The sequence below is a fragment of the Vidua macroura genome, chromosome 1 (assembly GCF_024509145.1).
Source record: "Vidua macroura isolate BioBank_ID:100142 chromosome 1, ASM2450914v1, whole genome shotgun sequence".
In the NCBI taxonomy this organism is placed as follows: Eukaryota; Metazoa; Chordata; class Aves; order Passeriformes; family Viduidae; genus Vidua; species Vidua macroura.
Genome location: NC_071571.1, coordinates 57432778 through 57502181, shown reverse-complemented (window position 1 = coordinate 57502181; position 69404 = coordinate 57432778).

The window sequence follows — 69404 nt, the reverse complement described above, 5'->3', positions numbered from 1 at the left end:
GCGGTGCGCTCCGGAGCGCCGCTTTTGCCGAAAGACGCCGGGAAGCGGCACTTTACTTTCGGCCAGCTCCGGAGCTGCGTATTCTGCCTCTCGAGTCGCCTACATCTTAGCGAAAAGCTTTTCCGCTGCAGTTCTCAAGGAGAACATCTCCCAGCACTGCTCACTTAGCCCGACCTTGCCAAGAAATTCGATTTGCTGCACATTCCTAGGACACTGCACTTTCCAGGGCAAGGTGGAAACTGCTGGCAGATGGCCGTGCTCTCTGCCCACTCCTGCCCAGCTCTGGGTAGTAGCGGGCACTTCGTAGCCTGGCGAAGGCAAGAAACCTGGAGAGCTGTCACAGAGCAGAAGGGCAGCTGAGATGTTGAAAAGCAGCAAAGCTGAACAGCCTGCCTCAGCTTCAGCAGTGTGTAATTGACTGAATGCGAAAAACCAAGCAGCAGAGCAGCGGGCTTCTGTGCGCACTGAAGGCAATTGCAAGAATCCAGCAGCTGCTCCTTGCTGTAAGAGCCTGTCTGAAGCCCCTCATTTTCCATTCTGCCTTTCGATTGCCACAAGAAAGAATCCCTTCCCCCACTGCAGTTCCGGCTTCGAACAGGACACAGCACAGGTGGAACCACTGAACCGTCACGATGGCTGTTCCCAACAAGGCCTGGTAAGAACTTGGCAAGGAGTTGGCAAGGACTTGGCAAAGACCTGACATGGAGCCAGCACGGGACTGCCTGATGCGTGGCCTGCTTCTCTTCTAATCTCCGTTCTTAAGCCGAACGAACTTTTGGGGTGACTCCCGTGGTCCTTCATTGAAGACGCTTCATCTGCCTCGTTACCACTGTGACAAAGAAAGAATGAGAACCCTCCTCCCAAGGGCTGAGACTGAGACCCCTACTACAGGGAGGAGGGGAAATTGGTGGTCTGACCACTAATGACATGACCTGTTTCCCTTCAGTAATTTTAATGGACTTATTCTTCATTGGATTCGTCTTGCTTTGGTGGTTTCTGTGGACTCACCTGTTCCCGCGTGGCGATTACAATGGACTTTCATTGTTACACTTGTTCCTCCCTCTTTCCTCTGTGGACTAGAACTGGACCCCCGAGTCAACCAGAACTTCGGAGACTCCCCCGACATGACAGACGGATCCCCATCGTCCGGAACACTGAGGATCTCGCCTGTCTTGGTAGCTATTCCCATACCCCTCTTCTCTCTCTCTATCCTTCTATCTCCTTTCTAATCCCCCACTATTGCATTTACTCTTTTGGCCCCTAATAAAGGTGCATTTGTTATGATTAACTGACAGTCCCTTGTTGTTTGCCTTTTTTGCACTTTTGGGATCGGTGAAAAGAACCATCACGACACCCCGCAAGAAGCGGATCATGACATTAAAATTGGCGTCACGGACAGGATTTCTGTCTAGACAGAAGGCTTGCAGCTGAAAAGGCACCCACACTGTCTTTGGCAATTCATAAAGGATCCCTTAGTGCAAAAGGCGGGACACTGTTTTTTGTTGTTGTTCTGTGTATCTGGTCTGGGAAGGAAGGGACAACTTGAAGCAACTAAGCAGAGCCTCCCAGGCAGATTATTGTCCTTTCACCCAGCCAGGGAAGCGAAGGGCGACACAGCGAGGGCTGTGTAGTTTTGTGGAACTTAAGTTTGTACCTCCCTGTCCTGGTTTTGGTCCCTTCCCAAAATGAGTGACAATCTTAGCCTTGAAATTAAAGCTGAATTTTATGCACTACTAGCCAAACACAATGCCAAACCTTCTACGGAAGGAGAAAAATGGGCACAGAGTAATTGGTTTAACTTAGAAAATGTTATTGATAGAGTGTGTTCATTACAACATGAAACAAAATTCAAATTGGGCAAAAAAAAATTATCTTATGCTCAGTTTTGGGAGCTTGTCTTACGGCAGCTATAGAAAATCGCTTCGAGCGAAGAAGTGAGGAACATGCTATAATAGACTCCCTTCAAAATCTAGTTGAAATTTTGCAAAAACAATTCTATGAAGCAAAAAATGTGATCTATGCATTGCGAACTGCCTTAACAGAGGAACATGTTAACAAATCACATCATGCTGATTCCTCTACAGAGCCTGAGGAGAAGGAAACTCCTCACATTAAACGAGTCTATCCTCATCAAGAACTTGAAGCAGCAAGTAATTGTGGGGAACATTGCTGCCATCACTTGAGACCCTTGATTAAAACTATCTCAGTGTATAACTATCTCAGTGATGATGATCTCCAACCTCACATCACAACCAAACACATACCACCACAAGTAAACACTGCCACCGAGCTAGCTAAGCTGAAAAGGGAATACGGACACCCTCCACATGAATCAGAAACAGAATATGTTTTCCGGGTGTCCCTCACTGGTGGTGATCAAATTCAATTAACTGAACAGGAAGCCAGTGGGTACTGGGGACATGGTGTCTTCTTAACAACAGGAGAGAAAGGTGACACATGGTCCCTGACACAGCGTGCAGCTTTTTGGGCCGGGGGAACAAGGCCCTTGGAAAGGGGAGATCCCATAGCTAGAATTAGTACCCCCGATCAACTCTTGGAAAATGTGCACAAAGCTGCTTGCCTGCAAATGACTCACAAAAAGAAATGAATTCCTGGCTTTGAATCCCTGATGCAATTACCTGTGAAGCCCGAAATAATGACCCCTTGAATTTGTGGGCTTCCAGAATCACTCAAACCTACAGCAATTCTCCTTCCAAAATCGATAGCAGCTGTATCTCCTGTAGAAAGACCAGATAGATTTCCTAGTAACCAGAACGACCCATTTGTTCCCCTTTATGACTTGTTGAGGAAAGGGGTGAAATGGGATTGGAGTCTTTCTCAGGAGTCAGCATTGCAATTGCTGATTTTTGAAGCAGCAGCTCATCAAGCACTGGGCCCTATCCATCCTACAGATCCTTTCCAGGTGGAATGGGGATTTGCCTCCTCAGGGCTGTCGGTACACATATGGCAGCGGGGTCCTGAGGGTCCGACAAGACCTGTTGGTTTTTATTCCCGTGGTTCCAAAGATGCTGAGAAAAGATACACTACCTGGGAAAAAGGATTGTTTATGGTTATCTTAGCTTTCCTAGAAGTAGAAAAAATTGCACGAAAACAACCAATTGTATTGAGAGGCCCCTTCAAGGTTATCAAGACAGTCACTAATGGGACCCCCCCTCCTGACGGGGTGGCCGAGAGGGCCTCAGTTAGAAAATGGTATGCTCAGGTTGAACATTACTGCAACTTTTTCTCAATGACAGAAGGAACTTTAGCAGTCCAAGAAACGGAGAGCTTGGACAAACTTGCCTCTGTAATCAAAGTAACCCCTCCTTTCTGCCCCGAACAATCAGCAAACTCTTGGTTTACTGATGCTTCTGCTAAAGGGGAAGGAAAAGTATGGAGATATAGGGTAGAAGCCCTCCACTTTTCCTCTGGTGAGCAAATGATTACAGAGGGAGAAGGTAGTGTACACGTTGGGGAGCTGATAGCTGTCTGGAGTGTTTTTCAACGAGAAACACAGAATTCCTCTTTGGTCTGCATCTACACTGACTCCTATGCTCTGTACCAAATGATCCTAATAATCCAGCTCATGACCCTGGCCAACCTGTTCTGGTGGACCTCTCTTACTATAAGACTAGTAGCACTTGTGCTAAAACCCCCTCTGAAGAAATATGCATGGGAAGCCTCTGGTGCTCTAGGGAAAGAGCACTGGACAAATAGATGCTGGATAATTCCATCATCCTCTCGGCAGCAGAATTCTGTTGTGTTGACTTTTTCAGAAGAACTCCGAGGGACATGAAGACCACCTAATCCATGATCAAACTGGTAATATTTTTCTGCATCCTACCACAACCCCATGGCCAGAAACCAGCTGAGTGGCCGTGGTCTGAACTAATTGTGGTAGCATGCAGAAAAAGTGAAAGGATCTCTTGAAGCACAAAAAGGTTTGTACGCAGCCAAGCATACAGGATTGTTGGCGCAATTTCACATGAACACAAACTGTAGAAGTAGTTTGGTTTTGGTCCAAAAATACTGAAGCACTTTTTTTTTTTTTTTTTTTTTTTGGTTTTTGTTTTTTAAGTTTAAAGTATTGATTCAAATACTGGAGTAGGACTTGATGTTAATGTTGTGACACCTACCACCCAACCACTGGTTACACTTAGCCCGAAAATTTTTGAAATTGGACCATATATAATCAGGAAAACTGGCCAACAACAGATATTGTTTAATCTGTTATGGTGGTCTCTTAAGTCAAATTGCTGATGCAAAACAATATCTCAGAAATACAACCAGCTTGTTCACCCTTTTTGCAGACCTCTTTTCAGGCTTGGACAACCTGGCTGCAACAGTGGAACCCTCCTAAAAACCGGCTGCCAAGAGACATAACTGGTGTTGTGGGAACAGGATTGGCAATCCTAAATAATATTGATTCAGAAGTATGAATGAATAAATTGGCTTCCACGACTAAAGATTTAAGCAAAATACAACAACCACTGCAATCGTCCTTATCGGCCTTGGGAACACATCAGTGGTTGCTATCAAACATTCTAGCAAATTGGGAAAAGGTAAATAGGAAAGACCACAAATTGATAATTGATGCACTTAATGCCACGCAAAGCAATGTTTCCTTAGCTCTTAGCTGCATCCAGGCTCAATTATGGATGCAGTCAGTTGCTGCCGCAATTCTAAGAGAAAGTGAAGAAGTCACTTTTCCTACTGAAATTAGGAAAATAGTCTGGGACAGTGCCACTGACTTTGAAAGAGATTTCCAATCCTGGTGGAATTTAGGGAATTTTACCTATGACCCCAGCATTTCTGCTGACCATAAGTAATGCCTCAGTGCATTTGATATTCCCTAGCATCGCATTAGGATTAAATCATGATGGACCCACTTTCTATCCTTCTGAACATAGGGAATGGGCCCGTCAAATTGATGACAAATGGAAAACTGTCAATTTAGAGTCCTGTACCATTTGAGAACAACTAGGGTTTATCTGTGAAGGTAATGCAATTGTAGCTCAAGATATTTGTCTGGAGACAGAACAAAATAGCTGTCATTTTGATAGTCATCCTAACGAGACTTCTGAAACAGTCCTTGTATCTACAGGCAATGGGTGTGCCTGCTTCAGAACCGCTTGTGATACTGTGTTTATACAAAGTACAGTAGTAGCTACTAAAAATCATTCAAATTTTTGTGCTTGCAACTTTACTAAAATTGCAGGATGTGATTTTTCTTTTGTAGCTCCAGTTACTTCACATGAACTTTTAGAATCCAATCTCACCATGATTCACAAGCTATTGCCTACTCCCATTGGGATGAACCTTACTCTGGTAAAGTAATTATTACTTCATCAAGATCTAATAGAGATCCTAGGAAAAATCAAGGAGAATGGACAGAAAACTCTGGTAACTGTTCATCATAATGTGCAAGAAATACATCGTGTTGCAGAAAGGGTGAAAAGTGATGCCGAGCACAGGTGGTGGGATACCCTTTTCGGGTGGTCGCTTACCGCCACCGGTGTCATGAACAAATTGTGTCATCCCATTGTTGTTCTTTGGATTTTAGTTATGATTGGTTTTGTTTTATCAGTAATCTTGCTCATTGTGAATTGGAGAATGATGAAAGGACTAACAAAATTGACATCTATAATTAATGCACACCACTTGGCCGACATTCTTTATACGATAGATGTTCCCAGGACTTTAGACGCAAGAAGATGATAAGGTTAGAAGATATGTTTTACATAATTTTCTCTTATGATTTGTTCTAATCACTGTTTTAAATTATTTTTTGTTTCTTGATTATAAAATTGTACTGAGTAATATCAATTATTGTTTAATATTGATTATACTGGTTTATTATTTGATCAATCTATTGTTTAATTGATTCATATTGATTATTCTCTCAATAATTTATTGTTTAACTAGTATTGATTTAATTAACACTGATTGTATTTTGCTTATTGACTAATTCTAATTTGTTTACTAATATGTTGTGATTGTTTTAGTTTTCCTGTTTCTTCTTTCCCTTTTCGTCTTCTCTTTTCCCTGGGACGTGCTGCCAACACTTGACGAGTCCTGAAGACTCCACGACGACACCATGGAACCCTGCTGATGAAGATTTTTCGAGGGCAATCGTCAGTCACAGGGTGGTGTAAGAGCCCGTCGGAAGCCCCTCATTTTCCATTCTGCCTTCCGATTGCCACAAGAAAGAATCCCTTCCCCCACTGCAGTTCCAGCTTAGAACAGGACACAGCACAGGTGGAACCACTGAACCGTCATGATGGCTGTTCCCAACAAGGCCTGGTAAGAACTTGGCAAGGAGTTGGCAAGGACTTGGCAAAGACCTGACATGGAGCCAGCACGGGACCGCCTGATGCGCGACCTGCTTCTCTTCTAATCTCCGTTCTTAAGCCGAACGAACTTTTGGGGTGACTCCCGTGGTCCTTCATTGAAGACGCTTCATCTGCCTCGTTACCACTGTGACGAAGAAAGAATGAGAACCCTCCTCCCAAGGGCTGAGACTGAGACCCCTACTACAGGGAGGAGGGGAAATTGGTGGTCTGACCACTAATGACATGACCTGTTTCCCTTCAGTAATTTTAATGGACTTATTCTTCATTGGATTCGTCTTGCTTTGGTGGTTTCTGTGGACTCACCTGTTCCCGCGTGGCGATTACAATGGACTTTCATTGTTACACTTGTTCCCCCCTCTTTCCTCTGTGGACTAGAACTGGACCCCCGAGTCAACCAGAACTTCGGAGACACCCCCGACACGACAGACGGATCCCCATCGTCCGGAACACTGAGGATCTCGCCTGTCTTGGTAGCTATTCCCATACCCCTCTTCTCTCTCTCTATCCTTCTATCTCCTTTCTAATCCCCCACTATAGCATTTACTCTTTTGGCCCCTAATAAAGGTGCATTTGTTATGATTAACTGACAGTCCCTTGTTGTTTGCCTTTTTTGCACTTTTGGGATCGGTGAAAAGAACCATCACGACACCCCGCTATAAGAGGATCGTGACACTTGCCAAGCACAGGCAGCTACCTATGTTGTTGCTTCTTGACGAACTCACAGTTGCCCTTCTTTTCAGCAGCTGCCACCGTGTCCTCTGCGTCTCGGAGCCTCTGGAGAGCAGCAGGACATTGCAAGGAGGGATGCATGACGACTACGTCAAAATCCAGGAAAGTTGTCCTGGAATACCTTCCATTGGCATGCCAAAAGTGAATTCAACAGGCAGGAGAGCAGCAGCCACCATCCTGCAGCTGTGTGCGAGCTTCGCACACAAGCCGGCTTCTTCGCGGCTTCGTTCTTCGCCTCTTGCAAGCTACCGCGATCTCCGGCTGCCGGAGGCCAAGAAGCGGCTACTTCGCGCAGAGATCACAGGAGCGGCAGCGGTGCGCTCCGGAGAGCCGCTTTTGCCGAAAGACGCCGGGAAGCGGCACTTGCTTTCGGCCAGCTGCGGAGCTGCGTATTCTGCCTCTCTAGTCGCCTACATCTTAGCGAAAAGCTTTTCGGCTCCAGTTCTCAAGGAGAAAGTGTACCAGCACTGCTCACTTAGCCCGACCTTGCCAGGAAATAAGATTTGCTGCACATTCCAAGGACACTGCATTTTCCTGGGCAAGCTGCAACCTGCTGGCAGATGGCCGTGCTCTCTGCCCACTCCTGCCCAGTTCTTGGTACTAGCGGGCACGTTGCAGCCTGGCGAAGGCAAGAAGCCTCGAGAGCTGTCACACTGCAAAAGGGCAGCTGAGATGCTGAAAAGCAGCAAAGCTGAACAGCCTGCCTCAGCTTCAGCAGTGTGTGATTGACTGAAGGCGAAAAACCAAGCAGCAGAGCAGCGGGCTTCTGTGCGCACTGAAGGCAATTGCAAGAACCCATCAGCTGCTCCTTGCCAAGCACAGTCAGCGGCCTAGGTTCTTCCTTCTTGACCAATTCACAGTTGCCCTTCTTTTCAGCAGCTGCCACCGTGTTCTCTGCATCTCGGAGCCTCTGGGGAGCAACAGGAATTTCCAAGGTGGGATGCATGACGACTATGTCAAAACCCAGGAAAGTTGTTTTGGAACACCTTCCATTGGCACGCCAAAAGTGAATTCGAGAGGCAGGAGAGCAGCAACCACCGTCCTGCAGCTGTCTGCGAGTTTCGCACACAAGCCGGCTTCTTCGCGGCTTCGTTCTTCGCCTCTTGCAAGCTACCGCGATCTCCGGCTGCCGGAGGCCAAGAAGCGGCTACTTCGCGCACAGATCACTGGAGCGGCAGCGGTGCGCTCCGGAGAGCCGCTTTTGCCAAAAGACGCCGGGAAGCGGCACTTGCTTTCGGCCAGCTCCGGAGCTGCGTATTCTGCCTCTCGAGTCGCCTACATCTTAGCGAAAAGCTTTTCCGCTCCAGTTCTCAAGGAGAAAGTGTACCAGCACTGCTCACTTAGCCCGACCTTGCCAGGAAATAAGATTTGCTGCACATTCCAAGGACACTGCATTTTCCTGGGCAAGCTGCAACCTGCTGGCAGATGGCCGTGCTCTCTGCCCACTCCTGCCCAGTTCTTGGTACTAGCGGGCACGTTGCAGCCTGGCGAAGGCAAGAAGCCTCCAGAGCTGTCACAGAGCAGAAGGGCAGCTGAGATGCTGAAAAGCAGCAAAGCTGAACAGCCTGCCTCAGCTTCAGCAGTGTGTAATTGACTGAAGGCGAAAAACCAAGCAGCAGAGCAGCGGGCTTCTGTGCGCACTGAAGGCAATTGCGAGAATCCAGCAGCTGCTCCTTGCCAAGCACAGGCAGCTGCCGAGGTTCTTGCTTCTTGACCAAATCACAGTTGCCCTTCTTTTCAGCAGCTGCCACCGTGTTCTCTGCATCTCGGAGCCTCTGGGGAGCAACAAGAATTTCCAAGGTGGGATGCATGACGACTATGTCAAAACCCAGGAAAGTTGTTTTGGAACACCTTCCATTGGCACGCCAAAAGTGAATTCGAGAGGCAGGAGAGCAGCAGCCACCGTCCTGCAGCTGTCTGCGAGTTTCGCACACAAGCCGGCTTCTTCGCGGCTTCGTTCTTCGCCTCTTGCAAGCTACCGCGATCTCCGGCTGCCGGAGGACAAGAAGCGGCTACTTCGCGCACAGATCACTGGAGCGGCAGCGGTGCGTTCCGGAGAGCCTCTTTTGCCGAAAGACGCCGGGAAGCGGCACTTGCTTTCGGCCAGCTCCGGAGCTGCGTATTCTGCCTCTCGAGTCGCCTACATCTTAGCCAAAAGCTTTTCGGCTCCAGTTCTCAAGGAGAAAGTGTACCAGCAGTGCTCACTTAGCCCGACCTTGCCAGGAAATAAGATTTGCTGCACATTCCAAGGACACTGCATTTTCCTGGGCAAGCTGCAACCTGCTGGCAGATGGCCGTGCTCTCTGCCCACTCCTGCCCAGTTCTTGGTACTAGCGGGCACGTTGCAGCCTGAAAAAAGGCAAGAAGCCTCGAGAGCTGTCACAGAGCAGAAGGGCAGCTGAGATGCTGAAAAGCAGCCAAGCTGAACAGCCTGCCTCAGCTTCAGCAGTGTGTAACTGACTGAAGGCAAAAAACCAAGCAGCAGAGCAGCGGGCTTCTGTGCGCACTGAAGGCAAATGCAAGAATCCAGCAGCTGCTCCTTGCCAAGCCCAGTCAGCTGCCTAGGTTCTTGCTTCTTGACCAACTCACAGTTGCCCTTCTTTTCAGCAGCTGCCACCGTGTTCTCTGCATCTCGGAGCCTCTGGGGAGCAACAAGAATTTCCAAGGTGGGATGCATGACGACTATGTCAAAACCCAGGAAAGTTGTCCTGGAACACCTTCCATTGGCAAGCCAAAAGTGAATTCAACAGGCAGGAGAGCAGCTGCCGCCGTCCTGCAGCTGTCTGCAAGCTTCGCACACAAGCTGGCTTCTTCGCGGCTTCGTTCTTCGCCTCTTGCAAGCTACCGCGATCTCCGGCTGCCGGAGGACAAGAAGCGGCTACTTCGCGCACAGATCACTGGAGTGGCAGCGGTGCGCTCCGGAGAGCCGATTCTGCCGAAAGACGCCGGCAAGCGGCGCTTACTTTCGGCCAGCTGCGGAGCTGCGTATTCTGCCTCTCGAGTCGCCTACATCTTAGCGAAAAGCTTTTCGGCTCCAGTTCTCAAGGAGAAAGTGTACCAGCAGTGCTCACTTAGCCCGACCTTGCCAGGAAATAAGATTTGCTGCACATTCCAAGGACACTGCATTTTCCTGGGCAAGCTGCAACCTGCTGGCAGATGGCCGTGCTCTCTGCCCACTCCTGCCCAGTTCTTGCTACTAGCGGGCACCTTGCAGCCTGAAAAAAGGCAAGAAGCCTCGAGAGCTGTCACAGAGCAGAAGGGCAGCTGAGATTCTGAAAAGCAGCAAAGCTGAACAGCCTGCCTCAGCTTCAGCAGTGTGCAATTGACTGAAGGCAAAAAACGAAGCAGCAGAGCAGCGGGCTTCTGTGCGCACTGAAGGCAATTGCAAGAATCCAGCAGCTGCTCCTTGCCAAGCACAGGCAGCTGCCTGGGTTCTTGCTTCTTGACCAACTCACAGTTGCCCTTCTTTTCAGCAGCTGCCACCGTGTTCTCTGCATCTTGGAACCTCTGGGGAGCAACAAGAATTTCCAAGGTGGGATGCATGACGACTATGTCAAAACCCAGGAAAGTTGTCCTGGAACACCTTCCATTGGCATGCCAAGGGTGAATTCAAGAGGCAGGAGAGCGGCAGCCACCGTCCTGCAGCAGTCTGCGAGCTTCGCACACAAGCCGGCTTCTTCGCGGCTTCGTTCTTCGCCTCTTGCAAGCTACCGTGATCTCCGGCTGCCGGAGGCGAAGAAGCGGCTACTTCGCGCACAGATCACTGGACCGGCAGCGGTGCGCTCCGGAGAGCCGCTTCTGCCGAAAGACGCCGGGAAGCGGCACTAGCTTTCGGCCAGCTCCGGAGCTGCGTATTCTGCCTCTCTAGTCGCCTACATCTTAGCGAAAAGATTTTCCGCTCCAGTTCTCAAGGAGAAAGTGTACCAGCACTGCTCACTTAGCCCGACCTTGCCAGGAAATAAGATTTGCTGCACATTCCAAGGACACTGCATTTTCCGGGGCAAGCTGCAACCTGCTGGCAGATGGCCGTGCTCTCTGCCCACTCCTGCCCAGTTCTTGCTACTAGCGGGCACGTTGCAGCCTGGCGAAGGCAAGAAACCTGGAGAGCTGTCACAGAGCAGAAGGGCAGCTGAGATGCTGAAAAGCAGCCAAGCTGAACAGCCTGCCTCAGCTTCAGCAGTGTGTAATTGACTGAAGGCGAAAAACCAAGCAGCAGAGCAGCGGGCTTCTGTGCGCACTGAAGGCAATTGCAAGAATCCAGCAGCTGCTCCTTGCCAAGCACAGGCAGCTGCCTAGGTTCTTGCTTCTTGACCAACTCACAGTTGCCCTTCTTTTCAGCAGCTGCCACCGTGTTCTCTGCATCTCGGAGCCTCTGGGGAGCAACAAGAATTTCCAAGGTGGCATGCATGAAAACTAAAATAAAAACTCAGGAAGGTTGTCCTGGAACACCTTCCATTGGCATGCCAAGGGTGAATTCAAGAGGCAGGAGAGCGGCAGCCACCGTCCTGCAGCTGTGTGCGAGTGTCGCACACAAGCCGGCTTCTTCGCGGCTTCGTTCTTCGCCTCTTGCAAGCTACCGCGTTCTCCGGCTGCCGGAGGCGAAGAAGCGGCTACTTCGCGCACAGATCAGTGGAGCGGTAGCGGTGAGCTCCGGAGCGCCGCTTTTGCCGAAAGACGCCGGGAAGCGGCACTTGCTTTCGGCCAGCTGCGGAGCTCCGTATTCTGCCTCTCTGCTCGCCTACATCTTAGCGAAAAGCTTTTCGGCTCCAGTTCTCAAGGAGAAAGTGTACCAGCAGTGCTCACTTAAACCGACCTTGCCAGAAAATAAGATTTGCTGCACATTCCAAGGACACTGCATTTTCCTGGGCAAGCTGCAACCTGCTGGCAGATGGCCCTGCTCTCTGCCCACTCCTGCCCAGTTCTTGGTACTAGCGGGCACGTTGCAGCCTGGCGAAGGCAAGAAACCTGGAGAGCTGTCACAGAGCAGAAGGGCAGCTGAGATGCTGAAAAGCAGCCAAGCTGAACAGCCTGCCTCAGCTTCAGCAGTGTGTAATTGACTGAAGGCGAAAAACCAAGCAGCAGAGCAGCGGCCTTCTGTGCGCACTGAAGGCAATTGCAAGAATCCAGCAGCTGCTCCTTGCCAAGCACAGGCAGCTGCCTGGGTTCTTGGTTTTTGACCAACTCACAGTTGCCCTTCTTTTCAGCAGCTGCCACCGTGTTCTCTGCATCTCGGAGCCTCTGGGGAGCAACAAGAATTTCCAAGGTGGGATGCATGAAAACTAAAATAAAAACTCAGGAAGGTTGTCCTGGAACACCTTCCATTGGCATGCCAAGGGTGAATTCAAGAGGCAGGAGAGCGGCAGCCACCGTCCTGCAGCTGCGTGCGAGCTTCGCACACAAGCTGGCTTCTTCGCGGCTTCGTTCTTCGCCTCTTGCAAGCTACCGCGATCTCCGGCTGCCGGAGGCCAAGAAGCGGCTACTTCGCGCACAGATCAGTGGAGCGGTAGCGGTAAGCTCTGGAGCAGGGCTTTTGCCGAACGACGCCGGGAAGCGGCACTTGCTTTCGGCCAGCTGCGGAGCTGCGTATTCTGCCTCTCTGCTCGCCTACATCTTAGCGAAAAGCTTTTCCGCTCCAGTTCTCAAGGAGAAAGTGTACCAGCAGTGCTCACTTAGCCCGACCTTGCCAGGAAATAAGATTTGCTGCACATTCCAAGGACACTGCATTTTCCGGGGCAAGCTGCAACCTGCTGGCAGATGGCCCTGCTCTCTGCCCACTCCTGCCCAGTTCTTGCTACTAGCGGGCACGTTGCAGCCTGGCGAAGGCAAGAAACCTGGAGAGCTGTCACAGAGCAGAAGGGCAGCTGAGATGCTGAAAAGCAGCCAAGCTGAACAGCCTGCCTCAGCTTCAGCAGTGTGTAATTGACTGAAGGCGAAAAACCAAGCAGCAGGGCAGCGGGCTTCTGTGCGCACTGAAGGCAATTGCAAGAATCCAGCAGCTGCTCCTTGCCAAGCACAGGCAGCTGCCTAGGTTCTTGCTTCTTGACCAACTCACAGTTGCCCTTCTTTTCAGCAGCTGCCACCGTGTTCTCTGCATCTCGGAGCCTCTGGGGAGCAACAAGAATTTCCAAGGTGGGATGCATGACGACTATGTCAAAACCCAGGAAAGTTGTCCTGGAACACCTTCCATTGGCATGCCAAAAGTGAATTCAAGAGGCAGGAGAGCAGCAGCCGCCGTCCTTCAGCTGTCTGCGAGCTTCGCACACAAGCTGGCTTCTTCGCGGCTTCGTTCTTCGCCTCTTGCAAGCTACCGCGATCTCCGGCTGCCGGAGGCCAAGAAGCAGCTACTTCGCGCACAGATCACTGGAGCGGCAGCGGTGCGCTCCGGAGCAGGGCTTCTGCCGAAAGACGCCGGGAAGCGGCACTTGCTTTCGGCCAGCTGCGGAGCTGCGTATTCTGCCTCTCTGCTCGCCTACATCTTAGCGAAAAGCTTTTCCGCTCCAGTTCTCAAGGAGAAAGTGTACCAGCAGTGCTCACTTAGCCCGACCTTGCCAGGAAATAAGATTTGCTGCACATTCCAAGGACACTGCATTTTCCTGGGCAAGCTGCAACCTGCTGGCAGATGGCCCTGCTCTCTGCCCACTCCTGCCCAGTTCTTGCTACTAGCGGGCACGTTGCAGATTGGCGAAGGCAAGAAACCTGGAGAGCTGTCACAGAGCAGAAGGGCAGCTGAGATGCTGAAAAGCAGCCAAGCTGAACAGCCTGCCTCAGCTTCAGCAGTGTGTAATTGACTGAAGGCGAAAAACCAAGCAGCAGAGCAGCGGGCTTCTGTGCGCACTGAAGGCAATTGCAAGAATCCAGCAGCTGCTCCTTGCCAAGCACAGGCAGCTGCCTAGGTTCTTGCTTCTTGACCAACTCACAGTTGCCCTTCTTTTCAGCAGCTGCCACCGTGTTCTCTGCATCTCGGAGCCTCTGGGGAGCAACAAGAATTTCCAAGGTGGGATGCATGAAAACTAAAATAAAAACTCAGGAAGGTTGTCCTGGAACACCTTCCATTGGCATGCCAAGGGTGAATTCAAGAGGCAGGAGAGCGGCAGCCACCGTCCTGCAGCTGCGTGCGAGCTTCGCACACAAGCCGGTTTCTTCGCGGCTTCGTTCTTCGCCTCTTGCAAGCTACCGCGATCTCCAGGTGCCGGAGGCCAAGAAGCGGCTACTTCGCGCACAGATCAGTGGAGCGGTAGCGGTAAGCTCCGGAGCACGGCTTTTGCCGAACGACGCCGGGAAGCGGCACTTGCTTTCGGCCAGCTGCGGAGCTGCGTATTCTGCCTCTCTGCTCGCCTACATCTTAGCGAAAAGCTTTTCCGCTCCAGTTCTCAAGGAGAAAGTGTACCAGCAGTGCTCACTTAGCCCGACCTTGCCAGGAAATAAGATTTGCTGCACATTCCAAGGACACTGCATTTTCCTGGGCAAGCTGCAACCTGCTGGCAGATGGCCCTGCTCTCTGCCCACTCCTGCCCAGTTCTTGCTACTAGCGGGCACGTTGCAGCCTGGCGAAGGCAAGAAACCTGGAGAGCTGTCACAGAGCAGAAGGGCAGCTGAGATGCTGAAAAGCAGCCAAGCTGAACAGCCTGCCTCAGCTTCAGCAGTGTGTAATTGACTGAAGGCGAAAAACCAAGCAGCAGAGCAGCGGGCTTCTGTGCGCACTGAAGGCAATTGCAAGAATCCAGCAGCTGCTCCTTGCCAAGCACAGGCAGCTGCCTAGGTTCTTGCTTCTTGACCAACTCACAGTTGCCCTTCTTTTCAGCAGCTGCCACCGTGTTCTCTGCATCTCGGAGCCTCTGGGGAGCAACGAGAATTTCCAAGGTGGGATGCATGAAAACTAAAATAAAAACTCAGGAAGGTTGTCCTGGAACACCTTCCATTGGCATGCCAAGGGTGAATTCAAGAGGCAGGAGAGCGGCAGCCACCGTCCTGCAGCTGCGTGCGAGCTTCGCACACAAGCCGGTTTCTTCGCGGCTTCGTTCTTCGCCTCTTGCAAGCTACCGCGATCTCCGGCTGCCGGAGGCCAAGAAGCGGCTACTTCGCGCACAGCTCACTGGAGCGGCAGCGGTGCGCTCCGAAGCGCCGCTTTTGCCGAAAGACGCCGGGAAGCGGCACTTGCTTTCGGCCAGCTGCGGAGCTCCGTATTCTGCCTCTCTAGTCGCCTACATCTTAGCGAAAAGCTTTTCCGCTCCAGTTCTCAAGGAGAAAGTGTACCAGCAGTGCTCACTTAGCCCGACCTTGCCAGGAAATAAGATTTGCTGCACATTCCAAGGACACTGCATTTTCCTGGGCAAGCTGCAACCTGCTGGCAGATGGCCCTGCTCTCTGCCCACTCCTGCCCAGTTCTTGCTACTAGCGGGCACGTTGCAGCCTGGCGAAGGCAAGAAACCTGGAGAGCTGTCACAGAGCAGAAGGGCAGCTGAGATGCTGAAAAGCAGCAAAGCTGAACTGCCTGCCTCAGCTTCAGCAGTGTGTAATTGACTGAAGGCGAAAAACCAAGCAGCAGGGCAGCGGGCTTCTGTGCGCACTGAAGGCAATTGCAAGAATCCAGCAGCTGCTCCTTGCCAAGCACAGGCAGCTGCCTGGGTTCTTGGTTTTTGACCAACTCACAGTTGCCCTTCTTTTCAGCAGCTGCCACCGTGTTCTCTGCATCTCGGAGCCTGTGGGGAGCAACAAGAATTTCCAAGGTGGGATGCATGACGACTATGTCAAAACCCAGGAAAGTTGTCCTGGAACACCTTCCATTGGCATGCCAAAAGTGAATTCAAGAGGCAGGAGAGCAGCAGCCGCCGTCCTTCAGCTGTCTGCGAGCTTCGCACACAAGCTGGCTTCTTCGCGGCTTCGTTCTTCGCCTCTTGCAAGCTACCGCGATCTCCGGCTGCCGGAGGCCAAGAAGCGGCTACTTCGCGCACAGATCACTGGAGCGGCAGCGGTGCGCTCCGGAGCAGGGCTTCTGCCGAAAGACGCCGGGAAGCGGCACTTGCTTTCGGCCAGCTGCGGAGCTGCGTATTCTGCCTCTCTGCTCGCCTACATCTTAGCGAAAAGCTTTTCCGCTCCAGTTCTCAAGGAGAAAGTGTACCAGCACTGCTCACTTAGCCCGACCTTGCCAGGAAATAAGATTTGCTGCACATTCCAAGGACACTGCATTTTCCTGGGCAAGCTGCAACCTGCTGGCAGATGGCCCTGCTCTCTGCCCACTCCTGCCCAGTTCTTGGTACTAGCGGGCACGTTGCAGCCTGGCGAAGGCAAGAAACCTGGAGAGCTGTCACAGAGCAGAAGGGCAGCTGAGATGCTGAAAAGCAGCCAAGCTGAACAGCCTGCCTCAGCTTCAGCAGTGTGTAATTGACTGAAGGCGAAAAACCAAGCAGCAGAGCAGCGGGCTTCTGTGCGCACTGAAGGCAATTGCAAGAATCCAGCAGCTGCTCCTTGCCAAGCACAGGCAGCTGCCTAGGTTCTTGCTTCTTGACCAACTCACAGTTGCCCTTCTTTTCAGCAGCTGCCACCGTGTTCTCTGCATCTCGGAGCCTCTGGGGAGCAACAAGAATTTCCAAGGTGGCATGCATGAAAACTAAAATAAAAACTCAGGAAGGTTGTCCTGGAACACCTTCCATTGGCATGCCAAGGGTGAATTCAAGAGGCAGGAGAGCGGCAGCCACCGTCCTGCAGCTGTCTGCGAGCTTCGCACACAAGCCGGCTTCTTCGCGGCTTCGTTCTTCGCCTCTTGCAAGCTACCGCGATCTCCGGCTGCCGGAGGCCAAGAAGCGGCTACTTCGCGCACAGATCAGTGGAGCGGTAGCGGTGAGCTCCGGAGCGCCGCTTTTGCCGAAAGACGCCGGGAAGCGGCACTTGCTTTCGGCCAGCTGCGGAGCTGCGTATTCTGCCTCTCTGCTCGCCTACATCTTAGCGAAAAGCTTTTCCGCTCCAGTTCTCAAGGAGAAAGTGTACCAGCAGTGCTCACTTAGCCCGACCTTGCCAGGAAATAAGATTTGCTGCACATTCCAAGGACACTGCATTTTCCTGGGCAAGCTGCAACCTGCTGGCAGATGGCCCTGCTCTCTGCCCACTCCTGCCCAGTTCTTGGTACTAGCGGGCACGTTGCAGCCTGGCGAAGGCAAGAAACCTGGAGAGCTGTCACAGAGCAGAAGGGCAGCTGAGATGCTGAAAAGCAGCAAAGCTGAACTGCCTGCCTCAGCTTCAGCAGTGTGTAATTGACTGAAGGCGAAAAACCAAGCAGCAGGGCAGCGGGCTTCTGTGCGCACTGAAGGCAATTGCAAGAATCCAGCAGCTGCTCCTTGCCAAGCACAGGCAGCTGCCTGGGTTCTTGGTTTTTGACCAACTCACAGTTGCCCTTCTTTTCAGCAGCTGCCACCGTGTTCTCTGCATCTCGGAGCCTCTGGGGAGCAACGAGAATTTCCAAGGTGGGATGCATGAAAACTAAAATAAAAACTCAGGAAGTTTGTCCTGGAACACCTTCCATTGGCATGCCAAGGGTGAATTCAAGAGGCAGGAGAGCGGCAGCCACCGTCCTGCAGCTGTCTGCGAGCTTCGCACACAAGCCGGCTTCTTCGCGGCTTCGTTCTTCGCCTCTTGCTAGCTACCGCGATCTCCGGCTGCCGGAGGCCAAGAAGCGGCTACTTCGCGCACAGCTCACTGGAGCGACAGCGGTGCGCTCCGAAGCGCCGCTTTTGCCGAAAGACGCCGGGAAGCGGCACTTGCTTTCGGCCAGCTGCGGAGCTCCGTATTCTGCCTCTCTAGTCGCCTACATCTTAGCGAAAAGCTTTTCCGCTCCAGTTCTCAAGGAGAAAGTGTACCAGCAGTGCTCACTTAGCCCGACCTTGCCAGGAAATAAGATTTGCTGCACATTCCAAGGACACTGCATTTTCCTGGGCAAGCTGCAACCTGCTGGCAGATGGCCCTGCTCTCTGCCCACTCCTGCCCAGTTCTTGGTACTAGCGGGCACGTTGCAGCCTGGCGAAGGCAAGAAACCTGGAGAGCTGTCACAGAGCAGAAGGGCAGCTGAGATGCTGAAAAGCAGCCAAGCTGAACAGCCTGCCTCAGCTTCAGCAGTGTGTAATTGACTGAAGGCGAAAAACCAAGCAGCAGAGCAGCGGGCTTCTGTGCGCACTGAAGGCAATTGCAAGAATCCAGCAGCTGCTCCTTGCCAAGCACAGGCAGCTGCCTGGGTTCTTGGTTTTTGACCAACTCACAGTTGCCCTTCTTTTCAGCAGCTGCCACCGTGTTCTCTGCATCTCGGAGCCTCTGGGGAGCAACAAGAATTTCCAAGGTGGGATGCATGACGACTATGTCAAAACCCAGGAAAGTTGTCCTGGAACACCTTCCATTGGCATGCCAAAAGTGAATTCAAGAGGCAGGAGAGCAGCAGCCGCCGTCCTTCAGCTGTCTGCGAGCTTCGCACACAAGCTGGCTTCTTCGCGGCTTCGTTCTTCGCCTCTTGCAAGCTACCGCGATCTCCGGCTGCCGGAGGCCAAGAAGCGGCTACTTCGCGCACAGATCACTGGAGCGGCAGCGGTGCGCTCCGGAGCAGGGCTTCTGCCGAAAGACGCCGGGAAGCGGCACTTGCTTTCGGCCAGCTGCGGAGCTCCGTATTCTGCCTCTCGAGTCGCCTACATCTTAGCGAAAAGCTTTTCGGCTCCAGTTCTCAAGGAGAAAGTGTACCAGCAGTGCTCACTTAGCCCGACCTTGCCAGGAAATAAGATTTGCTGCACATTCCAAGGACACTGCATTTTCCTGGGCAAGCTGCAACCTGCTGGCAGATGGCCCTGCTCTCTGCCCACTCCTGCCCAGTTCTTGCTACTAGCGGGCACGTTGCAGCCTGGCGAAGGCAAGAAACCTGGAGAGCTGTCACAGAGCAGAAGGGCAGCTGAGATGCTGAAAAGCAGCAAAGCTGAACTGCCTGCCTCAGCTTCAGCAGTGTGTAATTGACTGAAGGCGAAAAACCAAGCAGCAGGGCAGCGGGCTTCTGTGCGCACTGAAGGCAATTGCAAGAATCCAGCAGCTGCTCCTTGCCAAGCACAGGCAGCTGCCTGGGTTCTTGGTTTTTGACCAACTCACAGTTGCCCTTCTTTTCAGCAGCTGCCACCGTGTTCTCTGCATCTCGGAGCCTCTGGGGAGCAACAAGAATTTCCAAGGTGGGATGCATGAAAACTAAAATAAAAACTCAGGAAGGTTGTCCTGGAACACCTTCCATTGGCATGCCAAGGGTGAATTCAAGAGGCAGGAGAGCGGCAGCCACCATCTTGCGGCTGTGTGCGAGCTTCGCACACAAGCCGGCTTCTTCACGGCTTCGTTCTTCGCCTCTTGCAAGCTACCGCGATCTCCGGCTGCCGGAGGCCAAGAAGCGGCTACTTCGCGCACAGATCAGTGGAGCGGTAGCGGTGAGCTCCGGAGCGCCGCTTTTGCCGAAAGACGCCGGGAAGCGGCACTTGCTTTCGGCCAGCTGCGGAGCTGCGTATTCTGCCTCTCTAGTCGACTACATCTTAGCGAAAAGCTTTTCCGCTCCAGTTCTCAAGGAGAAAGTGTACCAGCAGTGCTCACTTAGCCCGACCTTGCCAGGAAATAAGATTTGCTGCACATTCCAAGGACACTGCATTTTCCTGGGCAAGCTGCAACCTGCTGGCAGATGGCCCTGCTCTCTGCCCACTCCTGCCCAGTTCTTGCTACTAGCGGGCACGTTGCAGCCTGGCGAAGGCAAGAAACCTGGAGAGCTGTCACAGAGCAGAAGGGCAGCTGAGATGCTGAAAAGCAGCAAAGCTGAACTGCCTGCCTCAGCTTCAGCAGTGTGTAATTGACGGAAGGCGAAAAACCAAGCAGCAGGGCAGCGGGCTTCTGTGCGCACTGAAGGCAATTGCAAGAATCCAGCAGCTGCTCCTTGCCAAGCACAGGCAGCTGCCTGGGTTCTTGGTTTTTGACCAACTCACAGTTGCCCTTCTTTTCAGCAGCTGCCACCGTGTTCTCTGCATCTCGGAGCCTCTGGGGAGCAACAAGAATTTCCAAGGTGGGATGCATGAAAACTAAAATAAAAACTCAGGAAGGTTGTCCTGGAACACCTTCCATTGGCATGCCAAGGGTGAATTCAAGAGGCAGGAGAGCGGCAGCCACCGTCCTGCAGCTGTCTGCGAGCTTCGCACACAAGCCGGCTTCTTCGCGGCTTCGTTCTTCGCCTCTTGCAAGCTACCGCGATCTCCGGCTGCCGGAGGCCAAGAAGCGGCTACTTCGCGCACAGATCAGTGGAGCGGTAGCGGTGAGCTCCGGAGCGCCGCTTTTGCCGAAAGACGCCGGGAAGCGGCACTTGCTTTCGGCCAGCTGCGGAGCTCCGTATTCTGCCTCTCTAGTCGCCTACATCTTAGCGAAAAGCTTTTCCGCTCCAGTTCTCAAGGAGAAAGTGTACCAGCACTGCTCACTTAGCCCGACCTTGCCAGGAAATAAGATTTGCTGCACATTCCAAGGACACTGCATTTTCCTGGGCAAGCTGCAACCTGCTGGCAGATGGCCCTGCTCTCTGCCCACTCCTGCCCAGTTCTTGGTACTAGCGGGCACGTTGCAGCCTGGCGAAGGCAAGAAACCTGGAGAGCTGTCACAGAGCAGAAGGGCAGCTGAGATGCTGAAAAGCAGCAAAGCTGAACTGCCTGCCTCAGCCTCAGCAGTGTGTAATTGACTGAAGGCGAAAAACCAAGCAGCAGAGCAGCGGGCTTCTGTGCGCACTGAAGGCAATTGCAAGAATCCAGCAGCTGCTCCTTGCCAAGCCCAGTCAGCTGCCTGGGTTCTTGCTTCTTGCCCAACTCACAGTTGCCCTTCTTTTCAGCAGCTGCCACCGTGTTCTCTGCATCTCGGAGCCTCTGGGGAGCAACGAGAATTTCCAAGGTGGGATGCATGAAAACTAAAATAAAAACTCAGGAAGGTTGTCCTGGAACACCTTCCATTGGCATGCCAAGGTTGAATTCAAGAGGCAGGAGAGCGGCAGCCACCGTCCTGCAGCTGTCTGCGAGCTTCGCACACAAGCCGGCTTCTTCGCGGCTTCGTTCTTCGCCTCTTGCAAGCTACCGCGATCTCCGGCTGCCGGAGGCCAAGAAGCGGCTACTTCGCGCACAGATCACTGGAGCGGCAGCGGTGCGCTCCGGAGCAGGGCTTCTGCCGAAAGACGCCGGGAAGCGGCACTTGCTTTCGGCCAGCTGCGGAGCTGCGTATTCTGCCTCTCTGCTCGCCTACATCTTAGCGAAAAGCTTTTCCGCTCCAGTTCTCAAGGAGAAAGTGTACCAGCACTGCTCACTTAGCCCGACCTTGCCAGGAAATAAGATTTGCTGCACATTCCAAGGACACTGCATTTTCCTGGGCAAGCTGCAACCTGCTGGCAGATGGCCGTGCTCTCTGCCCACTCCTGCCCAGTTCTTGGTACTAGCGGGCACGTTGCAGCCTGGCGAAGGCAAGAAACCTGGAGAGCTGTCACAGAGCAGAAGGGCAGCTGAGATGCTGAAAAGCAGCAAAGCTGAACTGCCTGCCTCAGCTTCAGCAGTGTGTAATTGACGGAAGGCGAAAAACCAAGCAGCAGGGCAGCGGGCTTCTGTGCGCACTGAAGGCAATTGCAAGAATCCAGCAGCTGCTCCTTGCCAAGCACAGGCAGCTGCCTGGGTTCTTGGTTTTTGACCAACTCACAGTTGCCCTTCTTTTCAGCAGCTGCCACCGTGTTCTCTGCATCTCGGAGCCTCTGGGGAGCAACAAGAATTTCCAAGGTGGGATGCATGAAAACTAAAATAAAAACTCAGGAAGGTTGTCCTGGAACACCTTCCATTGGCATGCCAAGGGTGAATTCAAGAGGCAGGAGAGCGGCAGCCACCGTCCTGCAGCTGTGTGCGAGCTTCGCACACAAGTCGGCTTCTTCGCGGCTTCGTTCTTCGCCTCTTGCAAGCTACCGCGATCTCCGGCTGCCGGAGGCCAAGAAGCGGCTACTTCGCGCACAGATCAGTGGAGCGGTAGCGGTGAGCTCCGGAGCGCCGCTTTTGCCGAAAGACGCCGGGAAGCGGCACTTGCTTTCGGCCAGCTGCGGAGCTCCGTATTCTGCCTCTCTGCTCGCCTACATCTTAGCGAAAAGCTTTTCCGCTCCAGTTCTCAAGGAGAAAGTGTACCAGCAGTGCTCACTTAGCCCGACCTTGCCAGGAAATAAGATTTGCTGCACATTCCAAGGACACTGCATTTTCCTGGGCAAGCTGCAACCTGCTGGCAGATGGCCCTGCTCTCTGCCCACTCCTGCCCAGTTCTTGCTACTAGCGGGCACGTTGCAGCCTGGCAAAGGCAAGAAACCTGGAGAGCTGTCACAGAGCAGAAGGGCAGCTGAGATGCTGAAAAGCAGCAAAGCTGAACTGCCTGCCTCAGCTTCAGCAGTGTGTAATTGACTGAAGGCGAAAAACCAAGCAGCAGGGCAGCGGGCTTCTGTGCGCACTGAAGGCAATTGCAAGAATCCAGCAGCTGCTCCTTGCCAAGCACAGGCAGCTGCCTGGGTTCTTGGTTTTTGACCAACTCACAGTTGCCCTTCTTTTCAGCAGCTGCCACCGTGTTCTCTGCATCTCGGAGCCTCTGGGGAGCAACGAGAATTTCCAAGGTGGGATGCAAGAAAACTAAAATAAAAACTCAGGAAGGTTGTCCTGGAACACCTTCCATTGGCATGCCAAGGGTGAATTCAAGAGGCAGGAGAGCGGCAGCCACCGTCCTGCAGCTGTCTGCGAGCTTCGCACACAAGCCGGCTTCTTCGCGGCTTCGTTCTTCGCCTCTTGCAAGCTACCGCGATCTCCGGCTGCCGGAGGCCAAGAAGCGGCTACTTCGCGCACAGATCAGTGGAGCGGTAGCGGTGAGCTCCGAAGCGCCGCTTCTGCCGAAAGACGCCGGGAAGCGGCACTTGCTTTCGGCCAGCTGCGGAGCTCCGTATTCTGCCTCTCTAGTCGCCTACATCTTAGCGAAAAGCTTTTCCGCTCCAGTTCTCAAGGAGAAAGTGTACCAGCAGTGCTCACTTAGCCCGACCTTGCCAGGAAATAAGATTTGCTGCACATTCCAAGGACACTGCATTTTCCTGGGCAAGCTGCAACCTGCTGGCAGATGGCCGTGCTCTCTGCCCACTCCTGCCCAGTTCTTGGTACTAGCGGGCACGTTGCAGCCTGGCGAAGGCAAGAAACCTGGAGAGCTGTCACAGAGCAGAAGGGCAGCTGAGATGCTGAAAAGCAGCAAAGCTGAACTGCCTGCCTCAGCTTCAGCAGTGTGTAATTGACTGAAGGCGAAAAACCAAGCAGCAGGGCAGCGGGCTTCTGTGCGCACTGAAGGCAATTGCAAGAATCCAGCAGCTGCTCCTTGCCAAGCACAGGCAGCTGCCTGGGTTCTTGGTTTTTGACCAACTCACAGTTGCCCTTCTTTTCAGCAGCTGCCACCGTGTTCTCTGCATCTCGGAGCCTCTGGGGAGCAACGAGAATTTCCAAGGTGGGATGCATGAAAACTAAAATAAAAACTCAGGAAGGTTGTCCTGGAACACCTTCCATTGGCATGCCAAGGGTGAATTCAAGAGGCAGGAGAGCGGCAGCCACCGTCCTGCAGCTGTGTGCGAGCTTCGCGCACTATCCGGCTTCTTCGCAGCTTCGTTCTTCGCCTCTTGCAAGCTACCGCGATCTCTGGCTGCCAGAGGCCAAGAAGCGGCTACTTCGCGCACAGATCAGTGGAGCGGTAGCGGTAAGCTCCGGAGAGCCGCTTCTGCCGAAAGACGCCGGGAAGCGGCACTTGCTTTCGGCAAGCTCCGGAGCTGCGTATTCTGCCTCTCTGCTCGCCTACATCTTAGCGAAAAGCTTTTCCGCTCCAGTTCTCAAGGAGAAAGTGTACCAGCACTGCTCACTTAGCCCGACCTTGCCAGGAAATAAGATTTGCTGCACATTCCAAGGACACTGCATTTTCCTGGGCAAGCTGCAACCTGCTGGCAGATGGCCCTGCTCTCTGCCCACTCCTGCCCAGTTCTTGCTACTAGCGGGCACGTTGCAGCCTGGCGAAGGCAAGAAACCTGGAGAGCTGTCACAGAGCAGAAGGGCAGCTGAGATGCTGAAAAGCAGCAAAGCTGAACTGCCTGCCTCAGCTTCAGCAGTGTGTAATTGACTGAAGGCGAAAAACCAAGCAGCAGAGCAGCGGGCTTCTGTGCGCACTGAAGGCAATTGCAAGAATCCAGCAGCTGCTCCTTGCCAAGCACAGGCAGCTGCCTGGGTTCTTGGTTTTTGACCAACTCACAGTTGCCCTTCTTTTCAGCAGCTGCCACCGTGTTCTCTGCATCTCGGAGCCTCTGGGGAGCAACAAGAATTTCCAAGGTGGGATGCATGACGATTATGTCAAAACCCAGGAAAGTTGTCCTGGAACACCTCCCATTGGCATGCCAGAAGTGAATTCAAGAGGCAGGAGAGCGGCAGCCACCGTCCTGCAGCAGTCTACGAGCTTCGCACACAAGCCGGCTTCTTCGCGGCTTCGTTCTTCGCCTCTTGCAAGCTACCGCGATCTCCGGCTGCCGGAGGCCAAGAAGCGGCTACTTCGCGCACAGATCAGTGGAGCGGTAGCGGTGAGCTCCGGAGCGCCGCTTTTGCCGAAAGACGCCGGGAAGCGGCACTTGCTTTCGGCCAGATGCGGAGCTCCGTATTCTGCCTCTCTGCTCGCCTACATCTTAGCAAAAAGCTTTTCCGCTCCAGTTCTCAAGGAGAAAGTGTACCAGCAGTGCTCACTTAGCCCGACCTTGCCAGGAAATAAGATTTGCTGCACATTCCAAGGACACTGCATTTTCCTGGGCAAGCTGCAACCTGCTGGCAGATGGCCCTGCTCTCTGCCCACTCCTGCCCAGTTCTTGCTACTAGCGGGCACGTTGCAGCCTGGCGAAGGCAAGAAACCTGGAGAGCTGTCACAGAGCAGAAGGGCAGCTGAGATGCTGAAAAGCAGCAAAGCTGAACTGCCTGCCTCAGCTTCAGCAGTGTGTAATTGACTGAAGGCGAAAAACCAAGCAGCAGGGCAGCGGGCTTCTGTGCGCACTGAAGGCAATTGCAAGAATCCAGCAGCTGCTCCTTGCCAAGCACAGGCAGCTGCCTGGGTTCTTGGTTTTTGACCAACTCACAGTTGCCCTTCTTTTCAGCAGCTGCCACCGTGTTCTCTGCATCTCGGAGCCTCTGGGGAGCAACGAGAATTTCCAAGGTGGGATGCATGAAAACTAAAATAAAAACTCAGGAAGGTTGTCCTGGAACACCTTCCATTGGCATGCCAAGGGTGAATTCAAGAGGCAGGAGAGCGGCAGCCACCGTCCTGCAGCTGTGTGCGAGCTTCGCGCACTATCCGGCTTCTTCGCGGCTTCGTTCTTCGCCTCTTGCAAGCTACCGCGATCTCTGGCTGCCAGAGGCCAAGAAGCGGCTACTTCGCGCACAGATCAGTGGAGCGGTAGCGGTAAGCTCCGGAGAGCCGCTTCTGCCGAAAGACGCCGGGAAGCGGCACTTGCTTTCGGCAAGCTCCGGAGCTGCGTATTCTGCCTCTCTAGTCGCCTACATCTTAGCGAAAAGCTTTTCCGCTCCAGTTCTCAAGGAGAAAGTGTACCAGCAGTGCTCACTTAGCCCGACCTTGCCAGGAAATAAGATTTGCTGCACATTCCAAGGACACTGCATTTTCCTGGGCAAGCTGCAACCTGCTGGCAGATGGCCCTGCTCTCTGCCCACTCCTGCCCAGTTCTTGGTACTAGCGGGCACGTTGCAGCCTGGCGAAGGCAAGAAACCTGGAGAGCTGTCACAGAGCAGAAGGGCAGCTGAGATGCTGAAAAGCAGCAAAGCTGAACTGCCTGCCTCAGCTTCAGCAGTGTGTAATTGACTGAAGGCGAAAAACCAAGCAGCAGAGCAGCGGGCTTCTGTGCGCACTGAAGGCAATTGCAAGAATCCAGCAGCTGCTCCTTGCCAAGCACAGGCAGCTGCCTGGGTTCTTGGTTTTTGACCAACTCACAGTTGCCCTTCTTTTCAGCAGCTGCCACCGTGTTCTCTGCATCTCGGAGCCTCTGGGGAGCAACGAGAATTTCCAAGGTGGGATGCATGAAAACTAAAATAAAAACTCAGGAAAGTTGTCCTGGAACACCTTCCATTGGCATGCCAAGGGTGAATTCAAGAGGCAGGAGAGCGGCAGCCACCGTCCTGCAGCTGTCTGCGAGCTTCGCACACAAGCCGGCTTCTTCGCGGCTTCGTTCTTCGCCTCTTGCAAGCTACCGCGATCTCCGGCTGCCGGAGGCGAAGAAGCGGCTACTTCGCGCACAGATCAGTGGAGCGGTAGCGGTGAGCTCCGGAGCGCCGCTTTTGCCGAAAGACGCCGGGAAGCGGCACTTGCTTTCGGCCAGCTGCGGAGCTGCGTATTCTGCCTCTCTGCTCGCCTACATCTTAGCGAAAAGCTTTTCGGCTCCAGTTCTCAAGGAGAAAGTGTACCAGCACTGCTCACTTAGCCCGACCTTGCCAGGAAATAAGATTTGCTGCACATTCCAAGGACACTGCATTTTCCTGGGCAAGCTGCAACCTGCTGGCAGATGGCCCTGCTCTCTGCCCACTCCTGCCCAGTTCTTGCTACTAGCGGGCACGTTGCCGCCTGGCGAAGGCAAGAAACCTGGAGAGCTGTCACAGAGCAGAAGGGCAGCTGAGATGCTGAAAAGCAGCAAAGCTGAACTGCCTGCCTCAGCTTCAGCAGTGTGTAATTGACTGAAGGCGAAAAACCAAGCAGCAGGGCAGCGGGCTTCTGTGCGCACTGAAGGCAATTGCAAGAATCCAGCAGCTGCTCCTTGCCAAGCACAGGCAGCTGCCTGGGTTCTTGGTTTTTGACCAACTCACAGTTGCCCTTCTTTTCAGCAGCTGCCACCGTGTTCTCTGCATCTCGGAGCCTCTGGGGAGCAACGAGAATTTCCAAGGTGGGATGCAAGAAAACTAAAATAAAAACTCAGGAAGGTTGTCCTGGAACACCTTCCATTGGCATGCCAAGGGTGAATTCAAGAGGCAGGAGAGCGGCAGCCACCGTCCTGCAGCTGTCTGCGAGCTTCGCACACAAGCCGGCTTCTTCGCGGCTTCGTTCTTCGCCTCTTGCAAGCTACCGCGATCTCCGGCTGCCGGAGGCCAAGAAGCGGCTACTTCGCGCACAGATCAGTGGAGCGGTAGCGGTGAGCTCCGAAGCGCCGCTTCTGCCGAAAGACGCCGGGAAGCGGCACTTGCTTTCGGCCAGCTGCGGAGCTCCGTATTCTGCCTCTCTAGTCGCCTACATCTTAGCGAAAAGCTTTTCCGCTCCAGTTCTCAAGGAGAAAGTGTACCAGCAGTGCTCACTTAGCCCGACCTTGCCAGGAAATAAGATTTGCTGCACATTCCAAGGACACTGCATTTTCCTGGGCAAGCTGCAACCTGCTGGCAGATGGCCGTGCTCTCTGCCCACTCCTGCCCAGTTCTTGCTACTAGCGGGCACGTTGCAGCCTGGCGAAGGCAAGAAACCTGGAGAGCTGTCACAGAGCAGAAGGGCAGCTGAGATGCTGAAAAGCAGCAAAGCTGAACTGCCTGCCTCAGCTTCAGCAGTGTGTAATTGACTGAAGGCGAAAAACCAAGCAGCAGGGCAGCGGGCTTCTGTGCGCACTGAAGGCAATTGCAAGAATCCAGCAGCTGCTCCTTGCCAAGCACAGGCAGCTGCCTGGGTTCTTGGTTTTTGACCAACTCACAGTTGCCCTTCTTTTCAGCAGCTGCCACCGTGTTCTCTGCATCTCGGAGCCTCTGGGGAGCAACGAGAATTTCCAAGGTGGGATGCATGAAAACTAAAATAAAAACTCAGGAAGGTTGTCCTGGAACACCTTCCATTGGCATGCCAAGGGTGAATTCAAGAGGCAGGAGAGCGGCAGCCACCGTCCTGCAGCTGTGTGCGAGCTTCGCGCACTATCCGGCTTCTTCGCGGCTTCGTTCTTCGCCTCTTGCAAGCTACCGCGATCTCTGGCTGCCAGAGGCCAAGAAGCGGCTACTTCGCGCACAGATCAGTGGAGCGGTAGCGGTAAGCTCCGGAGCGCCGCTTTTGCCGAAAGACGCCGGGAAGCGGCACTTGCTTTCGGCCAGCTGAGGAGCTGCGTATTCTGCCTCTCTGCTCGCCTACATCTTAGCGAAAAGCTTTTCGGCTCCAGTTCTCAAGGAGAAAGTGTACCAGCAGTGCTCACTTAGCCCGACCTTGCCAGGAAATAAGATTTGCTGCACATTCCAAGGACACTGCATTTTCCTGGGCAAGCTGCAACCTGCTGGCAGATGGCCCTGCTCTCTGCCCACTCCTGCCCAGTTCTTGGTACTAGCGGGCACGTTGCAGCCTGGCGAAGGCAAGAAACCTGGAGAGCTGTCACAGAGCAGAAGGGCAGCTGAGATGCTGAAAAGCAGCAAAGCTGAACTGCCTGCCTCAGCTTCAGCAGTGTGTAATTGACTGAAGGCGAAAAACCAAGCAGCAGAGCAGCGGGCTTCTGTGCGCACTGAAGGCAATTGCAAGAATCCAGCAGCTGCTCCTTGCCAAGCACAGGCAGCTGCCTGGGTTCTTGGTTTTTGACCAACTCACAGTTGCCCTTCTTTTCAGCAGCTGCCACCGTGTTCTCTGCATCTCGGAGCCTCTGGGGAGCAACGAGAATTTCCAAGGTGGGATGCATGAAAACTAAAATAAAAACTCAGGAAAGTTGTCCTGGAACACCTTCCATTGGCATGCCAAGGGTGAATTCAAGAGGCAGGAGAGCGGCAGCCACCGTCCTGCAGCTGTGTGCGAGCTTCGCACACAAGCCGGCTTCTTCGCGGCTTCGTTCTTCGCCTCTTGCAAGCTACCGCGATCTCCGGCTGCCGGAGGCGAAGAAGCGGCTACTTCGCGCACAGATCAGTGGAGCGGTAGCGGTGAGCTCCGGAGCGCCGCTTTTGCCGAAAGACGCCGGGAAGCGGCACTTGCTTTCGGCCAGATGCGGAGCTGCGTATTCTGCCTCTCTGCTCGCCTACATCTTAGCAAAAAGCTTTTCCGCTCCAGTTCTCAAGGAGAAAGTGTACCAGCAGTGCTCACTTAGCCCGACCTTGCCAGGAAATAAGATTTGCTGCACATTCCAAGGACACTGCATTTTCCTGGGCAAGCTGCAACCTGCTGGCAGATGGCCCTGCTCTCTGCCCACTCCTGCCCAGTTCTTGCTACTAGCGGGCACGTTGCCGCCTGGCGAAGGCAAGAAACCTGGAGAGCTGTCACAGAGCAGAAGGGCAGCTGAGATGCTGAAAAGCAGCAAAGCTGAACTGCCTGCCTCAGCTTCAGCAGTGTGTAATTGACTGAAGGCGAAAAACCAAGCAGCAGGGCAGCGGGCTTCTGTGCGCACTGAAGGCAATTGCAAGAATCCAGCAGCTGCTCCTTGCCAAGCACAGGCAGCTGCCTGGGTTCTTGGTTTTTGACCAACTCACAGTTGCCCTTCTTTTCAGCAGCTGCCACCGTGTTCTCTGCATCTCGGAGCCTCTGGGGAGCAACGAGAATTTCCAAGGTGGGATGCAAGAAAACTAAAATAAAAACTCAGGAAGGTTGTCCTGGAACACCTTCCATTGGCATGCCAAGGGTGAATTCAAGAGGCAGGAGAGCGGCAGCCACCGTCCTGCAGCTGTCTGCGAGCTTCGCACACAAGCCGGCTTCTTCGCGGCTTCGTTCTTCGCCTCTTGCAAGCTACCGCGATCTCCGGCTGCCGGAGGCCAAGAAGCGGCTACTTCGCGCACAGATCAGTGGAGCGGTAGCGGTGAGCTCCGAAGCGCCGCTTCTGCCGAAAGACGCCGGGAAGCGGCACTTGCTTTCGGCCAGCTGCGGAGCTCCGTATTCTGCCTCTCTAGTCGCCTACATCTTAGCGAAAAGCTTTTCCGCTCCAGTTCTCAAGGAGAAAGTGTACCAGCAGTGCTCACTTAGCCCGACCTTGCCAGGAAATAAGATTTGCTGCACATTCCAAGGACACTGCATTTTCCTGGGCAAGCTGCAACCTGCTGGCAGATGGCCGTGCTCTCTGCCCACTCCTGCCCAGTTCTTGGTACTAGCGGGCACGTTGCAGCCTGGCGAAGGCAAGAAACCTGGAGAGCTGTCACAGAGCAGAAGGGCAGCTGAGATGCTGAAAAGCAGCAAAGCTGAACTGCCTGCCTCAGCTTCAGCAGTGTGTAATTGACTGAAGGCGAAAAACCAAGCAGCAGGGCAGCGGGCTTCTGTGCGCACTGAAGGCAATTGCAAGAATCCAGCAGCTGCTCCTTGCCAAGCACAGGCAGCTGCCTGGGTTCTTGGTTTTTGACCAACTCACAGTTGCCCTTCTTTTCAGCAGCTGCCACCGTGTTCTCTGCATCTCGGAGCCTCTGGGGAGCAACGAGAATTTCCAAGGTGGGATGCAAGAAAACTAAAATAAAAACTCAGGAAGGTTGTCCTGGAACACCTTCCATTGGCATGCCAAGGGTGAATTCAAGAGGCAGGAGAGCGGCAGCCACCGTCCTGCAGCTGTCTGCGAGCTTCGCACACAAGCCGGCTTCTTCGCGGCTTCGTTCTTCGCCTCTTGCAAGCTACCGCGATCTCCGGCTGCCGGAGGCCAAGAAGCGGCTACTTCGCGCACAGATCAGTGGAGCGGTAGCGGTGAGCTCCGAAGCGCCGCTTCTGCCGAAAGACGCCGGGAAGCGGCACTTGCTTTCGGCCAGCTGCGGAGCTCCGTATTCTGCCTCTCTAGTCGCCTACATCTTAGCGAAAAGCTTTTCCGCTCCAGTTCTCAAGGAGAAAGTGTACCAGCACTGCTCACTTAGCCCGACCTTGCCAGGAAATAAGATTTGCTGCACATTCCAAGGACACTGCATTTTCCTGGGCAAGCTGCAACCTGCTGGCAGATGGCCGTGCTCTCTGCCCACTCCTGCCCAGTTCTTGGTACTAGCGGGCACGTTGCAGCCTGGCGAAGGCAAGAAACCTGGAGAGCTGTCACAGAGCAGAAGGGCAGCTGAGATGCTGAAAAGCAGCAAAGCTGAACTGCCTGCCTCAGCTTCAGCAGTGTGTAATTGACTGAAGGCGAAAAACCAAGCAGCAGAGCAGCGGGCTTCTGTGCGCACTGAAGGCAATTGCAAGAATCCAGCAGCTGCTCCTTGCCAAGCACAGGCAGCTGCCTGGGTTCTTGGTTTTTGACCAACTCACAGTTGCCCTTCTTTTCAGCAGCTGCCACCGTGTTCTCTGCATCTCGGAGCCTCTGGGGAGCAACAAGAATTTCCAAGGTGGGATGCATGAAAACTAAAATAAAAACTCAGGAAGGTTGTCCTGGAACACCTTCCATTGGCATGCCAAGGGTGAATTCAAGAGGCAGGAGAGCGGCAGCCACCGTCCTGCAGCTGTCTGCGAGCTTCGCACACAAGCCGGCTTCTTCGCGGCTTCGTTCTTCGCCTCTTGCAAGCTACCGCGATCTCTGGCTGCCGGAGGCCAAGAAGCCGCTACTTCGCGCACAGATCAGTGGAGCGGCAGCGGTGCGCTCCGAAGCGCCGCTTTTGCCGAAAGACGCCGGGAAGCGGCACTTGCTTTCGGCCAGCTGCGGAGCTCCGTATTCTGCCTCTCTAGTCGCCTACATCTTAGCGAAAAGCTTTTCCGCTCCAGTTCTCAAGGAGAAAGTGTACCAGCAGTGCTCACTTAGCCCGACCTTGCCAGGAAATAAGATTTGCTGCACATTCCAAGGACACTGCATTTTCCTGGGCAAGCTGCAACCTGCTGGCAGATGGCCGTGCTCTCTGCCCACTCCTGCCCAGTTCTTGGTACTAGCGGGCACGTTGCAGCCTGGCGAAGGCAAGAAACCTGGAGAGCTGTCACAGAGCAGAAGGGCAGCTGAGATGCTGAAAAGCAGCAAAGCTGAACTGCCTGCCTCAGCTTCAGCAGTGTGTAATTGACTGAAGGCGAAAAACCAAGCAGCAGGGCAGCGGGCTTCTGTGCGCACTGAAGGCAATTGCAAGAATCCAGCAGCTGCTCCTTGCCAAGCACAGGCAGCTGCCTGGGTTCTTGGTTTTTGACCAACTCACAGTTGCCCTTCTTTTCAGCAGCTGCCACCGTGTTCTCTGCATCTCGGAGCCTCTGGGGAGCAACAAGAATTTCCAAGGTGGGATGCATGAAAACTAAAATAAAAACTCAGGAAGGTTGTCCTGGAACACCTTCCATTGGCATGCCAAGGGTGAATTCAAGAGGCAGGAGAGCGGCAGCCACCGTCCTGCAGCTGTGTGCGAGTGTCACACACAAGCCGGCTTCTTCGCGGCTTCGTTCTTCGCCTCTTGCAAGCTACCGCGATCTCCGGCTGCCGGAGGCCAAGAAGCGGCTACTTCGCGCACAGATCAGTGGAGCGGTCGCGGTGAGCTCCGGAGCGCCGCTTTTGCCGAAAGACGCCGGGAAGCGGCACTTGCTTTCGGCCAGCTGCGGAGCTGCGTATTCTGCCTCTCTGCTCGCCTACATCTTAGCGAAAAGCTTTTCCGCTCCAGTTCTCAAGGAGAAAGTGTACCAGCAGTGCTCACTTAGCCCGACCTTGCCAGGAAATAAGATTTGCTGCACATTCCAAAGACACTGCATTTTCCTGGGCAAGCTGCAACCTGCTGGCAGATGGCCCTGCTCTCTGCCCACTCCTGCCCAGTTCTTGCTACTAGCGGGCACGTTGCAGCCTGGCGAAGGCAAGAAACCTGGAGAGCTGTCACAGAGCAGAAGGGCAGCTGAGATGCTGAAAAGCAGCCAAGCTGAACAGCCTGCCTCAGCTTCAGCAGTGTGTAATTGACTGAAGGCGAAAAACCAAGCAGCAGAGCAGCGGGCTTCTGTGCGCACTGAAGGCAATTGCAAGAATCCAGCAGCTGCTCCTTGCCAAGCACAGGCAGCTGCCTGGGTTCTTGGTTTTTGACCAACTCACAGTTGCCCTTCTTTTCAGCAGCTGCCACCGTGTTCTCTGCATCTCGGAGCCTCTGGGGAGCAACGAGAATTTCCAAGGTGGGATGCAAGAAAACTAAAATAAAAACTCAGGAAGGTTGTCCTGGAACACCTTCCATTGGCATGCCAAGGGTGAATTCAAGAGGCAGGAGAGCGGCAGCCACCGTCCTGCAGCTGTCTGCGAGCTTCGCACACAAGCCGGCTTCTTCGCGGCTTCGTTCTTCGCCTCTTGCAAGCTACCGCGATCTCTGGCTGCCGGAGGCCAAGAAGCCGCTACTTCGCGCACAGATCAGTGGAGCGGCAGCGGTGCGCTCCGAAGCGCCGCTTTTGCCGAAAGACGCCGGGAAGCGGCACTTGCTTTCGGCCAGCTGCGGAGCTCCGTATTCTGCCTCTCTAGTCGCCTACATCTTAGCGAAAAGCTTTTCGGCTCCAGTTCTCAAGGAGAAAGTGTACCAGCAGTGCTCACTTAGCCCGACCTTGCCAGGAAATAAGATTTGCTGCACATTCCAAGGACACTGCATTTTCCTGGGCAAGCTGCAACCTGCTGGCAGATGGCCGTGCTCTCTGCCCACTCCTGCCCAGTTCTTGGTACTAGCGGGCACGTTGCAGCCTGGCGAAGGCAAGAAACCTGGAGAGCTGTCACAGAGCAGAAGGGCAGCTGAGATGCTGAAAAGCAGCAAAGCTGAACTGCCTGCCTCAGCTTCAGCAGTGTGTAATTGACTGAAGGCGAAAAACCAAGCAGCAGGGCAGCGGGCTTCTGTGCGCACTGAAGGCAATTGCAAGAATCCAGCAGCTGCTCCTTGCCAAGCACAGGCAGCTGCCTGGGTTCTTGGTTTTTGACCAACTCACAGTTGCCCTTCTTTTCAGCAGCTGCCACCGTGTTCTCTGCATCTCGGAGCCTCTGGGGAGCAACAAGAATTTCCAAGGTGGGATGCATGAAAACTAAAATAAAAACTCAGGAAGGTTGTCCTGGAACACCTTCCATTGGCATGCCAAGGGTGAATTCAAGAGGCAGGAGAGCGGCAACCACCGTCCTGCAGCTGTGTGCGAGTGTCACACACAAGCCGGCTTCTTCGCGGCTTCGTTCTTCGCCTCTTGCAAGCTACCGCGATCTCCGGCTGGCGGAGGCCAAGAAGCGGCTACTTCGCGCACAGATCAGTGGAGCGGTAGCGGTGAGCTCCGGAGCGCCGCTTTTGCCGAAAGACGCCGGGAAGCGGCACTTGCTTTCGGCCAGCTGCGGAGCTGCGTATTCTGCCTCTCTGCTCGCCTACATCTTAGCGAAAAGCTTTTCCGCTCCAGTTCTCAAGGAGAAAGTGTACCAGCAGTGCTCACTTAGCCCGACCTTGCCAGGAAATAAGATTTGCTGCACATTCCAAAGACACTGCATTTTCCTGGGCAAGCTGCAACCTGCTGGCAGATGGCCCTGCTCTCTGCCGACTCCTGCCCAGTTCTTGGTACTAGCGGGCACGTTGCAGCCTGGCGAAGGCAAGAAACCTGGAGAGCTGTCACAGAGCAGAAGGGCAGCTGAGATGCTGAAAAGCAGCCAAGCTGAACAGCCTGCCTCAGCTTCAGCAGTGTGTAATTGACTGAAGGCGAAAAACCAAGCAGCAGAGCAGCGGGCTTCTGTGCGCACTGAAGGCAATTGCAAGAATCCAGCAGCTGCTCCTTGCCAAGCACAGGCAGCTGCCTGGGTTCTTGGTTTTTGACCAACTCACAGTTGCCCTTCTTTTCAGCAGCTGCCACCGTGTTCTCTGCATCTCGGAGCCTCTGGGGAGCAACAAGAATTTCCAAGGTGGGATGCATGACGATTATGTCAAAACCCAGGAAAGTTGTCCTGGAACACCTCCCATTGGCATGCCAGAAGTGAATTCAAGAGGCAGGAGAGCGGCAGCCACCGTCCTGCAGCAGTCTGCGAGCTTCGCACACAAGCTGGCTTCTTCGCGGCTTCGTTCTTCGCCTCTTGCTAGCTACCGTGATCTCCGGCTGCCGGAGGCCAAGAAGCGGCTACTTCGCGCAGAGATCACAGGAGCGGCAGCGGTGCGCTCCGGAGAGCCGCTTCTGCCGAAAGACGCCGGGAAGCGGCACTTGCTTTCGGCAAGCTCCGGAGCTGCGTATTCTGCCTCTCTAGTCGCCTACATCTTAGCGAAAAGCTTTTCGGCTCCAGTTCTCAAGGAGAAAGTGTACCAGCAGTGCTCACTTAGCCCGACCTTGCCAGGAAATAAGATTTGCTGCACATTCCAAGGACACTGCATTTTCCTGGGCAAGCTGCAACCTGCTGGCAGATGGCCGTGCTCTCTGCCCACTCCTGCCCAGTTCTTGGTACTAGCGGGCACGTTGCAGCCTGGCGAAGGCAAGAAACCTGGAGAGCTGTCACAGAGCAGAAGGGCAGCTGAGATGCTGAAAAGCAGCAAAGCTGAACTGCCTGCCTCAGCTTCAGCAGTGTGTAATTGACTGAAGGCGAAAAACCAAGCAGCAGAGCAGCGGGCTTCTGTGCGCACTGAAGGCAATTGCAAGAATCCAGCAGCTGCTCCTTGCCAAGCACAGGCAGCTGCCTGGGTTCTTGGTTTTTGACCAACTCACAGTTGCCCTTCTTTTCAGCAGCTGCCACCGTGTTCTCTGCATCTCGGAGCCTCTGGGGAGCAACGAGAATTTCCAAGGTGGGATGCATGACGATTATGTCAAAACCCAGGAAAGTTGTCCTGGAACACCTCCCATTGGCATGCCAAGGGTGAATTCAAGAGGCAGGAGAGCGGCAGCCACCGTCCTGCAGCAGTCTGCGAGCTTCGCACACAAGCTGGCTTCTTCGCGGCTTCGTTCTTCGCCTCTTGCAAGCTACCGTGATCTCCGGCTACCGGAGGCCAAGAAGCCGCTACTTCGCGCAGAGATCACAGGAGCGGCAGCGGTGCGCTCCGGAGAGCCGCTTCTGCCGAAAGACGCCGGCAAGCGGCTCTTGCTTTCGGCAAGCTCCGGAGCTGCGTATTCTGCCTCTCTAGTCGCCTACATCTTAGCGAAAAGCTTTTCGGCTCCAGTTCTCAAGGAGAAAGTGTACCAGCAGTGCTCACTTAGCCCGACCTTGCCAGGAAATAAGATTTGCTGCACATTCCAAGGACACTGCATTTTCCTGGGCAAGCTGCAACCTGCTGGCAGATGGCCCTGCTCTCTGCCCACTCCTGCCCAGTTCTTGCTACTAGCGGGCACGTTGCAGCCTGGCGAAGGCAAGAAACCTGGAGAGCTGTCACAGAGCAGAAGGGCAGCTGAGATGCTGAAAAGCAGCCAAGCTGAACAGCCTGCCTCAGCTTCAGCAGTGTGTAATTGACTGAAGGCGAAAAACCAAGCAGCAGAGCAGCGGGCTTCTGTGCGCACTGAAGGCAAATGCAAGAATCCAGCAGCTGCTCCTTGCCAAGCACAGGCAGCTGCCTAGGTTCTTGCTTCTTGACCAACTCACAGTTGCCCTTCTTTTCAGCAGCTGCCACCGTGTTCTCTGCATCTCGGAGCCTCTGGGGAGCAACAAGAATTTCCAAGGTGGGATGCATGACGACTATGTCAAAACCCAGGAAAGTTGTCCTGGAACACCTTCCATTGGCACGCCAAAAGTGAATTCAAGAGGCAGGAGAGCAGCAGCCGCCGTCCTGCAGCTGTCTGCGAGCTTCGCACACAAGCTGGCTTCTTCGCGGCTTCGTTCTTCGCCTCTTGCAAGCTACCGCGATCTCCGGCTGCCGGAGGCCAAGAAGCCGCTATTTCGCGCAGAGATCACAGGAGCGTCAGCGGTGCGCTCCGGAGCAGGGCTTCTGCCGAAAGACGCCGGGAAGCGGCACTTGCTTTCGGCCAGCTCCGGAGCTGCGTATTCTGCCTCTCTGCTCGCCTACATCTTAGCGAAAAGCTTTTCGGCTCCAGTTCTCAAGGAGAAAGTGTACCAGCACTGCTCACTTAGCCCGACCTTGCCAGGAAATAAGATTTGCTGCACATTCCAAGGACACTGCATTTTCCTGGGCAAGCTGCAACCTGCTGGCAGATGGCCGTGCTCTCTGCCCACTCCTGCCCAGTTCTTGGTACTAGCGGGCACGTTGCAGCCTGGCGAAGGCAAGAAACCTGGAGAGCTGTCACAGAGCAGAAGGGCAGCTGAGATGCTGAAAAGCAGCAAAGCTGAACTGCCTGCCTCAGCTTCAGCAGTGTGTAATTGACTGAAGGCGAAAAACCAAGCAGCAGGGCAGCGGGCTTCTGTGCGCACTGAAGGCAATTGCAAGAATCCAGCAGCTGCTCCTTGCCAAGCACAGGCAGCTGCCTGGGTTCTTGGTTTTTGACCAACTCACAGTTGCCCTTCTTTTCAGCAGATGCCACCGTGTTCTCTGCATCTCGGAGCCTCTGGGGAGCAACGAGAATTTCCAAGGTGGGATGCATGAAAACTAAAATAAAAACTCAGGAAGGTTGTCCTGGAACACCTTCCATTGGCATGCCAAGGGTGAATTCAAGAGGCAGGAGAGCGGCAGCCACCGTCCTGCAGCTGTGTGCGAGCTTCGCGCACTATCCGGCTTCTTCGCGGCTTCGTTCTTCGCCTCTTGCAAGCTACCGCGATCTCCGGCTGCCGGAGGCCAAGAAGCGGCTACTTCGCGCACAGATCAGTGGAGCGGTAGCGGTGAGCTCCGGAGCGCCGCTTTTGCCGAAAGACGCCGGGAAGCGGCACTTGCTTTCGGCCAGCTGCGGAGCTGCGTATTCTGCCTCTCTAGTCGCCTACATCTTAGCGAAAAGCTTTTCCGCTCCAGTTCTCAAGGAGAAAGTGTACCAGCACTGCTCACTTAGCCCGACCTTGCCAGGAAATAAGATTTGCTGCACATTCCAAGGACACTGCATTTTCCTGGGCAAGCTGCAACCTGCTGGCAGATGGCCGTGCTCTCTGCCCACTCCTGCCCAGTTCTTGGTACTAGCGGGCACGTTGCAGCCTGGCGAAGGCAAGAAACCTGGAGAGCTGTCACAGAGCAGAAGGGCAGCTGAGATGCTGAAAAGCAGCAAAGCTGAACTGCCTGCCTCAGCTTCAGCAGTGTGTAATTGACTGAAGGCGAAAAACCAAGCAGCAGAGCAGCGGGCTTCTGTGCGCACTGAAGGCAATTGCAAGAATCCAGCAGCTGCTCCTTGCCAAGCACAGGCAGCTGCCTGGGTTCTTGGTTTTTGACCAACTCACAGTTGCCCTTCTTTTCAGCAGCTGCCACCGTGTTCTCTGCATCTCGGAGCCTCTGGGGAGCAACGAGAATTTCCAAGGTGGGATGCATGAAAACTAAAATAAAAACTCAGGAAAGTTGTCCTGGAACACCTTCCATTGGCATGCCAAGGGTGAATTCAAGAGGCAGGAGAGCGGCAGCCACCGTCCTGCAGCTGTGTGCGAGCTTCGCACACAAGCCGGCTTCTTCGCGGCTTCGTTCTTCGCCTCTTGCAAGCTACCGCGATCTCCGGCTGCCGGAGGCGAAGAAGCGGCTACTTCGCGCACAGATCAGTGGAGCGGTAGCGGTGAGCTCCGGAGCGCCGCTTTTGCCGAAAGACGCCGGGAAGCGGCACTTGCTTTCGGCCAGCTGCGGAGCTCCGTATTCTGCCTCTCTGCTCGCCTACATCTTAGCGAAAAGCTTTTCCGCTCCAGTTCTCAAGGAGAAAGTGTACCAGCACTGCTCACTTAGCCCGACCTTGCCAGGAAATAAGATTTGCTGCACATTCCAAGGACACTGCATTTTCCTGGGCAAGCTGCAACCTGCTGGCAGATGGCCCTGCTCTCTGCCCACTCCTGCCCAGTTCTTGCTACTAGCGGGCACGTTGCAGCCTGGCGAAGGCAAGAAACCTGGAGAGCTGTCACAGAGCAGAAGGGCAGCTGAGATGCTGAAAAGCAGCAAAGCTGAACTGCCTGCCTCAGCTTCAGCAGTGTGTAATTGACTGAAGGCGAAAAACCAAGCAGCAGGGCAACGGGCTTCTGTGCGCACTGAAGGCAATTGCAAGAATCCAGCAGCTGCTCCTTGCCAAGCACAGGCAGCTGCCTGGGTTCTTGGTTTTTGACCAACTCACAGTTGCCCTTCTTTTCAGCAGCTGCCACCGTGTTCTCTGCATCTCGGAGCCTCTGGGGAGCAACGAGAATTTCCAAGGTGGGATGCATGAAAACTAAAATAAAAACTCAGGAAGGTTGTCCTGGAACACCTTCCATTGGCATGCCAAGGGTGAATTCAAGAGGCAGGAGAGCGGCAGCCACCGTCCTGCAGCTGTGTGCGAGCTTCGCGCACTATCCGGCTTCTTCGCGGCTTCGTTCTTCGCCTCTTGCAAGCTACCGCGATCTCTGGCTGCCAGAGGCCAAGAAGCGGCTACTTCGCGCACAGATCAGTGGAGCGGTAGCGGTAAGCTCCGGAGCGCCGCTTTTGCCGAAAGACGCCGGGAAGCGGCACTTGCTTTCGGCCAGCTGCGGAGCTGCGTATTCTGCCTCTCTGCTCGCCTACATCTTAGCGAAAAGCTTTTCCGCTCCAGTTCTCAAGGAGAAAGTGTACCAGCAGTGCTCACTTAGCCCGACCTTGCCAGGAAATAAGATTTGCTGCACATTCCAAGGACACTGCATTTTCCTGGGCAAGCTGCAACCTGCTGGCAGATGGCCCTGCTCTCTGCCCACTCCTGCCCAGTTCTTGGTACTAGCGGGCACGTTGCAGCCTGGCGAAGGCAAGAAACCTGGAGAGCTGTCACAGAGCAGAAGGGCAGCTGAGATGCTGAAAAGCAGCAAAGCTGAACTGCCTGCCTCAGCTTCAGCAGTGTGTAATTGACTGAAGGCGAAAAACCAAGCAGCAGAGCAGCGGGCTTCTGTGCGCACTGAAGGCAATTGCAAGAATCCAGCAGCTGCTCCTTGCCAAGCACAGGCAGCTGCCTGGGTTCTTGGTTTTTGACCAACTCACAGTTGCCCTTCTTTTCAGCAGCTGCCACCGTGTTCTCTGCATCTCGGAGCCTCTGGGGAGCAACGAGAATTTCCAAGGTGGGATGCATGAAAACTAAAATAAAAACTCAGGAAAGTTGTCCTGGAACACCTTCCATTGGCATGCCAAGGGTGAATTCAAGAGGCAGGAGAGCGGCAGCCACCGTCCTGCAGCTGTGTGCGAGCTTCGCACACAAGCCGGCTTCTTCGCGGCTTCGTTCTTCGCCTCTTGCAAGCTACCGCGATCTCCGGCTGCCGGAGGCGAAGAAGCGGCTACTTCGCGCACAGATCAGTGGAGCGGTAGCGGTGAGCTCCGGAGCGCCGCTTTTGCCGAAAGACGCCGGGAAGCGGCACTTGCTTTCGGCCAGATGCGGAGCTCCGTATTCTGCCTCTCTGCTCGCCTACATCTTAGCGAAAAGCTTTTCCGCTCCAGTTCTCAAGGAGAAAGTGTACCAGCACTGCTCACTTAGCCCGACCTTGCCAGGAAATAAGATTTGCTGCACATTCCAAGGACACTGCATTTTCCTGGGCAAGCTGCAACCTGCTGGCAGATGGCCCTGCTCTCTGCCCACTCCTGCCCAGTTCTTGCTACTAGCGGGCACGTTGCCGCCTGGCGAAGGCAAGAAACCTGGAGAGCTGTCACAGAGCAGAAGGGCAGCTGAGATGCTGAAAAGCAGCAAAGCTGAACTGCCTGCCTCAGCTTCAGCAGTGTGTAATTGACTGAAGGCGAAAAACCAAGCAGCAGGGCAGCGGGCTTCTGTGCGCACTGAAGGCAATTGCAGGAATCCAGCAGCTGCTCCTTGCCAAGCACAGGCAGCTGCCTGGGTTCTTGGTTTTTGACCAACTCACAGTTGCCCTTCTTTTCAGCAGCTGCCACCGTGTTCTCTGCATCTCGGAGCCTCTGGGGAGCAACAAGAATTTCCAAGGTGGGATGCATGACGACCTTGTCAAAACCCAGGAAAGTTGTCCTGGAACACCTTCCATTGGCATGCCAAAAGTGAATTCAAGAGGCAGGAGAGCGGCAGCCGCCGTCCTTCAGCTGTCTGCGAGCTTCGCACACAAGCTGGCTTCTTCGGGGCTTCGTTCTTCGCCTCTTGCAAGCTACCGCGATCTCCGGCTGCCGGAGGCCAAGAAGCGGCTACTTCGCGCACAGATCACTGGAGCGGCAGCGGTGCGCTCCGGAGAGCCGCTTCTGCCGAAAGACGCCGGGAAGCGGCACTTGCTTTCGGCCAGCTGCGGAGCTGCGTATTCTGCCTCTCTGCTCGCCTACATCTTAGCGAAAAGCTTTTCGGCTCCAGTTCTCAAGGAGAAAGTGTACCAGCAGTGCTCACTTAGCCCGACCTTGCCAGGAAATAAGGTTTGCTGCACATTCCAAGGACACTGCATTTTCCTGGGCAAGCTGCAACCTGCTGGCATATGGCCCTGCTCTCTGCCCACTCCTGCCCAGTTCTTGCTACTAGCGGGCACGTTGCAGCCTGGCGAAGGCAAGAAACCTGGAGAGCTGTCACAGAGCAGAAGGGCAGCTGAGATGCTGAAAAGCAGCCAAGCTGAACTGCCTGCCTCAGCTTCAGCAGTGTGTAATTGACTGAAGGCGAAAAACCAAGCAGCAGAGCAGCGGGCTTCTGTGCGCACTGAAGGCAATTGCAAGAATCCAGCAGCTGCTCCTTGCCAAGCACAGGCAGCTGCCTGGGTTCTTGGTTTTTGACCAACTCACAGTTGCCCTTCTTTTCAGCAGCTGCCACCGTGTTCTCTGCATCTCGGAGCCTCTGGGGAGCAACAAGAATTTCCAAGGTGGGATGCATGAAAACTAAAATAAAAACTCAGGAAGGTTGTCCTGGAACACCTTCCATTGGCATGCCAAGGGTGAATTCAAGAGGCAGGAGAGCGGCAGCCACCGTCCTGCAGCTGTGTGCGAGCTTCGCGCACTATCCGGCTTCTTCGCGGCTTCGTTCTTCGCCTCTTGCAAGCTACCGCGATCTCCGGCTGCCGGAGGCCAAGAAGCGGCTACTTCGCGCACAGATCAGTGGAGCGGTAGCGGTGAGCTCCGGAGCGCCGCTTTTGCCGAAAGACGCCGGGAAGCGGCACTTGCTTTCGGCCAGCTGCGGAGCTGCGTATTCTGCCTCTCTGCTCGCCTACATCTTAGCGAAAAGCTTTTCCGCTCCAGTTCTCAAGGAGAAAGTGTACCAGCACTGCTCACTTAGCCCGACCTTGCCAGGAAATAAGATTTGCTGCACATTCCAAGGACACTGCATTTTCCTGGGCAAGCTGCAACCTGCTGGCAGATGGCCGTGCTCTCTGCCCACTCCTGCCCAGTTCTTGCTACTAGCGGGCACGTTGCAGCCTGGCGAAGGCAAGAAACCTGGAGAGCTGTCACAGAGCAGAAGGGCAGCTGAGATGCTGAAAAGCAGCAAAGCTGAACTGCCTGCCTCAGCTTCAGCAGTGTGTAATTGACTGAAGGCGAAAAACCAAGCAGCAGAGCAGCGGGCTTCTGTGCGCACTGAAGGCAATTGCAAGAATCCAGCAGCTGCTCCTTGCCAAGCACAGGCAGCTGCCTGGGTTCTTGGTTTTTGACCAACTCACAGTTGCCCTTCTTTTCAGCAGCTGCCACCGTGTTCTCTGCATCTCGGAGCCTCTGGGGAGCAACAAGAATTTCCAAGGTGGGATGCATGACGATTATGTCAAAACCCAGGAAAGTTGTCCTGGAACACCTCCCATTGGCATGCCAGAAGTGAATTCAAGAGGCAGGAGAGCGGCAGCCACCGTCCTGCAGCAGTCTGCGAGCTTCGCACACAAGCTGGCTTCTTCGCGGCTTCGTTCTTCGCCTCTTGCAAGCTACCGTGATCTCCGGCTGCCGGAGGCCAAGAAGCCGCTACTTCGCGCAGAGATCACAGGAGCGGCAGCGGTGCGCTCCGGAGAGCCGCTTCTGCCGAAAGACGCCGGCAAGCGGCTCTTGCTTTCGGCAAGCTCCGGAGCTGCGTATTCTGCCTCTCTAGTCGCCTACATCTTAGCGAAAAGCTTTTCGGCTCCAGTTCTCAAGGAGAAAGTGTACCAGCAGTGCTCACTTAGCCCGACCTTGCCAGGAAATAAGATTTGCTGCACATTCCAAGGACACTGCATTTTCCTGGGCAAGCTGCAACCTGCTGGCAGATGGCCGTGCTCTCTGCCCACTCCTGCCCAGTTCTTGCTACTAGCGGGCACGTTGCAGCCTGGCGAAGGCAAGAAACCTGGAGAGCTGTCACAGAGCAGAAGGGCAGCTGAGATGCTGAAAAGCAGCCAAGCTGAACAGCCTGCCTCAGCTTCAGCAGTGTGTAATTGACTGAAGGCGAAAAACCAAGCAGCAGAGCAGCGGGCTTCTGTGCGCACTGAAGGCAAATGCAAGAATCCAGCAGCTGCTCCTTGCCAAGCACAGGCAGCTGCCTAGGTTCTTGCTTCTTGACCAACTCACAGTTGCCCTTCTTTTCAGCAGCTGCCACCGTGTTCTCTGCATCTCGGAGACTCTGGGGAGCAACAAGAATTTCCAAGGTGGGATGCATGACGACTATGTCAAAACCCAGGAAAGTTGTCCTGGAACACCTTCCATTGGCACGCCAAAAGTGAATTCAAGAGGCAGGAGAGCAGCAGCCGCCGTCCTTCAGCTGTCTGCGAGCTTCGCACACAAGCTGGCTTCTTCGCGGCTTCGTTCTTCGCCTCTTGCAAGCTACCGCGATCTCCGGCTGCCGGAGGCCAAGAAGCCGCTACTTCGCGCAGAGATCACAGGAGCGTCAGCGGTGCACTCCGGAGCAGGGCTTCTGCCGAAAGACGCCGGGAAGCGGCACTTGCTTTCGGCCAGCTCCGGAGCTGCGTATTCTGCCTCTCTGCTCGCCTACATCTTAGCGAAAAGCTTTTCGGCTCCAGTTCTCAAGGAGAAAGTGTACCAGCAGTGCTCACTTAGCCCGACCTTGCCAGGAAATAAGATTTGCTGCACATTCCAAGGACACTGCATTTTCCTGGGCAAGCTGCAACCTGCTGGCAGATGGCCGTGCTCTCTGCCCACTCCTGCCCAGTTCTTGGTACTAGCGGGCACGTTGCAGCCTGGCGAAGGCAAGAAACCTGGAGAGCTGTCACAGAGCAGAAGGGCAGCTGAGATGCTGAAAAGCAGCAAAGCTGAACTGCCTGCCTCAGCTTCAGCAGTGTGTAATTGACTGAAGGCGAAAAACCAAGCAGCAGGGCAGCGGGCTTCTGTGCGCACTGAAGGCAATTGCAAGAATCCAGCAGCTGCTCCTTGCCAAGCACAGGCAGCTGCCTGGGTTCTTGGTTTTTGACCAACTCACAGTTGCCCTTCTTTTCAGCAGCTGCCACCGTGTTCTCTGCATCTCGGAGCCTCTGGGGAGCAACAAGAATTTCCAAGGTGGGATGCATGAAAACTAAAATAAAAACTCAGGAAGGTTGTCCTGGAACACCTTCCATTGGCATGCCAAGGGTGAATTCAAGAGGCAGGAGAGCGGCAGCCACCGTCCTGCAGCTGTGTGCGAGCGTCGCGCACTATCCGGCTTCTTCGCGGCTTCGTTCTTCGCCTCTTGCAAGCTACCGCGATCTCCGGCTGCCGGAGGCCAAGAAGCGGCTACTTCGCGCACAGATCAGTGGAGCGGTAGCGGTGAGCTCCGGAGCGCCGCTTTTGCCGAAAGACGCCGGGAAGCGGCATTTGCTTTCGGCCAGCTGCGGAGCTGCGTATTCTGCCTCTCTGCTCGCCTACATCTTAGCGAAAAGCTTTTCCGCTCCAGTTCTCAAGGAGAAAGTGTACCAGCACTGCTCACTTAGCCCGACCTTGCCAGGAAATAAGATTTGCTGCACATTCCAAGGACACTGCATTTTCCTGGGCAAGCTGCAACCTGCTGGCAGATGGCCGTGCTCTCTGCCCACTCCTGCCCAGTTCTTGCTACTAGCGGGCACGTTGCAGCCTGGCGAAGGCAAGAAACCTGGAGAGCTGTCACAGAGCAGAAGGGCAGCTGAGATGCTGAAAAGCAGCAAAGCTGAACTGCCTGCCTCAGCTTCAGCAGTGTGTAATTGACTGAAGGCGAAAAACCAAGCAGCAGAGCAGCGGGCTTCTGTGCGCACTGAAGGCAATTGCAAGAATCCAGCAGCTGCTCCTTGCCAAGCACAGGCAGCTGCCTGGGTTCTTGGTTTTTGACCAACTCACAGTTGCCCTTCTTTTCAGCAGCTGCCACCGTGTTCTCTGCATCTCGGAGCCTCTGGGGAGCAACAAGAATTTCCAAGGTGGGATGCATGACGACCTTGTCAAAACCCAGGAAAGTTGTCCTGGAACACCTTCCATTGGCATGCCAAAAGTGAATTCAAGAGGCAGGAGAGCAGCAGCCGCCGTCCTTCAGCTGTCTGCGAGCTTCGCACACAAGCTGGCTTCTTCGCGGCTTCGTTCTTCGCCTCTTGCAAGCTACCGCGATCTCCGGCTGCCGGAGGCCAAGAAGCGGCTACTTCGCGCACAGATCAGTGGAGCGGCAGCGGTGCGCTCCGGAGCAGGGCTTCTGCCGAAAGACGCCGGGAAGCGGCACTTGCTTTCGGCCAGCTGCGGAGCTCCGTATTCTGCCTCTCTGCTCGCCTACATCTTAGCGAAAAGCTTTTCCGCTCCAGTTCTCAAGGAGAAAGTGTACCAGCAGTGCTCACTTAGCCCGACCTTGCCAGGAAATAAGATTTGCTGCACATTCCAAGGACACTGCATTTTCCTGGGCAAGCTGCAACCTGCTGGCAGATGGCCGTGCTCTCTGCCCACTCCTGCCCAGTTCTTGCTACTAGCGGGCACGTTGCAGCCTGGCGAAGGCAAGAAACCTGGAGAGCTGTCACAGAGCAGAAGGGCAGCTGAGATGCTGAAAAGCAGCCAAGCTGAACAGCCTGCCTCAGCTTCAGCAGTGTGTAATTGACTGAAGGCGAAAAACCAAGCAGCAGAGCAGCGGGCTTCTGTGCGCACTGAAGGCAATTGCAAGAATCCAGCAGCTGCTCCTTGCCAAGCACAGGCAGCTGCCTGGGTTCTTGGTTTTTGACCAACTCACAGTTGCCCTTCTTTTCAGCAGCTGCCACCGTGTTCTCTGCATCTCGGAGCCTCTGGGGAGCAACAAGAATTTCCAAGGTGGGATGCATGAAAACTAAAATAAAAACTCAGGAAGGTTGTCCTGGAACACCTTCCATTGGCATGCCAAGGGTGAATTCAAGAGGCAGGAGAGCGGCAGCCACCGTCCTGCAGCTGTGTGCGAGCTTCGCGCACTATCCGGCTTCTTCGCGGCTTCGTTCTTCGCCTCTTGCAAGCTACCGCGATCTCCGGCTGCCGGAGGCCAAGAAGCGGCTACTTCGCGCACAGATCAGTGGAGCGGTAGCGGTGAGCTCCGGAGCGCCGCTTTTGCCGAAAGACGCCGGGAAGCGGCACTTGCTTTCGGCCAGCTGCGGAGCTGCGTATTCTGCCTCTCTAGTCGCCTACATCTTAGCGAAAAGCTTTTCCGCTCCAGTTCTCAAGGAGAAAGTGTACCAGCACTGCTCACTTAGCCCGACCTTGCCAGGAAATAAGATTTGCTGCACATTCCAAGGACACTGCATTTTCCTGGGCAAGCTGCAACCTGCTGGCAGATGGCCCTGCTCTCTGCCCACTCCTGCCCAGTTCTTGGTACTAGCGGGCACGTTGCAGCCTGGCGAAGGCAAGAAACCTGGAGAGCTGTCACAGAGCAGAAGGGCAGCTGAGATGCTGAAAAGCAGCAAAGCTGAACTGCCTGCCTCAGCTTCAGCAGTGTGTAATTGACTGAAGGCGAAAAACCAAGCAGCAGGGCAGCGGGCTTCTGTGCGCACTGAAGGCAATTGCAAGAATCCAGCAGCTGCTCCTTGCCAAGCACAGGCAGCTGCCTGGGTTCTTGGTTTTTGACCAACTCACAGTTGCCCTTCTTTTCAGCAGCTGCCACCGTGTTCTCTGCATCTCGGAGCCTCTGGGGAGCAACGAGAATTTCCAAGCTGGGATGCATGAAAACTAAAATAAAAACTCAGGAAAGTTGTCCTGGAACACCTTCCATTGGCATGCCAAGGGTGAATTCAAGAGGCAGGAGAGCGGCAGCCACCGTCCTGCAGCTGTGTGCGAGCTTCGCACACAAGCCGGCTTCTTCGCGGCTTCGTTCTTCGCCTCTTGCAAGCTACCGCGAGCTCCGGCTGCCGGAGGCGAAGAAGCGGCTACTTCGCGCACAGATCAGTGGAGCGGTAGCGGTGAGCTCCGGAGCGCCGCTTTTGCCGAAAGACGCCGGGAAGCGGCACTTGCTTTCGGCCAGCTGCGGAGCTCCGTATTCTGCCTCTCTGCTCGCCTACATCTTAGCGAAAAGCTTTTCCGCTCCAGTTCTCAAGGAGAAAGTGTACCAGCACTGCTCACTTAGCCCGACCTTGCCAGGAAATAAGATTTGCTGCACATTCCAAGGACACTGCATTTTCCTGGGCAAGCTGCAACCTGCTGGCAGATGGCCGTGCTCTCTGCCCACTCCTGCCCAGTTCTTGCTACTAGCGGGCACGTTGCCGCCTGGCGAAGGCAAGAAACCTGGAGAGCTGTCACAGAGCAGAAGGGCAGCTGAGATGCTGAAAAGCAGCAAAGCTGAACTGCCTGCCTCAGCTTCAGCAGTGTGTAATTGACTGAAGGCGAAAAACCAAGCAGCAGGGCAGCGGGCTTCTGTGCGCACTGAAGGCAATTGCAAGAATCCAGCAGCTGCTCCTTGCCAAGCACAGGCAGCTGCCTGGGTTCTTGGTTTTTGACCAACTCACAGTTGCCCTTCTTTTCAGCAGCTGCCACCGTGTTCTCTGCATCTCGGAGCCTCTGGGGAGCAACGAGAATTTCCAAGGTGGGATGCAAGAAAACTAAAATAAAAACTCAGGAAGGTTGTCCTGGAACACCTTCCATTGGCATGCCAAGGGTGAATTCAAGAGGCAGGAGAGCGGCAGCCACCGTCCTGCAGCTGTCTGCGAGCTTCGCACACAAGCCGGCTTCTTCGCGGCTTCGTTCTTCGCCTCTTGCAAGCTACCGCGATCTCCGGCTGCCGGAGGCCAAGAAGCGGCTACTTCGCGCACAGATCAGTGGAGCGGTAGCGGTGAGCTCCGAAGCGCCGCTTCTGCCGAAAGACGCCGGGAAGCGGCACTTGCTTTCGGCCAGCTGCGGAGCTCCGTATTCTGCCTCTCTAGTCGCCTACATCTTAGCGAAAAGCTTTTCCGCTCCAGTTCTCAAGGAGAAAGTGTACCAGCAGTGCTCACTTAGCCCGACCTTGCCAGGAAATAAGATTTGCTGCACATTCCAAGGACACTGCATTTTCCTGGGCAAGCTGCAACCTGCTGGCAGATGGCCGTGCTCTCTGCCCACTCCTGCCCAGTTCTTGCTACTAGCGGGCACGTTGCAGCCTGGCGAAGGCAAGAAACCTGGAGAGCTGTCACAGAGCAGAAGGGCAGCTGAGATGCTGAAAAGCAGCCAAGCTGAACAGCCTGCCTCAGCTTCAGCAGTGTGTAATTGACTGAAGGCGAAAAACCAAGCAGCAGAGCAGCGGGCTTCTGTGCGCACTGAAGGCAAATGCAAGAATCCAGCAGCTGCTCCTTGCCAAGCACAGGCAGCTGCCTAGGTTCTTGCTTCTTGACCAACTCACAGTTGCCCTTCTTTTCAGCAGCTGCCACCGTGTTCTCTGCATCTCGGAGACTCTGGGGAGCAACAAGAATTTCCAAGGTGGGATGCATGACGACTATGTCAAAACCCAGGAAAGTTGTCCTGGAACACCTTCCATTGGCACGCCAAAAGTGAATTCAAGAGGCAGGAGAGCAGCAGCCGCCGTCCTTCAGCTGTCTGCGAGCTTCGCACACAAGCTGGCTTCTTCGCGGCTTCGTTCTTCGCCTCTTGCAAGCTACCGCGATCTCCGGCTGCCGGAGGCCAAGAAGCCGCTACTTCGCGCAGAGATCACAGGAGCGTCAGCGGTGCGCTCCGGAGCAGGGCTTCTGCCGAAAGACGCCGGGAAGCGGCACTTGCTTTCGGCCAGCTCCGGAGCTGCGTATTCTGCCTCTCTGCTCGCCTACATCTTAGCGAAAAGCTTTTCGGCTCCAGTTCTCAAGGAGAAAGTGTACCAGCAGTGCTCACTTAGCCCGACCTTGCCAGGAAATAAGATTTGCTGCACATTCCAAGGACACTGCATTTTCCTGGGCAAGCTGCAACCTGCTGGCAGATGGCCGTGCTCTCTGCCCACTCCTGCCCAGTTCTTGGTACTAGCGGGCACGTTGCAGCCTGGCGAAGGCAAGAAACCTGGAGAGCTGTCACAGAGCAGAAGGGCAGCTGAGATGCTGAAAAGCAGCAAAGCTGAACTGCCTGCCTCAGCTTCAGCAGTGTGTAATTGACTGAAGGCGAAAAACCAAGCAGCAGAGCAGCGGGCTTCTGTGCGCACTGAAGGCAATTGCAAGAATCCAGCAGCTGCTCCTTGCCAAGCACAGGCAGCTGCCTGGGTTCTTGGTTTTTGACCAACTCACAGTTGCCCTTCTTTTCAGCAGCTGCCACCGTGTTCTCTGCATCTCGGAGCCTCTGGGGAGCAACAAGAATTTCCAAGGTGGGATGCATGACGACCTTGTCAAAACCCAGGAAAGTTCTCCTGGAACACCTTCCATTGGCATGCCAAGGGTGAATTCAAGAGGCAGGAGAGCGGCAGCCGCCGTCCTTCAGCTGTCTGCGAGCTTCGCACACAAGCTGGCTTCTTCGGGGCTTCGTTCTTCGCCTCTTGCAAGCTACCGCGATCTCCGGCTGCCGGAGGCCAAGAAGCGGCTACTTCGCGCAGAGATCACAGGAGCGTCAGCGGTGCGCTCCGGAGCAGGGCTTCTGCCGAAAGACGCCGGGAAGCGGCACTTGCTTTCGGCCAGCTCCGGAGCTGCGTATTCTGCCTCTCTGCTCGCCTACATCTTAGCGAAAAGCTTTTCGGCTCCAGTTCTCAAGGAGAAAGTGTACCAGCAGTGCTCACTTAGCCCGACCTTGCCAGGAAATAAGATTTGCTGCACATTCCAAGGACACTGCATTTTCCTGGGCAAGCTGCAACCTGCTGGCAGATGGCCGTGCTCTCTGCCCACTCCTGCCCAGTTCTTGGTACTAGCGGGCACGTTGCAGCCTGGCGAAGGCAAGAAACCTGGAGAGCTGTCACAGAGCAGAAGGGCAGCTGAGATGCTGAAAAGCAGCAAAGCTGAACTGCCTGCCTCAGCTTCAGCAGTGTGTAATTGACTGAAGGCGAAAAACCAAGCAGCAGGGCAGCGGGCTTCTGTGCGCACTGAAGGCAATTGCAAGAATCCAGCAGCTGCTCCTTGCCAAGCACAGGCAGCTGCCTGGGTTCTTGGTTTTTGACCAACTCACAGTTGCCCTTCTTTTCAGCAGCTGCCACCGTGTTCTCTGCATCTCGGAGCCTCTGGGGAGCAACAAGAATTTCCAAGGTGGGATGCATGAAAACTAAAATAAAAACTCAGGAAGGTTGTCCTGGAACACCTTCCATTGGCATGCCAAGGGTGAATTCAAGAGGCAGGAGAGCGGCAGCCACCGTCCTGCAGCTGTGTGCGAGCTTCGCGCACTATCCGGCTTCTTCGCGGCTTCGTTCTTCGCCTCTTGCAAGCTACCGCGATCTCCGGCTGCCGGAGGCCAAGAAGCGGCTACTTCGCGCACAGATCAGTGGAGCGGTAGCGGTGAGCTCCGGAGCGCCGCTTCTGCCGAAAGACGCCGGGAAGCGGCACTTGCTTTCGGCCAGCTGCGGAGCTGCGTATTCTGCCTCTCTAGTCGCCTACATCTTAGCGAAAAGCTTTTCCGCTCCAGTTCTCAAGGAGAAAGTGTACCAGCAGTGCTCACTTAGCCCGACCTTGCCAGGAAATAAGATTTGCTGCACATTCCAAGGACACTGCATTTTCCTGGGCAAGCTGCAACCTGCTGGCAGATGGCCCTGCTCTCTGCCCACTCCTGCCCAGTTCTTGGTACTAGCGGGCACGTTGCAGCCTGGCGAAGGCAAGAAACCTGGAGAGCTGTCACAGAGCAGAAGGGCAGCTGAGATGCTGAAAAGCAGCAAAGCTGAACTGCCTGCCTCAGCTTCAGCAGTGTGTAATTGACTGAAGGCGAAAAACCAAGCAGCAGGGCAGCGGGCTTCTGTGCGCACTGAAGGCAATTGCAAGAATCCAGCAGCTGCTCCTTGCCAAGCACAGGCAGCTGCCTGGGTTCTTGGTTTTTGACCAACTCACAGTTGCCCTTCTTTTCAGCAGCTGCCACCGTGTTCTCTGCATCTCGGAGCCTCTGGGGAGCAACGAGAATTTCCAAGCTGGGATGCATGAAAACTAAAATAAAAACTCAGGAAAGTTGTCCTGGAACACCTTCCATTGGCATGCCAAGGGTGAATTCAAGAGGCAGGAGAGCGGCAGCCACCGTCCTGCAGCTGTGTGCGAGCTTCGCACACAAGCCGGCTTCTTCGCGGCTTCGTTCTTCGCCTCTTGCAAGCTACCGCGAGCTCCGGCTGCCGGAGGCCAAGAAGCGGCTACTTCGCGCACAGATCAGTGGAGCGGTAGCGGTGAGCTCCGGAGCGCCGCTTTTGCCGAAAGACGCCGGGAAGCGGCACTTGCTTTCGGCCAGCTGCGGAGCTCCGTATTCTGCCTCTCTGCTCGCCTACATCTTAGCGAAAAGCTTTTCCGCTCCAGTTCTCAAGGAGAAAGTGTACCAGCACTGCTCACTTAGCCCGACCTTGCCAGGAAATAAGATTTGCTGCACATTCCAAGGACACTGCATTTTCCTGGGCAAGCTGCAACTTGCTGGCAGATGGCCCTGCTCTCTGCCCACTCCTGCCCAGTTCTTGCTACTAGCGGGCACGTTGCCGCCTGGCGAAGGCAAGAAACCTGGAGAGCTGTCACAGAGCAGAAGGGCAGCTGAGATGCTGAAAAGCAGCAAAGCTGAACTGCCTGCCTCAGCTTCAGCAGTGTGTAATTGACTGAAGGCGAAAAACCAAGCAGCAGGGCAGCGGGCTTCTGTGCGCACTGAAGGCAATTGCAAGAATCCAGCAGCTGCTCCTTGCCAAGCACAGGCAGCTGCCTGGGTTCTTGGTTTTTGACCAACTCACAGTTGCCCTTCTTTTCAGCAGCTGCCACCGTGTTCTCTGCATCTCGGAGCCTCTGGGGAGCAACGAGAATTTCCAAGGTGGGATGCAAGAAAACTAAAATAAAAACTCAGGAAGGTTGTCCTGGAACACCTTCCATTGGCATGCCAAGGGTGAATTCAAGAGGCAGGAGAGCGGCAGCCACCGTCCTGCAGCTGTCTGCGAGCTTCGCACACAAGCCGGCTTCTTCGCGGCTTCGTTCTTCGCCTCTTGCAAGCTACCGCGATCTCCGGCTGCCGGAGGCCAAGAAGCGGCTACTTCGCGCACAGATCAGTGGAGCGGTAGCGGTGAGCTCCGAAGCGCCGCTTCTGCCGAAAGACGCCGGGAAGCGGCACTTGCTTTCGGCCAGCTGCGGAGCTCCGTATTCTGCCTCTCTAGTCGCCTACATCTTAGCGAAAAGCTTTTCGGCTCCAGTTCTCAAGGAGAAAGTGTACCAGCAGTGCTCACTTAGCCCGACCTTGCCAGGAAATAAGATTTGCTGCACATTCCAAGGACACTGCATTTTCCTGGGCAAGCTGCAACCTGCTGGCAGATGGCCGTGCTCTCTGCCCACTCCTGCCCAGTTCTTGCTACTAGCGGGCACGTTGCAGCCTGGCGAAGGCAAGAAACCTGGAGAGCTGTCACAGAGCAGAAGGGCAGCTGAGATGCTGAAAAGCAGCAAAGCTGAACTGCCTGCCTCAGCTTCAGCAGTGTGTAATTGACTGAAGGCGAAAAACCAAGCAGCAGGGCAGCGGGCTTCTGTGCGCACTGAAGGCAATTGCAAGAATCCAGCAGCTGCTCCTTGCCAAGCACAGGCAGCTGCCTGGGTTCTTGGTTTTTGACCAACTCACAGTTGCCCTTCTTTTCAGCAGCTGCCACCGTGTTCTCTGCATCTCGGAGCCTCTGGGGAGCAACGAGAATTTCCAAGGTGGGATGCATGAAAACTAAAATAAAAACTCAGGAAGGTTGTCCTGGAACACCTTCCATTGGCATGCCAAGGGTGAATTCAAGAGGCAGGAGAGCGGCAGCCACCGTCCTGCAGCTGTGTGCGAGCTTCGCGCACTATCCGGCTTCTTCGCGGCTTCGTTCTTCGCCTCTTGCAAGCTACCGCGATCTCTGGCTGCCAGAGGCCAAGAAGCGGCTACTTCGCGCACAGATCAGTGGAGCGGTAGCGGTAAGCTCCGGAGCGCCGCTTTTGCCGAAAGACGCCGGGAAGCGGCACTTGCTTTCGGCCAGCTGCGGAGCTGCGTATTCTGCCTCTCTGCTCGCCTACATCTTAGCGAAAAGCTTTTCCGCTCCAGTTCTCAAGGAGAAAGTGTACCAGCAGTGCTCACTTAGCCCGACCTTGCCAGGAAATAAGATTTGCTGCACATTCCAAGGACACTGCATTTTCCTGGGCAAGCTGCAACCTGCTGGCAGATGGCCCTGCTCTCTGCCCACTCCTGCCCAGTTCTTGCTACTAGCGGGCACGTTGCAGCCTGGCGAAGGCAAGAAACCTGGAGAGCTGTCACAGAGCAGAAGGGCAGCTGAGATGCTGAAAAGCAGCAAAGCTGAACTGCCTGCCTCAGCTTCAGCAGTGTGTAATTGACTGAAGGCGAAAAACCAAGCAGCAGGGCAGCGGGCTTCTGTGCGCACTGAAGGCAATTGCAAGAATCCAGCAGCTGCTCCTTGCCAAGCACAGGCAGCTGCCTGGGTTCTTGGTTTTTGACCAACTCACAGTTGCCCTTCTTTTCAGCAGCTGCCACCGTGTTCTCTGCATCTCGGAGCCTCTGGGGAGCAACAAGAATTTCCAAGGTGGGATGCATGACGACCTTGTCAAAACCCAGGAAAGTTGTCCTGGAACACCTTCCATTGGCATGCCAAGGGTGAATTCAAGAGGCAGGAGAGCGGCAGCCGCCGTCCTTCAGCTGTCTGCGAGCTTCGCACACAAGCTGGCTTCTTCGGGGCTTCGTTCTTCGCCTCTTGCAAGCTACCGCGATCTCCGGCTGCCGGAGGCCAAGAAGCGGCTACTTCGCGCACAGATCACAGGAGCGTCAGCGGTGCGCTCCGGAGCAGGGCTTCTGCCGAAAGACGCCGGGAAGCGGCACTTGCTTTCGGCCAGCTCCGGAGCTGCGTATTCTGCCTCTCTGCTCGCCTACATCTTAGCGAAAAGCTTTTCGGCTCCAGTTCTCAAGGAGAAAGTGTACCAGCAGTGCTCACTTAGCCCGACCTTGCCAGGAAATAAGATTTGCTGCACATTCCAAGGACACTGCATTTTCCTGGGCAAGCTGCAACCTGCTGGCAGATGGCCGTGCTCTCTGCCCACTCCTGCCCAGTTCTTGGTACTAGCGGGCACGTTGCAGCCTGGCGAAGGCAAGAAACCTGGAGAGCTGTCACAGAGCAGAAGGGCAGCTGAGATGCTGAAAAGCAGCAAAGCTGAACTGCCTGCCTCAGCTTCAGCAGTGTGTAATTGACTGAAGGCGAAAAACCAAGCAGCAGGGCAGCGGGCTTCTGTGCGCACTGAAGGCAATTGCAAGAATCCAGCAGCTGCTCCTTGCCAAGCACAGGCAGCTGCCTGGGTTCTTGGTTTTTGACCAACTCACAGTTGCCCTTCTTTTCAGCAGATGCCACCGTGTTCTCTGCATCTCGGAGCCTCTGGGGAGCAACGAGAATTTCCAAGGTGGGATGCATGAAAACTAAAATAAAAACTCAGGAAGGTTGTCCTGGAACACCTTCCATTGGCATGCCAAGGGTGAATTCAAGAGGCAGGAGAGCGGCAGCCACCGTCCTGCAGCTGTGTGCGAGCGTCGCGCACTATCCGGCTTCTTCGCGGCTTCGTTCTTCGCCTCTTGCAAGCTACCGCGATCTCCGGCTGCCGGAGGCCAAGAAGCGGCTAGTTCGCGCAGAGATCACAGGAGCGGTAGCGGTGCGCTCCGGAGAGCCGCTTTTGCCGAAAGACGCCGGGAAGCGGCACTTGCTTTCGGCAAGCTCCAGAGCTGCGTATTCTGCCTCTCTAGTCGCCTACATCTTAGCGAAAAGCTTTTCGGCTCCAGTTCTCAAGGAGAAAGTGTACCAGCAGTGCTCACTTAGCCCGACCTTGCCAGGAAATAAGATTTGCTGCACATTCCAAGGACACTGCATTTTCCTGGGCAAGCTGCAACCTGCTGGCAGATGGCCGTGCTCTCTGCCCACTCCTGCCCAGTTCTTGGTAGTAGCGGGCACGTTGCAGCCTGGCGAAGGCAAGAAACCTGGAGAGCTGTCACAGAGCAGAAGGGCAGCTGAGATGCTGAAAAGCAGCAAAGCTGAACTGCCTGCCTCAGCTTCAGCAGTGTGTAATTGACTGAAGGCGAAAAACCAAGCAGCAGAGCAGCGGGCTTCTGTGCGCACTGAAGGCAATTGCAAGAATCCAGCAGCTGCTCCTTGCCAAGCACAGGCAGCTGCCTGGGTTCTTGGTTTTTGACCAACTCACAGTTGCCCTTCTTTTCAGCAGCTGCCAATGTGTTCTCTGCATCTCGGAGCCTCTGGGGAGCAACAAGAATTTCCAAGGTGGGATGCATGACGATTATGTCAAAACCCAGGAAAGTTGTTCTGGAACACCTCCCATTGGCATGCCAGAAGTGAATTCAAGAGGCAGGAGAGCGGCAGCCACCGTCCTGCAGCAGTCTGCGAGCTTCGCACACAAGCTGGCTTCTTCGCGGCTTCGTTCTTCGCCTCTTGCAAGCTACCGTGATCTCCGGCTGCCGGAGGCCAAGAAGCCGCTACTTCGCGCAGAGATCACAGGAGCGGCAGCGGTGCGCTCCGGAGAGCCGCTTCTGCCGAAAGACGCCGGCAAGCGGCTCTTGCTTTCGGCAAGCTCCGGAGCTGCGTATTCTGCCTCTCTAGTCGCCTACATCTTAGCGAAAAGCTTTTCGGCTCCAGTTCTCAAGGAGAAAGTGTACCAGCAGTGCTCACTTAGCCCGACCTTGCCAGGAAATAAGATTTGCTGCACATTCCAAGGACACTGCATTTTCCTGGGCAAGCTGCAACCTGCTGGCAGATGGCCGTGCTCTCTGCCCACTCCTGCCCAGTTCTTGCTACTAGCGGGCACGTTGCAGCCTGGCGAAGGCAAGAAACCTGGAGAGCTGTCACAGAGCAGAAGGGCAGCTGAGATGCTGAAAAGCAGCCAAGCTGAACAGCCTGCCTCAGCTTCAGCAGTGTGTAATTGACTGAAGGCGAAAAACCAAGCAGCAGAGCAGCGGGCTTCTGTGCGCACTGAAGGCAAATGCAAGAATCCAGCAGCTGCTCCTTGCCAAGCACAGGCAGCTGCCTAGGTTCTTGCTTCTTGACCAACTCACAGTTGCCCTTCTTTTCAGCAGCTGCCACCGTGTTCTCTGCATCTCGGAGACTCTGGGGAGCAACAAGAATTTCCAAGGTGGGATGCATGACGACTATGTCAAAACCCAGGAAAGTTGTCCTGGAACACCTTCCATTGGCACGCCAAAAGTGAATTCAAGAGGCAGGAGAGCAGCAGCCGCCGTCCTTCAGCTGTCTGCGAGCTTCGCACACAAGCTGGCTTCTTCGCGGCTTCGTTCTTCGCCTCTTGCAAGCTACCGCGATCTCCGGCTGCCGGAGGCCAAGAAGCCGCTACTTCGCGCAGAGATCACAGGAGCGCCAGCGGTGCGCTCCGGAGCAGGGCTTCTGCCGAAAGACGCCGGGAAGCGGCACTTGCTTTCGGCCAGCTCCGGAGCTGCGTATTCTGCCTCTCTGCTCGCCTACATCTTAGCGAAAAGCTTTTCGGCTCCAGTTCTCAAGGAGAAAGTGTACCAGCAGTGCTCACTTAGCCCGACCTTGCCAGGAAATAAGATTTGCTGCACATTCCAAGGACACTGCATTTTCCTGGGCAAGCTGCAACCTGCTGGCAGATGGCCGTGCTCTCTGCCCACTCCTGCCCAGTTCTTGGTACTAGCGGGCACGTTGCAGCCTGGCGAAGGCAAGAAACCTGGAGAGCTGTCACAGAGCAGAAGGGCAGCTGAGATGCTGAAAAGCAGCAAAGCTGAACTGCCTGCCTCAGCTTCAGCAGTGTGTAATTGACTGAAGGCGAAAAACCAAGCAGCAGGGCAGCGGGCTTCTGTGCGCACTGAAGGCAATTGCAAGAATCCAGCAGCTGCTCCTTGCCAAGCACAGGCAGCTGCCTGGGTTCTTGGTTTTTGACCAACTCACAGTTGCCCTTCTTTTCAGCAGCTGCCACCGTGTTCTCTGCATCTCGGAGCCTCTGGGGAGCAACAAGAATTTCCAAGGTGGGATGCATGAAAACTAAAATAAAAACTCAGGAAGGTTGTCCTGGAACACCTTCCATTGGCATGCCAAGGGTGAATTCAAGAGGCAGGAGAGCGGCAGCCACCGTCCTGCAGCTGTCTGCGAGCGTCGCGCACTATCCGGCTTCTTCGCGGCTTCGTTCTTCGCCTCTTGCAAGCTACCGCGATCTCCGGCTGCCGGAGGCCAAGAAGCGGCTACTTCGCGCACAGATCAGTGGAGCGGTAGCGGTGAGCTCCGGAGCGCCGCTTTTGCCGAAAGACGCCGGGAAGCGGCACTTGCTTTCGGCCAGCTGCGGAGCTGCGTATTCTGCCTCTCTGCTCGCCTACATCTTAGCGAAAAGCTTTTCCGCTCCAGTTCTCAAGGAGAAAGTGTACCAGCAGTGCTCACTTAGCCCGACCTTGCCAGGAAATAAGATTTGCTGCACATTCCAAGGACACTGCATTTTCCTGGGCAAGCTGCAACCTGCTGGCAGATGGCCGTGCTCTCTGCCCACTCCTGCCCAGTTCTTGGTACTAGCGGGCACGTTGCAGCCTGGCGAAGGCAAGAAACCTGGAGAGCTGTCACAGAGCAGAAGGGCAGCTGAGATGCTGAAAAGCAGCAAAGCTGAACTGCCTGCCTCAGCTTCAGCAGTGTGTAATTGACTGAAGGCGAAAAACCAAGCAGCAGAGCAGCGGGCTTCTGTGCGCACTGAAGGCAATTGCAAGAATCCAGCAGCTGCTCCTTGCCAAGCACAGGCAGCTGCCTGGGTTCTTGGTTTTTGACCAACTCACACTTGCCCTTCTTTTCAGCAGCTGCCACCGTGTTCTCTGCATCTCGGAGCCTCTGGGGAGCAACAAGAATTTCCAAGGTGGGATGCATGACGACCTTGTCAAAACCCAGGAAAGTTGTCCTGGAACACCTTCCATTGGCATGCCAAAAGTGAATTCAAGAGGCAGGAGAGCAGCAGCCGCCGTCCTTCAGCTGTCTGCGAGCTTCGCACACAAGCTGGCTTCTTCGCGGCTTCGTTCTTCGCCTCTTGCAAGCTACCGCGATCTCCGGCTGCCGGAGGCCAAGAAGCGGCTACTTCGCGCACAGATCAGTGGAGCGGCAGCGGTGCGCTCCGGAGCAGGGCTTCTGCCGAAAGACGCCGGGAAGCGGCACTTGCTTTCGGCCAGCTGCGGAGCTCCGTATTCTGCCTCTCTGCTCGCCTACATCTTAGCGAAAAGCTTTTCGGCTCCAGTTCTCAAGGAGAAAGTGTACCAGCAGTGCTCACTTAGCCCGACCTTGCCAGGAAATAAGATTTGCTGCACATTCCAAGGACACTGCATTTTCCTGGGCAAGCTGCAACCTGCTGGCAGATGGCCCTGCTCTCTGCCCACTCCTGCCCAGTTCTTGCTACTAGCGGGCACGTTGCAGCCTGGCGAAGGCAAGAAACCTGGAGAGCTGTCACAGAGCAGAAGGGCAGCTGAGATGCTGAAAAGCAGCCAAGCTGAACAGCCTGCCTCAGCTTCAGCAGTGTGTAATTGACTGAAGGCGAAAAACCAAGCAGCAGAGCAGCGGGCTTCTGTGCGCACTGAAGGCAATTGCAAGAATCCAGCAGCTGCTCCTTGCCAAGCACAGGCAGCTGCCTGGGTTCTTGGTTTTTGACCAACTCACAGTTGCCCTTCTTTTCAGCAGCTGCCACCGTGTTCTCTGCATCTCGGAGCCTCTGGGGAGCAACAAGAATTTCCAAGGTGGGATGCATGAAAACTAAAATAAAAACTCAGGAAGGTTGTCCTGGAACACCTTCCATTGGCATGCCAAGGGTGAATTCAAGAGGCAGGAGAGCGGCAGCCACCGTCCTGCAGCTGTGTGCGAGCCTCGCGCACTATCCGGCTTCTTCGCGGCTTCGTTCTTCGCCTCTTGCAAGCTACCGCGATCTCCGGCTGCCGGAGGCCAAGAAGCGGCTACTTCGCGCACAGATCAGTGGAGCGGTAGCGGTGAGCTCCGGAGCGCCGCTTTTGCCGAAAGACGCCGGGAAGCGGCACTTGCTTTCGGCCAGCTGCGGAGCTGCGTATTCTGCCTCTCTAGTCGCCTACATCTTAGCGAAAAGCTTTTCGGCTCCAGTTCTCAAGGAGAAAGTGTACCAGCAGTGCTCACTTAGCCCGACCTTGCCAGGAAATAAGATTTGCTGCACATTCCAAGGACACTGCATTTTCCTGGGCAAGCTGCAACCTGCTGGCAGATGGCCCTGCTCTCTGCCCACTCCTGCCCAGTTCTTGGTACTAGCGGGCACGTTGCAGCCTGGCGAAGGCAAGAAACCTGGAGAGCTGTCACAGAGCAGAAGGGCAGCTGAGATGCTGAAAAGCAGCAAAGCTGAACTGCCTGCCTCAGCTTCAGCAGTGTGTAATTGACTGAAGGCGAAAAACCAAGCAGCAGGGCAGCGGGCTTCTGTGCGCACTGAAGGCAATTGCAAGAATCCAGCAGCTGCTCCTTGCCAAGCACAGGCAGCTGCCTGGGTTCTTGGTTTTTGACCAACTCACAGTTGCCCTTCTTTTCAGCAGCTGCCACCGTGTTCTCTGCATCTCGGAGCCTCTGGGGAGCAACGAGAATTTCCAAGGTGGGATGCAAGAAAACTAAAATAAAAACTCAGGAAGGTTGTCCTGGAACACCTTCCATTGGCATGCCAAGGGTGAATTCAAGAGGCAGGAGAGCGGCAGCCACCGTCCTGCAGCTGTCTGCGAGCTTCGCACACAAGCCGGCTTCTTCGCGGCTTCGTTCTTCGCCTCTTGCAAGCTACCGCGATCTCCGGCTGCCGGAGGCCAAGAAGCGGCTACTTCGCGCACAGATCAGTGGAGCGGTAGCGGTGAGCTCTGAAGCGCCGCTTCTGCCGAAAGACGCCGGGAAGCGGCACTTGCTTTCGGCCAGCTGCGGAGCTCCGTATTCTGCCTCTCTAGTCGCCTACATCTTAGCGAAAAGCTTTTCCGCTCCAGTTCTCAAGGAGAAAGTGTACCAGCAGTGCTCACTTAGCCCGACCTTGCCAGGAAATAAGATTTGCTGCACATTCCAAGGACACTGCATTTTCCTGGGCAAGCTGCAACCTGCTGGCAGATGGCCGTGCTCTCTGCCCACTCCTGCCCAGTTCTTGGTACTAGCGGGCACGTTGCAGCCTGGCGAAGGCAAGAAACCTGGAGAGCTGTCACAGAGCAGAAGGGCAGCTGAGATGCTGAAAAGCAGCAAAGCTGAACTGCCTGCCTCAGCTTCAGCAGTGTGTAATTGACTGAAGGCGAAAAACCAAGCAGCAGGGCAGCGGGCTTCTGTGCGCACTGAAGGCAATTGCAAGAATCCAGCAGCTGCTCCTTGCCAAGCACAGGCAGCTGCCTGGGTTCTTGGTTTTTGACCAACTCACAGTTGCCCTTCTTTTCAGCAGCTGCCACCGTGTTCTCTGCATCTCGGAGCCTCTGGGGAGCAACGAGAATTTCCAAGGTGGGATGCATGAAAACTAAAATAAAAACTCAGGAAGGTTGTCCTGGAACACCTTCCATTGGCATGCCAAGGGTGAATTCAAGAGGCAGGAGAGCGGCAGCCACCGTCCTGCAGCTGTGTGCGAGCTTCGCGCACTATCCGGCTTCTTCGCGGCTTCGTTCTTCGCCTCTTGCAAGCTACCGCGATCTCTGGCTGCCAGAGGCCAAGAAGCGGCTACTTCGCGCACAGATCAGTGGAGCGGTAGCGGTAAGCTCCGGAGCGCCGCTTTTGCCGAAAGACGCCGGGAAGCGGCACTTGCTTTCGGCCAGCTGCGGAGCTGCGTATTCTGCCTCTCTGCTCGCCTACATCTTAGCGAAAAGCTTTTCGGCTCCAGTTCTCAAGGAGAAAGTGTACCAGCAGTGCTCACTTAGCCCGACCTTGCCAGGAAATAAGATTTGCTGCACATTCCAAGGACACTGCATTTTCCTGGGCAAGCTGCAACCTGCTGGCAGATGGCCGTGCTCTCTGCCCACTCCTGCCCAGTTCTTGCTACTAGCGGGCACGTTGCAGCCTGGCGAAGGCAAGAAACCTGGAGAGCTGTCACAGAGCAGAAGGGCAGCTGAGATGCTGAAAAGCAGCAAAGCTGAACTGCCTGCCTCAGCTTCAGCAGTGTGTAATTGACTGAAGGCGAAAAACCAAGCAGCAGAGCAGCGGGCTTCTGTGCGCACTGAAGGCAATTGCAAGAATCCAGCAGCTGCTCCTTGCCAAGCACAGGCAGCTGCCTGGGTTCTTGGTTTTTGACCAACTCACAGTTGCCCTTCTTTTCAGCAGCTGCCACCGTGTTCTCTGCATCTCGGAGCCTCTGGGGAGCAACAAGAATTTCCAAGGTGGGATGCATGAAAACTAAAATAAAAACTCAGATAGGTTGTCCTGGAACACCTTCCATTGGCATGCCAAGGGTGAATTCAAGAGGCAGGAGAGCGGCAGCCACCGTCCTGCAGCTGTGTGCGAGCTTCGCACACAAGCCGGCTTCTTCGCGGCTTCGTTCTTCGCCTCTTGCAAGCTACCGCGATCTCTGGCTGCCGGAGGCCAAGAAGCCGCTACTTCGCGCACAGATCAGTGGAGCGGCAGCGGTGCGCTCCGAAGCGCCGCTTTTGCCGAAAGACGCCGGGAAGCGGCACTTGCTTTCGGCCAGCTGCGGAGCTCCGTATTCTGCCTCTCTAGTCGCCTACATCTTAGCGAAAAGCTTTTCCGCTCCAGTTCTCAAGGAGAAAGTGTACCAGCAGTGCTCACTTAGCCCAACCTTGCCAGGAAATAAGATTTGCTGCACATTCCAAGGACACTGCATTTTCCTGGGCAAGCTGCAACCTGCTGGCAGATGGCCGTGCTCTCTGCCCACTCCTGCCCAGTTCTTGGTACTAGCGGGCACGTTGCAGCCTGGCGAAGGCAAGAAACCTGGAGAGCTGTCACAGAGCAGAAGGGCAGCTGAGATGCTGAAAAGCAGCAAAGCTGAACTGCCTGCCTCAGCTTCAGCAGTGTGTAATTGACTGAAGGCGAAAAACCAAGCAGCAGGGCAGCGGGCTTCTGTGCGCACTGAAGGCAATTGCAAGAATCCAGCAGCTGCTCCTTGCCAAGCACAGGCAGCTGCCTGGGTTCTTGGTTTTTGACCAACTCACAGTTGCCCTTCTTTTCAGCAGCTGCCACCGTGTTCTCTGCATCTCGGAGCCTCTGGGGAGCAACAAGAATTTCCAAGGTGGGATGCATGAAAACTAAAATAAAAACTCAGGAAGGTTGTCCTGGAACACCTTCCATTGGCATGCCAAGGGTGAATTCAAGAGGCAGGAGAGCGGCAGCCACCGTCCTGCAGCTGTGTGCGAGTGTCACACACAAGCCGGCTTCTTCGCGGCTTCGTTCTTCGCCTCTTGCAAGCTACCGCGATCTCCGGCTGGCGGAGGCCAAGAAGCGGCTACTTCGCGCACAGATCAGTGGAGCGGTAGCGGTGAGCTCCGGAGCGCCGCTTTTGCCGAAAGACGCCGGGAAGCGGCACTTGCTTTCGGCCAGCTGCGGAGCTGCGTATTCTGCCTCTCTGCTCGCCTACATCTTAGCGAAAAGCTTTTCCGCTCCAGTTCTCAAGGAGAAAGTGTACCAGCAGTGCTCACTTAGCCCGACCTTGCCAGGAAATAAGATTTGCTGCACATTCCAAAGACACTGCATTTTCCTGGGCAAGCTGACCTGCTGGCAGATGGCCGTGCTCTCTGCCCACTCCTGCCCAGTTCTTGGTACTAGCGGGCACGTTGCAGCCTGGCGAAGGCAAGAAACCTGGAGAGCTGTCACAGAGCAGAAGGGCAGCTGAGATGCTGAAAAGCAGCAAAGCTGAACAGCCTGCCTCAGCTTCAGCAGTGTGTAATTGACTGAAGGCGAAAAACCAAGCAGCAGAGCAGCGGGCTTCTGTGCGCACTGAAGGCAATTGCAAGAATCCAGCAGCTGCTCCTTGCCAAGCACAGGCAGCTGCCTGGGTTCTTGGTTTTTGACCAACTCACAGTTGCCCTTCTTTTCAGCAGCTGCCACCGTGTTCTCTGCATGTCGGAGCCTCTGGGGAGCAACGAGAATTTCCAAGGTGGGATGCATGAAAACTAAAATAAAAACTCAGGAAGGTTGTCCTGGAACACCTTCCATTGGCATGCCAAGGGTGAATTCAAGAGGCAGGAGAGCGGCAGCCACCGTCCTGCAGCTGTCTGCGAGCTTCGCACACAAGCCGGCTTCTTCGCGGCTTCGTTCTTCGCCTCTTGCAAGCTACCGCGATCTCCGGCTGCCGGAGGCGAAGAAGCGGCTACTTCGCGCACAGATCAGTGGAGCGGTAGCGGTGAGCTCCGGAGCGCCGCTTTTGCCGAAAGACGCCGGGAAGCGGCACTTGCTTTCGGCCAGCTGCGGAGCTGCGTATTCTGCCTCTCTGCTCGCCTACATCTTAGCGAAAAGCTTTTCCGCTCCAGTTCTCAAGGAGAAAGTGTACCAGCAGTGCTCACTTAGCCCGACCTTGCCAGGAAATAAGATTTGCTGCACATTCCAAGGACACTGCATTTTCCTGGGCAAGCTGCAACCTGCTGGCAGATGGCCGTGCTCTCTGCCCACTCCTGCCCAGTTCTTGCTACTAGCGGGCACGTTGCAGCCTGGCGAAGGCAAGAAACCTGGAGAGCTGTCACAGAGCAGAAGGGCAGCTGAGATGCTGAAAAGCAGCAAAGCTGAACTGCCTGCCTCAGCTTCAGCAGTGTGTAATTGACTGAAGGCGAAAAACCAAGCAGCAGGGCAGCGGGCTTCTGTGCGCACTGAAGGCAATTGCAAGAATCCAGCAGCTGCTCCTTGCCAAGCACAGGCAGCTGCCTGGGTTCTTGGTTTTTGACCAACTCACAGTTGCCCTTCTTTTCAGCAGCTGCCACCGTGTTCTCTGCATCTCGGAGCCTCTGGGGAGCAACGAGAATTTCCAAGGTGGGATGCATGAAAACTAAAATAAAAACTCAGGAAAGTTGTCCTGGAACACCTTCCATTGGCATGCCAAGGGTGAATTCAAGAGGCAGGAGAGCAGCAGCCGCCGTCCTTCAGCTGTCTGCGAGCTTCGCACACAAGCTGGCTTCTTCGCGGCTTCGTTCTTCGCCTCTTGCAAGCTACCGCGATCTCCGGCTGCCGGAGGCCAAGAAGTGGCTACTTCGCGCACAGATCACTGGAGCGGCAGCGGTGAGGTCCGGAGAGCCGCTTCTGCCGAAAGACGCCGGCAAGCGGCACTTGCTTTCGGCCAGCTGCGGAGCTCCGTATTCTGCCTCTCTGCTCGCCTACATCTTAGCGAAAAGCTTTTCGGCTCCAGTTCTCAAGGAGAAAGTGTACCAGCAGTGCTCACTTAGCCCGACCTTGCCAGGAAATAAGGTTTGCTGCACATTCCAAGGACACTGCATTTTCCTGGGCAAGCTGCAACCTGCTGGCAGATGGCCGTGCTCTCTGCCCACTCCTGCCCAGTTCTTGGTACTAGCGGGCACGTTGCAGCCTGGCGAAGGCAAGAAACCTGGAGAGCTGTCACAGAGCAGAAGGGCAGCTGAGATGCTGAAAAGCAGCAAAGCTGAACTGCCTGCCTCAGCTTCAGCAGTGTGTAATTGACTGAAGGCGAAAAACCAAGCAGCAGAGCAGCGGGCTTCTGTGCGCACTGAAGGCAATTGCAAGAATCCAGCAGCTGCTCCTTGCCAAGCACAGGCAGCTGCCTGGGTTCTTGGTTTTTGACCAACTCACAGTTGCCCTTCTTTTCAGCAGCTGCCACCGTGTTCTCTGCATCTCGGAGCCTCTGGGGAGCAACGAGAATTTCCAAGGTGGGATGCATGAAAACTAAAATAAAAACTCAGGAAAGTTGTCCTGGAACACCTTCCATTGGCATGCCAAGGGTGAATTCAAGAGGCAGGAGAGCGGCAGCCACCGTCCTGCAGCTGTCTGCGAGCTTCGCACACAAGCCGGCTTCTTCGCGGCTTCGTTCTTCGCCTCTTGCAAGCTACCGCGATCTCCGGCTGCCGGAGGCCAAGAAGCGGCTACTTCGCGCACAGATCAGTGGAGCGGTAGCGGTGAGCTCCGGAGCGCCGCTTTTGCCGAAAGACGCCGGCAAGCGGCACTTGCTTTCGGCCAGCTGCGGAGCTGCGTATTCTGCCTCTCTGCTCGCCTACATCTTAGCGAAAAGCTTTTCCGCTCCAGTTCTCAAGGAGAAAGTGTACCAGCAGTGCTCACTTAGCCCGACCTTGCCAGGAAATAAGATTTGCTGCACATTCCAAGGACACTGCATTTTCCTGGGCAAGCTGCAACCTGCTGGCAGATGGCCCTGCTCTCTGCCCACTCCTGCCCAGTTCTTGCTACTAGCGGGCACGTTGCAGCCTGGCGAAGGCAAGAAACCTGGAGAGCTGTCACAGAGCAGAAGGGCAGCTGAGATGCTGAAAAGCAGCAAAGCTGAACTGCCTGCCTCAGCTTCAGCAGTGTGTAATTGACTGAAGGCGAAAAACCAAGCAGCAGGGCAGCGGGCTTCTGTGCGCACTGAAGGCAATTGCAAGAATCCAGCAGCTGCTCCTTGCCAAGCACAGGCAGCTGCCTGGGTTCTTGGTTTTTGACCAACTCACAGTTGCCCTTCTTTTCAGCAGCTGCCACCGTGTTCTCTGCATCTCGGAGCCTCTGGGGAGCAACGAGAATTTCCAAGGTGGGATGCATGAAAACTAAAATAAAAACTCAGGAAGGTTGTCCTGGAACACCTTCCATTGGCATGCCAAGGGTGAATTCAAGAGGCAGGAGAGCGGCAGCCACCGTCCTGCAGCTGTCTGCGAGCTTCGCACACAAGCCGGCTTCTTCGCGGCTTCGTTCTTCGCCTCTTGCAAGCTACCGCGATCTCCGGCTGCCGGAGGCCAAGAAGCGGCTACTTCGCGCACAGCTCAGTGGAGCGGTAGCGGTGAGCTCCGGAGCGCCGCTTTTGCCGAAAGACGCCGGGAAGCGGCACTTGCTTTCGGCCAGCTGCGGAGCTGCGTATTCTGCCTCTCTGCTCGCCTACATCTTAGCGAAAAGCTTTTCCGCTCCAGTTCTCAAGGAGAAAGTGTACCAGCAGTGCTCACTTAGCCCGACCTTGCCAGGAAATAAGATTTGCTGCACATTCCAAGGACACTGCATTTTCCTGGGCAAGCTGCAACCTGCTGGCAGATGGCCCTGCTCTCTGCCCACTCCTGCCCAGTTCTTGGTACTAGCGGGCACGTTGCAGCCTGGCGAAGGCAAGAAACCTGGAGAGCTGTCACAGAGCAGAAGGGCAGCTGAGATGCTGAAAAGCAGCAAAGCTGAACTGCCTGCCTCAGCTTCAGCAGTGTGTAATTGACTGAAGGCGAAAAACCAAGCAGCAGAGCAGCGGGCTTCTGTGCGCACTGAAGGCAATTGCAAGAATCCAGCAGCTGCTCCTTGCCAAGCACAGGCAGCTGCCTGGGTTCTTGGTTTTTGACCAACTCACAGTTGCCCTTCTTTTCAGCAGCTGCCACCGTGTTCTCTGCATCTCGGAGCCTCTGGGGAGCAACAAGAATTTCCAAGGTGGGATGCATGACGACTATGTCAAAACCCAGGAAAGTTGTCCTGGAACACCTTCCATTGGCATGCCAAAAGTGAATTCAAGAGGCAGGAGAGCAGCAGCCGCCGTCCTTCAGCTGTCTGCGAGCTTCGCACACAAGCTGGCTTCTTCGCGGCTTCGTTCTTCGCCTCTTGCAAGCTACCGCGATCTCCGGCTGCCGGAGGCCAAGAAGCCGTTACTTCGCGCACAGATCAGTGGAGCGGCAGCGGTGCGCTCCGGAGAGCCGCTTCTGCCGAAAGACGCCGGCAAGCGGCACTTGCTTTCGGCCAGCTGCGGAGCTCCGTATTCTGCCTCTCTGCTCGCCTACATCTTAGCGAAAAGCTTTTCGGCTCCAGTTCTCAAGGAGAAAGTGTACCAGCAGTGCTCACTTAGCCCGACCTTGCCAGGAAATAAGATTTGCTGCACATTCCAAGGACACTGCATTTTCCTGGGCAAGCTGCAACCTGCTGGCAGATGGCCGTGCTCTCTGCCCACTCCTGCCCAGTTCTTGGTACTAGCGGGCACGTTGCAGCCTGGCGAAGGCAAGAAACCTGGAGAGCTGTCACAGAGCAGAAGGGCAGCTGAGATGCTGAAAAGCAGCAAAGCTGAACAGCCTGCCTCAGCTTCAGCAGTGTGTAATTGACTGAAGGCGAAAAACCAAGCAGCAGAGCAGCGGGCTTCTGTGCGCACTGAAGGCAATTGCAAGAATCCAGCAGCTGCTCCTTGCCAAGCACAGGCAGCTGCCTAGGTTCTTGCTTCTTGACCAACTCACAGTTGCCCTTCTTTTCAGCAGCTGCCACCGTGTTCTCTGCATCTCGGAGCCTCTGGGGAGCAACGAGAATTTCCAAGGTGGGATGCATGAAAACTAAAATAAAAACTCAGGAAGGTTGTCCTGGAACACCTTCCATTGGCATGCCAAGGGTGAATTCAAGAGGCAGGAGAGCGGCAGCCACCGTCCTGCAGCTGTGTGCGAGCTTCGCGCACTATCCGGCTTCTTCGCGGCTTCGTTCTTCGCCTCTTGCAAGCTACCGCGATCTCCGGCTGCCGGAGGCCAAGAAGCGGCTACTTCGCGCACAGATCAGTGGAGCGGTAGCGGTGAGCTCCGGAGCGCCGCTTTTGCCGAAAGACGCCGGGAAGCGGCACTTGCTTTCGGCCAGCTGCGGAGCTGCGTATTCTGCCTCTCTGCTCGCCTACATCTTAGCGAAAAGCTTTTCCGCTCCAGTTCTCAAGGAGAAAGTGTACCAGCAGTGCTCACTTAGCCCGACCTTGCCAGGAAATAAGATTTGCTGCACATTCCAAGGACACTGCATTTTCCTGGGCAAGCTGCAACCTGCTGGCAGATGGCCGTGCTCTCTGCCCACTCCTGCCCAGTTCTTGCTACTAGCGGGCACGTTGCAGCCTGGCGAAGGCAAGAAACCTGGAGAGCTGTCACAGAGCAGAAGGGCAGCTGAGATGCTGAAAAGCAGCAAAGCTGAACTGCCTGCCTCAGCTTCAGCAGTGTGTAATTGACTGAAGGCGAAAAACCAAGCAGCAGAGCAGCGGGCTTCTGTGCGCACTGAAGGCAATTGCAAGAATCCAGCAGCTGCTCCTTGCCAAGCACAGGCAGCTGCCTGGGTTCTTGGTTTTTGACCAACTCACAGTTGCCCTTCTTTTCAGCAGCTGCCACCGTGTTCTCTGCATCTCGGAGCCTCTGGGGAGCAACGAGAATTTCCAAGGTGGGATGCATGAAAACTAAAATAAAAACTCAGGAAGGTTGTCCTGGAACACCTTCCATTGGCATGCCAAGGGTGAATTCAAGAGGCAGGAGAGCGGCAGCCACCGTCCTGCAGCTGTGTGCGAGCTTCGCGCACTATCCGGCTTCTTCGCGGCTTCGTTCTTCGCCTCTTGCAAGCTACCGCGATCTCCGGCTGCCGGAGGCCAAGAAGCGGCTACTTCGCGCACAGATCAGTGGAGCGGTAGCGGTGAGCTCCGGAGCGCCGCTTTTGCCGAAAGACGCCGGGAAGCGGCACTTGCTTTCGGCCACCTGCGGAGCTGCGTATTCTGCCTCTCTGCTCGCCTACATCTTAGCGAAAAGCTTTTCCGCTCCAGTTCTCAAGGAGAAAGTGTACCAGCAGTGCTCACTTAGCCCGACCTTGCCAGGAAATAAGATTTGCTGCACATTCCAAGGACACTGCATTTTCCTGGGCAAGCTGCAACCTGCTGGCAGATGGCCGTGCTCTCTGCCCACTCCTGCCCAGTTCTTGCTACTAGCGGGCACGTTGCAGCCTGGCGAAGGCAAGAAACCTGGAGAGCTGTCACAGAGCAGAAGGGCAGCTGAGATGCTGAAAAGCAGCAAAGCTGAACTGCCTGCCTCAGCTTCAGCAGTGTGTAATTGACTGAAGGCGAAAAACCAAGCAGCAGGGCAGCGGGCTTCTGTGCGCACTGAAGGCAATTGCAAGAATCCAGCAGCTGCTCCTTGCCAAGCACAGGCAGCTGCCTGGGTTCTTGGTTTTTGACCAACTCAC